Source organism: Phoenix dactylifera, chromosome 16, assembly GCF_051530095.1.
Source record: "Phoenix dactylifera cultivar Ajwa chromosome 16, Ajwa_hap1_PhDact_Kaust_v1.1, whole genome shotgun sequence".
NCBI lineage: Eukaryota > Viridiplantae > Streptophyta > Magnoliopsida > Arecales > Arecaceae > Phoenix > Phoenix dactylifera.
The window spans coordinates 14896025-14955942 of NC_143205.1; the positions used below are offsets into that span (position 1 = coordinate 14896025).

At 41.5% G+C, this 59918-nt stretch overlaps 3 protein-coding genes across 13 annotated transcripts; 1 reads left to right on the forward strand and 2 right to left on the reverse strand.

Annotated features, from left to right (window-relative positions):
* The first annotated feature begins 3489 nt into the window (after positions 1-3489).
* Positions 3490-6850, forward strand: LOC103712235 (uncharacterized). The gene is made up of 2 exons (XM_008798708.5): positions 3490-4666; positions 5203-6850. The coding sequence occupies exons 1-2, from the start codon at positions 4059-4061 to the stop codon at positions 6665-6667; spliced, it is 2073 nt and encodes a 690-aa protein (XP_008796930.3). The 5' UTR covers positions 3490-4058; the 3' UTR covers positions 6668-6850.
* Positions 6851-14747: 7897 nt separating this feature from the next.
* LOC103712234 (protein REVEILLE 6-like) lies at positions 14748-35663 on the reverse strand. 8 transcript variants are annotated; one of them, XM_008798706.5, is made up of 9 exons: positions 35184-35663; positions 25689-25746; positions 23495-23618; positions 23265-23414; positions 23027-23152; positions 20665-20774; positions 18695-18754; positions 15318-15406; positions 14748-15233 (listed from the first exon to the last, which is right to left on the reverse strand). In XM_008798706.5, the coding sequence occupies exons 1-9, from the start codon at positions 35477-35479 to the stop codon at positions 15218-15220; spliced, it is 1029 nt and encodes a 342-aa protein (XP_008796928.4). In that variant the 5' UTR covers positions 35480-35663; the 3' UTR covers positions 14748-15217. The 8 variants fall into 8 exon arrangements, with proteins under 8 accessions (XP_008796928.4, XP_008796929.4, XP_026662433.4 ...); XM_008798707.5 differs by having other exon boundaries at positions 23265-23381; positions 35184-35606; XM_026806632.4 differs by having other exon boundaries at positions 20665-20765; positions 35184-35606.
* A 4628-nt stretch (positions 35664-40291) lies between these two features.
* On the reverse strand, positions 40292-54771 carry LOC103712233 (chorismate synthase). 4 transcript variants are annotated; one of them, XM_008798704.5, is made up of 12 exons: positions 54486-54771; positions 53932-54243; positions 53737-53835; positions 53413-53636; positions 51834-52024; positions 51565-51673; positions 51080-51393; positions 48557-48949; positions 43078-43162; positions 42038-42978; positions 41407-41812; positions 40292-40903 (listed from the first exon to the last, which is right to left on the reverse strand). In XM_008798704.5, the coding sequence occupies exons 2-12, from the start codon at positions 53997-53999 to the stop codon at positions 40743-40745; spliced, it is 2991 nt and encodes a 996-aa protein (XP_008796926.3). In that variant the 5' UTR covers positions 54000-54243; positions 54486-54771; the 3' UTR covers positions 40292-40742. The 4 variants fall into 4 exon arrangements, with proteins under 4 accessions (XP_008796926.3, XP_008796925.3, XP_088568867.1 ...); XM_008798703.5 differs by having other exon boundaries at positions 53932-54302; XM_088712741.2 differs by having other exon boundaries at positions 41407-42978; positions 54486-54766.
* Between the last annotated feature and the right edge of the window lie 5147 nt (positions 54772-59918).

The following is a 59918-nucleotide window of genomic DNA, read 5'->3' on the forward strand; positions in this document are numbered from 1 at the left end:
AACTTGGTCGACGAATATCCGGAGTTAGTGAAACTTTCGGCGAAGTTTCGAGGACGAGCTGGGTCGAGGTGAAGATTCATCTGATTGTTGTTGGTGGTGTTTACTGGGCGGCCTATTAGCTGTGGGCTAGATGACCCTTTTTTTCCTCTATCAGAAGGGTTGTATTTATACTAGTAGTATGGTCATGCTCATTGCAAGCATGCACATTCCATGGTTATGACGATACAAAGAAGTTTGAAGGAGCTATTTAATTCCCATGCAAGATCTACAGGACGCACTAATTATATTTATCGTGCACAATTGGGTTATAGGTAATAGGCTATTTTCAGACAATAAAAGTTATTCATTCATGATATAAATTCCATATGACAATGTTAGTTAGAATAAATAAATGGTCGTATAAGTAAAGCGACTTACAATTCACATGAGATGAAACTAATGGCAGTTGTTTTTGAGACTTCAGGATACAAAAGGTTTATATACAAGTCCAAGTTAGTAGTTATTTCAAAGAAAATCTCTTTCATTAGTTAAAGTTGGATATTAAAAGTAAGAGTAGGGGTGACAATTAGACCATATCTGAGTCAAATTCGATACAGGATATAATAAAATATCTATCTATCCAAACTCGATTTTTTTATTAAAGGGGTTCATGGGTTAAACGATTACCACACTTAAGTGGAAATTGATTCATAAATTTAAGACCTTTGGGGGTTAATTGTACCATATCTTTTAAAATTATGTATGGAAGCCGTTCGTTATTAGCAAAAGCTCTGATACATGTATCAAATAGGCAATCTTATGGTCACTTTTTATAATAAAATTCATAAATACAATTTTGAGCAGAAAATTGCTTAAGGTTGGTGCATAATTGTAATTTATTAAATAAAGGATGTTTTCCATTGAACGAGTTTTTGTGACCTATTAAATCACACATGCACATCCAAATGCAAAGAATTTGAGCCTATGCATGCGTTCAATGCAAAGTTGTTTGAATTACACTTGCATGTCCAAAACACAAAGAATTTGATCATAATCCTATCCATGCAAAAAACTTGGGAGGTGATTTTAATCAAGAATTACAATAATCAGCACAAGCTATACAACTTAAGAATGCCTAGAAATAGGAAATAAACAAGGAATTCCAACTTTTTCTCTTTTTTTTTCTGAAAAAAGGGGGTAAAACATAAAGTCTGTTGTTTTGGAAGTTTCTTGATAGACTTTGTATGGTCATTCTAAAGATAGTTTCAAATGGCACAGCAAAATTATTCAAATTTACCATTTAGGAGTATTAAAACAAAATGAGATTTCCAAGTGTGATTAAAAGCCATGACTAATGATATGATTTTTTGATTTTTCGTCCATTATATGCATTTTGGTGTCTTAATTAGTTGTAATAATAACATTCATTCTAACATCTGCGAGCTAGAAGCACTATGAATTTTTCTCCTTTTTTTTTCTAGATTCTACTAAAAATCATTTTAAGAAATCAGAAACCTCTTTTGGTGCGTTCACCTTATGCATCAGTAAGAACTAAGCACAACATGATATTTTTAAAAAAACAACAAAACATGACAAGTCATAAGAATATACATGATCAATTATAACCACTAATTATCAATATATTTAAGAAATTTGGAGATTTCTAAGGACCAAATAATTATTGAATAGATAATTTTGACTAATAAAATATTTGTCTTAATATTTTCAGAAATATAGTAGGATGCAACCACCAAAGTTCAAATTCTGGACCTCTTTCAAGTGATGAGAGATGGCAACCACCAAAATTAAGGCTTAGTTGGTAGTAAATAATTTGTAGCAACTATAATATTTCTATTAGATCCCCATCTACGAATCCTAGTTGAATAGGAATGTGATTTCACACCACTACTAGAATTGATTGAAAGAAACTTTTGATGACGGATATTTGTCCGGCTCTCAATGAGCGAGACTTTACAATTAAGGCCATCAATCTATGGTTCTTTGGGGTCGATGGATCCAATGATGATAGTGATTGTTTTGCAATGCATGGTCAGACCAAAACTAATAGATCTGTATTCTTTTTATATTTATTTTTTAAGAGAATTATAGTTGATAATGATTAAAACAACAGAAAGCAATATATAGAGAGAAAAAAAATATAATATATATATATATATATATATATATATATATATATATATATACATACATGTATACATACATAGGATTCAGGGGGATGAGGCCCTCTACTTGGGCTCCTTCCTGGTTGCATATTGATGTGTCGTAGCTATCACGTGGCCCATGCCAGGCTCTAAGAAAAATCTGGTGATTGGGACCCACTCCGGTGACCTTCACACGCAAACACAAAGCCAACGACTCAATCTCTCATGACTCGTCTTGGGAGCCATCATGACATGACTCACGTAGGAAACAGCAGGGCACCAGTGCCTTTAATGGGAGCCATCTTCAGCTGCGCCACCAGAGCACACCAAACACCAAACACAACCAACCAAAGGAGAACACGATAGCAAAGCCATAAGGACCCAGGGACTGTTTTCCTTGCATGGTGTTTTCCCCACGGAGTTTGTGAGTGTTGGGTAGTGGGTCGAGAGTCGAGACAGCTGGATGGGTGTTTAATGCATGGATCCGTAATCGAGCACCCAATCATCCATCAGTTGTATCCATCCATCCATCATCCATCCATCCATCCATCATGGCCTCGCCATAAGTTCTAACATAATTTAGCAGAAGGTGCTCTTCTACATGATAATAAATACGAGGAGGGAGGATAAAACAACCCAAGTTTATTAAAAAAAAAGATTAGAAATCAAGGCTCACACAAATCTTCCGTAAGCACTGTCATTGAAGTCAAAAAAAAAAAAAAAAAAAAAAAGCAACGCAGAGATAGAAAAATATATACAAAATGGGTATAGAAAAATTCTCGAAAATAATGTGGCTATGTTCGTTTATTTACATACATATGCAGTCTGAAAAGATACCAACCCTGCATTTATAATAGATGATAGAAAGAAAATAAATATATTTTTTTTTTTGAGAAACTATATGCATAAAAAGAGTCTGAACCCTTGCCGACAGGTTTACTTCAGTCAACTTTTGTTATGTGAGATAAGAGCAGTTGACCTACAACCATGCCAAAAGAAAGGAAGAAAAAAAACGCTCTCTAAATTTTTTTTATAAAAAATATGCATTTTCTTTAAAAAAAATATTTTAAAAAAAAAACTATAAATTTGGCCACAACATCCTCCCTCTGTATATAAATTATATATGATAGATTGCAGTTTTTTCTAGGAGGGGGCTAAAATTTTTGTTCAACAAGAAGGTTGGGAGCGGGGGTGCGGGGGGTGTAAGTTATAGAATGGGATGTACGTTTAGCTCTAAAAAGCTCCTTTTTTTTAGACGTAAAGGCTCCGACGCTCTGACACGTGCCACGCACGTGCCGAATACTAGATGCTCATCCCCTTCTCTGAGCTGACGTCACCCTGTTCCCTCGCTTCAGCCTTTCTATTTACCACCCTAAAACTTGAGAGACAGAGGGAGAGGCAGCAAAGTATGGAGCTCAGCTCTCAGGCTCCCATCCAGCGTCCTTCTCCTTAGACAGCAACAAATAGACACCCCCGCGAACAGTAGAGAGAGATACAGAAACTCAGAGTAAAGGAAGAGAGAGATCTCTCCTGCGGTGGGTGGAGTCAGGTTTCCTTAGCCTTTGTGAAGGAAGCCAGCCAGCCAGCCCTGGCCGCAAGAAATTAAAGAGAAAGCCACCAGAGAGAAGGAGAGAAACACCAATCCAAAAGAAAGAAGAAGAGCCATGCCACTACTAGCTACTACCTTCCAAGGGAAAGCAAGCAAGAACGCCAGCATATGGGCAGCACTGATGAAGTCCTATTTCTCCTGTTTTCCAGTGGCTGACTTTTAAAGATAGAGCTGATAGCAGTGCAGATCTGAGACTTCCTAGCTCTATTATTTTAGTATAGTAGTGAAAAGGAAAAAAAGAAGAAGGAAAGAAAGCAAAATTTTGAAGAAGAAGAAGAAGAAGAGAGGCAATAAATAAGATCAGGAAGATGCAGTCAGGATATGGAAGCGTATCGGAGATCCAGCAATTCATGATGGAGAATTGCGGCAGCACCATCTTCTCCATCTCGTCCGCCACCCCTCCGAACCCCTCAGTGGCGACCGGCGCGGCCGACATCCATGCCGCCACCTCCCAGCCTCTCAGGTACCGCCCTCTCCACCACGCCCACCCCAGCCCCCACCACCACCAGCAGCAGCAGCCCCAGAGCCCGTCGCCGCTCCCGCCACACTTCTCCCATTTCCACTCCATCCCGATCACTCAGCAGCTCTTCCAGCAGAGCCACCAGTTCCAGTTGTTTCACCCCCAGCCCCAGGAGCAAAGAAGGCTGATCCCCCAGCACCAGCTAGGCTTGGATCAGGAGTCGGGCCCCGAGAACTCGACTGGAGGCGGCGGCGGCGGAGGAGGAGGAGGAGGAGGGCCGAGTTTTCTTGCTGCCACGATGAATTTCAAGCTGGCGGTGAATGAGAGCAGCGGCGGGGGCAGCCGTGAGGGGCTGAATGACGAGGACAGCATCCTCCAGGGCGACGAGGGATCCGAGAGCCGGCTCCATCACCACTGGCAGAGAGAGGAGGAATCGGCCATCAAGGAGCCCCCATGGTAATTCCGCACCCACTCTTCTCTCATCTAGTCTCCATCTCTTAGCAAGAAGATCTCAGTTTGGTTGTTGAAATTTTTCCAAATTTCGTTCTTTAAATTCTTGGTTTCAGCTAGTTTTCCTCCTCCTCTAACTAAGCTAAGGAACTGACCTGGCTAGCATTAATGCATGACTATGAGGCTTAAGAGAAATATATGACAAATAGAAACAGTTAAATTAGCAAACACATGATGATGATTCCTAAGGCCTGCTTTTAGATCAATCATGGGGAAATGAACGGAAGGAAATGAAAAGTTTGGCTCAGAGAAGACCTTGCAAAAGAAAGACTAAAAGAAAAGCGAAGCTCTTTTCCGAATCTCTCCTTTCTCGTGTCTTTCTCCATGGCAAAATGTGGGATTTTTTTAAGTTGTAAAATTTACTAACTTAGAAGATTTCTATTTGCTACAAGTGATTTTGAATTATGAATCCTTGTTCGCCGTTTTTTTTTTCTCCTTCTCTTCTTCTTTATCTCTCTTTCTTTGGCTTGCTATCATTGCAGGAGGCCCCTGGATATTGATTACGTTAACAGGAGCAACAAGAGGTACAAGGAGAAGGAGCCCGAGACACCAACAAACAAGTACTGCAAGAAGAGCAAAGAGGGAGCCGAGCCGGACCCCGGCGGCCACATAAACGGCGGCGGCGGCAGCAACTACAAGCTTTTCAGCGAGCTCGAGGCCATCTACAAGCCCGGCGGCAGCACTATGGGTGGTGGTGGTGCCAACCGAGCCGGCTCTGGCTCTGCGCTTACCGGCGACGAGACCGCCCTCATGCCCGCCGCCAATAACCCTCCAGGACTGCCAGCTGATCACCTCGTCGGTGGCTCGGAGACGTCGGCCGGAGAGGAGGCGCCGGTGAAGAAATTTTCCAAGGGAAGTGGGAGGAGGAAGAGGAAGCGGCGGCAGCAGAAGCAGCTGAGCTCGATCGCCGCCTTCTTCGAGAACCTGGTGAAGCAGCTGATGGACCACCAAGAGAGCCTCCACCGGAAATTCTTGGAAGTGATGGAGAGGAGGGACCAGGAGAGGACGGTCCGGGAGGAGTCCTGGCGGCGGCAGGAGGCCGCCAAGTCCAGCCGCGAGGCTGCCGCCCGGGCCCAGGAGCGGGCCCTCGCCTCCTCCCGGGAGGCCGCCATCATCTCCTTCCTCGAGAAGATCACCGGCGAGACCCTCCGCCTCCCCGAGAAGCCCCAATTCGAAGTCCAATTCCCCAAAGAACCTGCTGAAACCACCGAAAACCTCCCGGCGGAGCCCTCGAATGCTGTGAACAATGGCGATAGCAGCGCCAACAAGGTCCATTTCAACGCGAGCCGGTGGCCAAAGGCCGAGGTTCACGCTCTGATCCGGGTGCGAAGCGGGCTCGAGTCGAGGTTCCAGGAGCCCGGACTGAAGGGTCCCCTCTGGGAGGAGGTAAGCACGACGATGGCCGCCATGGGCTACCACCGGAGCGCGAAGCGGTGCAAGGAGAAGTGGGAGAACATCAACAAATACTTCAGGAAGACAAAGGAAAGTGGCAAGAAGCGGCCACAGCACTCCAAGACCTGCCCTTATTTCCACCAATTGGACCAGCTCTACTCCAAGTCCCTCAACAAGTCCCAACCCGCTTCCTCCTCCTCCCCCAATGCCAATGTAGCCAGTGCTACCACTTCCGGCACGGCCACCGATCAAGGGAAGGACCACTGCGAGCTCCTCGACGCCATCATCGTGTCCACCGATCAGCAAGGCTTCAAGTTCCCCGAAATGAGCTCGCTGCAGTTTGATTTCAATGGCAAAGGCAAAGACAGCAACGACCTCCATCGCCAAGCAGGGAACAATGGCGAAGAAGATGAGGACGACGATGACGAAGAGGGAGGAGGTAGACAGAAGGCGGAGGAAAGAGAAGAAGGAGAAGGGGAGAGCCAAGTTCAACCCCACCAAGAGGAGCACCACCAACATGACTCCAGCCTCTTCTTCCAATGTCTCCAATCCTAAAGCTAGTTAATTTACCTCCAAGAGGTAATCCTCTTCCATGTTGATTGATAGACCGCTCCCGGCCCCTTCGCAATGCTTTCATATTGTTTTAATTCGAACTAGAAACTAGCTCAGGACATATCATTAGTAGCTCTAGTAAATGAATAAGATCATGGTTGCATATTAATCCCACTAGGGAGTAAATCTGTTCGTCACCATCATCACTTCCCTCTCATCCATTTCCATTCTCCTCATAGCTTACAAGACTGAATATGCTCTCTCAGCTTCGAGTAAGAACTAAATGCAGCAGGACAAAGGCATGCACCATGTCATCCAAGTCCTTTTTCTAAGTTTCCAGATTGCCACGGTTACCGATATAGTAATGTGGATGCTCTCCGGGCTTGCATGGGCTAGAGGGAGACGAGCGTTCTGTATTAAGCTAATGGTTGTTGGAGTTTGAATGGATCTGAGAGAGATGGAGAGTCGTGACGGGGAGCGTGCGTGAGTTTGCGGTGTCGGGAGGGCGTGACGTCAGTGATTGAAACCCGCACGGCGCCGGTCATGCACGAGGCCTGCAGAGGGGGGGCTCCGCTCGGGCCCCACCCGCTTTCAAGCCCATTTAAAAACACTCAGAGACGATCGAGAGAGAAGAGAGAGAAAGCATTCTCTCTCCTCTCCAACCCTCTCTCTCTCTCTTCTCTTGCTTGTTTTCTTCCCTCTATCCCCACCTCCTCGTCTAATTTTGTACGGCGTGGGCTCTTAAATCGCTGGTCCACCTCTCGGCATACGAATGTCCTCTCCTCTCCACCCATCATTCCCCCGGTAAGCGGCCTCGGCGCCCGCTTTGACACCCGGGGTCACAAACGCCAAGCTCCATTTTGTGCTCTCTCCCTCGGCGATTTCTGAGGTGTTTCGCTGTGAACAGTGAGCTACCTGCCCTAACAAAAGGCAGCAAATAATAAGTCTTGAGAGAGTATTTTCTAATATATATAGATTATGAGTCGGATTTGCTCTGATATCATTAATTAAAGCTCAAAATATTATCCAAAAAAATTGATCGGAAAATATTTTTTGATTTTTTTGATCTTGTATAAGTATCCAAAATTTTCTTACCGAATAACCAATATAAAACTAAACACACTCTCGCACGGGCTCTCACAATAATACTTCCTCAATGGGTGCATCACAAACTAGTTATGCAGCACATACTAATGATCACGGTTAGTATTCATTGATGTTTTACTATGATGATCCTATGGATGGTCATAACTTATGTTAAACTGTAGTGATCCAATGGCCAACACCAATCCACGCTGGCACTGGTTGTACTCGTCTATGGTTAGACATGATCGAATTTTTTTCAGCTTGAATTAATATGAGCATGAAGAGATATTGTTCGGTTCGAAAGACATGCTAGGACAGTTCTGCTAAGCTCGATAAAGCTCGGGCATGGTTCTACCTTCTAGGTTATAGGTATTTCTACAATTAATGTGCATGAAAGATTTCGATAGGTCCAGAAAGAATGCAAGGAAATTCTTCTAATCAACTTTTAAAGTGGATTGAATGCATGTCATTGTTGCACAATCAATGAAAATTTGCTATGTATTCCTATTGTTGGATTTCTTGTAAGAAATTCCTACTCAAACTGGAAATAATTATCATATACCTCCAAATTCCAGCATGAATTTCAAATCATGTACCACGTTCAGCATAGCGAAAAATAAAAGATTCCACTTTGACCCAATCCTATAATGGCACTTGAATTCTCTTGATAGGCTACCAGCATAATACTATAAATTATTAATCTAATACCAGTTGCATGTTGAAAACATGTCAAGGGGGACAAGAGTTAAAAGAGGAGTCCGTCACTAATTAATTAGAGTGGCAAATTTTTCTCTTTCTCATTTTCTTGGTTTTGGCATGTGTATCCTGTACATGGATAAGGAAATGAAATGAAAGGATGCAAGAAAATGGTGATTAAAAAGTTTCCAACTGGCAAATGTATAAGAAAACAATTTGAATTGGACAAGGGAGTGAAAGACACAATTAAAGGATACACAAGCTATGAATATTTTTCATGTACTTTCTCGACGACCAATTCTCAACAAGTATACCCTAGTTTTGTAGAGGTTAATTCTCACACTATTCATTGGGTCAAGATTGGAAGATGCATTATGTGGTATAAGCCCTAGTCATGGAAATTCTTATTTCAATCATTCATTCATTCGATTTGTCGATCCATTAATCATACAAATGTTTTATTGGTTTTTCTCTTTATCATATGACATAGACCTAATTCCTAATTTGATGAATATGACCTAAGGACAATGATAGGATACTGCACCAAACTATACAAGCATAAGGTAGCTCGGCATTATTTAGCTCATGCGGCACCCTCCGAACTGACACCACATAACATATCATACAGTTAGCAAAAAAAAGCTCCGCACCAGCTTAATGATTCTTTTAAGTGAGATTTTTGAGTTACTAAATAAGTTCTTGATTGTTTCAAAAACATAGAATTTGGTGCATGTTCATATCATTTCTCATGGCGACCTGTTTGGTTTTCTCATTTTATGAAAATCATTTTCATAAAATTCAAATTGTATAAAGGCAGGTTTTAGATTTGGCGATCAAAAAAATTTATTTTATTCGAGAAAAAAAGAGACCCAAGATTAGATTCTTAAAGCACATGAGAGGACATTTCTTTTGCGAGGAGAATTCTTGGAGCAGACAGGGTTCACCTTGAGGGGGGACTCTTCCACGGTGATCGATTGGATATAAAGAGTGGATCGTTATGGGGACGGTCACCTGTTGATCAATGAGACTCGCAGACTGGACACGTATTTCGAAAGGCAAATAGAGATGCAAATTGGGTTGCCTCCTTTGTTGCTCGACATTTCGGAGATTTCTTCTGGACCACGACTGATGAGATTCCTTCTTCACTGTATCACTTTTTTTTTTGACTTAGCTGGCTGTACTCATTTAAGAGCTATATGAAATGTCATTTTTATCAAAAAAAAAAAAAAAAGAGCACATGAAATGAACAATAATCCCACAATGGATATAAGTGCATCACATGGTCATATCTCCTGTAGCTTCCAAGCAGAGATATTATTCCTAAAGGCTGAATGGACAAGAAAAAAAGTCTCCATGATTGAAGGAGAGTGTTAAGACTTGTTGCCACTTGGGTGAGAGATCTGAATGTCATGCTGAGGGTCAAGGCCTGTTGGCGTCAAGTGAGAGAGGTACTTGCGATCTCCTTGCTAAAGAGGAGAACAGGGACGAATATTTACCACCTTTAGGGAATATATTTACAAGATGGCCTTAGAAGGTAATGCACCGTATGCTATGCTTCGAGGGACTTGGTTTTACAAAAAAAAAACATGATTCCTAAAATTTTTCATAACACTTGATACCATAGTCAACAAAAATTAAATTTAATATTTTCTAAAAAATTGGCTATCTCAGTACCAGATCCTATAATAATATCAAGCTGATACCGCGTCGGCATGTCTCGTATAAAAGTTGGTTCAACATACCGAAATACTTCTGTGTAGATATGATATGATGCGTAATAGATTTTATTGCTTTTTATTTTTGTTAAAATTTATCAAATAAAAAGAGCCTAGTATGTAAAACAAAACGGGAAGCTCATTTTCTAAAACAACAAGAAACCTTTCGAATTTTGCTTTTACGAATGCGATTGCAAGTGGGTCCTCTGCTCGTGTGTATATATGTATATATAATATATATATATATGTATGTATATATGTATGTATGTATGTATGGGACACGTATATGACATCATCAGTGAGCAGCAACGTCTTTTTGGGCATCGCGGGATGAAACGGACACGGCTCCCTCGCTTTAAATCCAGATTTTTTTTTTTTTTTGATGGAACTTGAATCCGGATATTTCAAAGATAAGGAATTCCCTGAAGGATATCTTGTGATGCGCATGCCTTCCCTGGTTGCTATCAGGACTCAGTTTGTCCAACCATTCCTATCTAAGTTCCGAAGAAGAAGGTGCATGGAGAGGAGGAAACACTAGAAACAGTCCCCTTTAGGGGCTGCGGGCTGGTATCATGGTTGTCCTTATTAGCTAGGCCTCTCTCTCTCTCTCTCTCTCTCTCTCTCTCTCTCCTTTCCCTTTCTCTCTATTTATATATATATATATATATATAGGTAGATAGATACATCCATACATACACCTTTTCAAAGCTTTTGACGTTGGAAACAGGCATTCTGGTAGCCTGTGCAATCAGCCCATAAACTTTTGGAAATAAGGCAATATCTTTGGTCAGCCAGGACATTGGCTAGGTTTTGGCAATCTGAGGACGGCATGGAGGCAGAGCGTCTGAGGATGGCGACCACGTCTTCACCATAACAAGCCTGCATGGGTGTGGCAGGCTTAATATTAGTTATTAGTTTGAAACAGTCGTCATTCTGTAATCAAAGTTGCATGCATGGGTTGACAAAATTGTTACATAAATTGGACAGTTATGGATATTGTGCTACGCCTTGATTTTTTTTTTTTTTTTTTAAAGATAGGTGTCGCACATAAATGATAATTTCGAGACTCTACCTAGTAACAAGAGGTTCTGGATTTGAATTTTAGATGGTCAATTCAATTACTAAAATTTATGTGGTTATAGTGCGTGCGGTTGGATGTTTCTTTTTTTTCTCCAAAAATCAAAAATTTTATAATGAAGGGTATTACTTAGCTTAAATGATGGCTTTATGCAGGAAATAGCTCATGAATATTTTCTTACATTAGTGGTGGTGGTGGCTGGTACAAGTGGCTTAACTAAGATGACTGTTCCTTGTGCCCTTTCTTTAAAAGTTATTTAGTAGACACAACGCTAACTTGTTTCATTCTTGAACCAAATGTTGCCCTAAAATACAAGGAAGGAAATGCTAATTTGATTGGCTTAGCTACAAGGATTTTTCAAGTCGTGCAATAGCATTTTAACATGAATTGGGACTACGCAATGGTCATACTCCTCTTAGTATTGAAACCTAGCTAATTATAATGCAAATTAGTCTTCTTTCCTCTCTCTTTTTTTCAAAATATATATATGCATACATGCATACGTACTCGCACATACATGTTTAGATTGATATTGCTGGAATATTCCAACGTAAATAGTTATTTGGCAAATTTGGTATACGAATGTATAAGGTGGGTTACTTATGCCTTGGATGATACCATCTTTCAATGAAATTTGTAATTGCTTGCAAGCGAAGCCACTAATTTTTGATATGTGTTGCCTGCTTGAACTAGAATTTGTTTGCTATCCATCCCAACCATACATTGAGTGGCGATTGCGGGCAACTTAATGTAGCGTTGCAGGTTGTGATATACATTTAGTTTTTTAAGGAAGAAAGAGAAGCCCTTCAAAAACTAAATTATACATGCACGTATAAATAATGGCTGTGGCATCACCTAGTTCACATTAATAGATATGCAGTATTTTGTTGCATAATGTGAACTTTTAGTTATTTTCTTTATCTCTCCTTGCTGTTTTTCCTTTCTTATATTTATCTTCAGCTATAAAGTCACAGATGGGACTAGGATTTTACAAAAAAATCCCTGAAGACCATCTTCAATTCTTTCTTTTCCCTCTTTCTTTTCCTGTACCTGATTAAAAATTAAATCAGGTTTATCACGGATAAAAAATAATTTCATCAAAAACAAGAACGGTATTATGAAATCGAACTAACCATGGAGAGATTGCATATACCTTCCCTTTTTGGGCCAAGTAACTTTTGCAGCAGGATCCTCATCAAAAGGTACTACCATTTCAGAATCTACATCATATCCATTTGTTTCCAAAGCTCTTCGAAGAATGCAATCCTGGATGACTGCAACACGATGAAAAAAGGCAATTTGATGGACTATTTTCTTCTACAGTTCCTTTGTCATGGGGCTCGGCTACTTGCTGCAACATCTATTATATGAGGCTTGATCTTAAATTTATAATACACTTGGTTTAAGAATGAAACAAGAGTGTCCTTGATGGATCCCATGTAATTGATTATAGTTAGGTAGCATCCTCCTCCTCTTTCAAGCTAAAGACATTTTTATTTCCAACGAGGAAAACTTGGAGCCTCTTTCTGCCAGAAAGACAGTTTTCGAAGGGCTAAATGAAAAAAATCTGCGATAGTTGAACTAGTCTCATGCAAGCATGATATATGGTTTTTCAGTAAAGACCTCCTAAGAAATTTAAAAATTATAGACAACTTTCATTAGTATAGTATGAATCTGGCAGCCAAGTGCTTCGCCTCAGAGTAGCCAAAATAGAAGTGACAATGCTTAACCGTTTAACCCTTTTAAGTTATTTCAGCCTATTATAGGTCAGAATAGGTTAACTATTTAATAAAATAGTCAAGTTTGAGTCTAAATTTTTTACCTATTTAATAAATAGATCGGCTTTAGGTTGATGGATTTTTTATCTACCTTATATTCAATCCTATCCATATCCGGTTCAATCGGACCCGATTTTTGTTATAAAACCCCCATTCATTTTCAAAATTACACAAGAGATTTAAACTTCCATTTGTAAGTTCCAATTAGTAGGTCGACGATCAAAATCCACATGAAAATTGTTACCTTTAACCTATCGTAGAACGGTAGGAAAAGAAAATTGGAGTGTGTATATGTTACATTTAGTCCTTTATTCTTGCCCCCGATCCCATACTTCTTCTCTTATTCTTTTTTTGGGTAGAACATACTTCTTCCCTTCATAAATGTTCCCATCTCTAATAGATACGCCCCTCTTGATTTAGCAATTGCGCTATTAGAGAGATAAAGAAGTTAAAAATGGAAACATTCCTAAATAATTGGAAGAGAAGGATCATAGCCACCCATGCTTTCTTTTGCATATACTACATGCCAAACATTTCAACTGGTTTGGCTTCGACTCAACTGGTTTAACAAAAGATGGCTTCACCTTTCTCCCTCTTAATGATTGTTTGATTCCTCCTGATCTCTCATGAAACATAGAATAAGGACCTATAAACCTGATACAATTATTTTTGTTTCAGACCCTTCTTGATTTGGATTTTCTTGGTTCTATTCTTCCTCACTGAGGTAACTAAGAGTCATAAAGTATGTTTCTTTGATGGCCAAAGAAAAGGGTCATTACAAGGACAGGAGAACTATTGACCATATACGGAACTGGGGTAAGTTTTTCTTGCATCCGTTGCAGCATATCCATATCTATAGTTGCCCAATGAATTTCTAAAATATATATATATATATATATATATATATATATATAGAGAGAGAGAGAGAGAGAGAGAGAGAGTATTAACTAAAAGACGTAAAATAATATGACAAAATATATAACGGTTCTAATGACTCTTCACAACCCATTAAGATTTCAGGCTACCCACCGTGATATCACAATATTATGGTACAAAAATGGAAATTGCAGTTTTTAGAATGGTATCAATATATTTGCTTCTTTTATTATTATCCCAATGGGTACATAACATTGTATCGGGAGAATTTCCTACCTGAAACTCGAGAAAATTAAAAATTCAATTTTTTTTAAAAAAAATTTACTAAAAAATTAAAATAAATATATTAAAAATTCACCGATACCGAATTCCGTACCAATGCCGCACTAGTACGATATCAATATAGTACGAAGTTTTTTTTAGCATACTGAGTATCAATACACCATCTGCACCAGATACCGGTACCAAACCAGTACCGTTACCCCGTACCGTCCGATTAGATCCGGTACGGCATATCTTGATATATACATTATCATGTAGGTAGATGCGCTAGAAAAATAATTACACCATGTTTTCTAATATGGGCATAATAAATGATACATATTCCTTTCCATTACCATTTCAAAACAACAGATATATTCATTTCAATTCAGCAATTGATTACCATCAAGCATACCATCGTTTTAATTTTTCTAACCATTTTCAGAGGTGCCAACCAAGTATAAGACAAGAAACTTTACTGCATCACAGCATTTTGCCTTTCTGCAACATTAAGATCAGGTATTCCAGAAATCACAAGCTTATATTAACAGCCTCTTCTGCTGAAAAGGTGCAATCTCAAGGGATCATCAAAATATAGCAAGCAGAGGGCTCCATGTCCCAGAAAGACATCATTATTCAAGAGCAACTCGCCCTTATCATACAGTTTATAAAAAATTTGAGAAGATACTGCATCAGGGATTCTACATAGGACGGACACAAAATATAGATAAAGGAGGGATTCAGCAGCTGGCATCCTCTGTGCTGGCGCGAACTCTCAGAAATTTACAAAGATCACAAAACAGATATGTACAAATCAAAACCCTAAGAAACAGAAGATGTCAGGGACCTGTACAAGAATTATGTCATATCCAATTGTCAAGAAGATCTTATTACAAACATTATTCTAGACCTCAAGGCTGGTGTTCTAAGAAAGCTCACAGTGGAAAATGCAGAAAATCCCCATTTAACGGTGTAGTTAATCCTCACTGCCTTGAGTGTATTTTACACAACTTGGAGACACCGCAAACTGAATAAATTATAGCTACAGAAGCTTGAATGCCTTTCATGCACCTTTCACCCTGAAATTTCCAAAGATGCAGTCAGTGGATTAGGCAGAAAATATAATATGGAAGTGTGTATTTATGAGGATATGAAAAACTTACACAAATAAAGCATCCATAGTTTCACTAACTCTAGCCCTACCAGGTTTAACATCCTCTGTGCCAGCACTGTATGATGAGAGCAACCTTCTCTGTAAAAGGATAATATGTTAAGTGCATCAGCCAATTCTGCAGAAACACATCAGAATTTTTTGAATCTTCAAAGCGGTACAAATAGAAAGAGCTGTCTCCAAGTGGTAGATAACCCTTTAGGCATAAAAGAGAAGTTGTGCATAGATGATAGGTATTTAAGCAGTGTTATGAACATGAAGCCATGAAAAGTTTACAAGCTTGAGCAAGGTTACACGACTCATGAACATTTCAGCCAACAATTTACAGGGCTGTGAGAAAACATGAGTAGATTAAGCATCTTCTAATATATAATAAAACACACACACACACACACATACAAACATGACAACAGTTTATAGGTACTGTAAGGTCGTATCTCTGGATGAAAATAGAAAAATTAACAAGAGGGATTGACATAATAGATCTTATTGGTTAGCTTACCAACCAGTGCCAAACGACATGGTTCCGGATTTAATTTATTTCATAAACTATATGGGAGAAAAGATACATACAAGAAATTCTGTATGGTAGTTCCAGAGACCTACGCAACATAGCCGCATTTACAACAACCCTTTTATATACGTAATTTTAGAAAACTAGGCCTCATTGTCTTTTCCATAACTAGTATGTATATCTAAATATTGACTCACAAGAAATCCTAGCTTCAACCATAGGCAATTGCAAGAAATTAACATTGATACAGAAAAATTTTGTTCTTCTATATTATGTTTTATTTCATGAGCATGAGAAAACCAACAGAAAAAGAATGCTGTAAAACCATTTCAAAAGTTTGTTTTCCCCTGCACTTAGAAATACAAAGCAGTATATGGACATGATACATCATCCTAAAAAAGCAAGTTGGGGCCTTTGTGTCCGTCAAATTTGCACCTAGGTGGAAAAATAATTAAGCTATATATTTTAACTTAAATATTTGACAGATTACGTAATTGGAAAAATACATGTATCTCTCATGAGATAAAAAGTTAATTCAAATTCAAAGAGGTACCTGCCTTCTCAACCACTCTATGTAACTACCACACATAATAATCCCTTTATTTTGTCTGTTCGACCTTATCTCTAAGCAGCCTTTTACCAATCAAAACCAACCAAGCCGGTTCAAATTGCTCAATCACACTTTTTTCCTCTAAACATGTGTTTCCAAGTGCCCAAATACCAATTATGAGAACAGATCATATGTATGGGATTTTTGCAACAAAAAATCCAATTTATGTTCATATTTGAAAAAAAGAGCTACTTTTCCTTTTTTTTGGCAAAAACAAGTTCATATTGGACTTTACCGTACCATTATACACCAGCCGTCATGTACATTTTTTCATATGCGCACCAACCTGTATTATCTTGGCACATGTTACCAATATGTGAACACCAATTCAGCCAATTGCGTGCATTCATTTAAAGGTTGAGACCAGTGAAGTCCAAAATAAACTGTTACTGCAACAAATAAATAAACAAAAGTAGCACACTTTTGTTACATTTTTGCAAATATGATAACAAAGTGCATGTCTTACAAGTCACCTTACAGGAATATATACAAATACATAGATATACATATATGTATGTATATAGACATATATTCATATCTAGAAATATATACATATACATATACATATATGTAGGCAGTAGACAATAAACATTAGAGGGAGAGAGAGAGAGAGAGCATTTTACAATGAAGTTATGAAGTTATGACCTTATGGGTGGAAATTTTAACTCAAACCCATTTACTTGGACCCATCCTCATTTAATTCAAGCCATTGGATTTATAGGTCCGTTTTATGGGTCCAAAACACCTGACCCAGTAACGAATGAGCTTGTGTTTTGGTTGTAGGGTTCTAATTTGACAGGTCAGAAATCAATGAGTTAAAAGTAGATTACATAATTAGAATATCAAATAATACATCTTATATTCTTTCCAAAAATAAATAAAAATAAACGCCCTATCTCTAATCTTGATCTTGCCCTATGACTGACACACTCCAAACCTCAATGACTCCTCTCCTCTCTCTCCTTCTTCATGCCACCCCCCCCCCCCCCCCTCTTCCTCTTCTCCCCTCCTCCGCTCTCTCTCCCTCCGCTTTCCTGTCTCTCCCTTCTAGGCTTTCCACTCCCCTGCACCCCTTTCATGTGTTCTTTCCCTCTTTTCTACTTTGCCCACCTTCATGACACCACTTTGGCAACATCAATCACCTTGTCCTGTTGAAGACCCACTGCCCTCTACCACCCAGACTCCATTTACAACCATCTAATCTCCCACCTCAACCTGATCTGCAGAACTCCTCTACTCTGCGGTCACCAATCATCAAGCCACAATTCAGATCCAGCTACTCTTGACTTCACTCTGCCACTTGGCGTAGTGAAGCCTTGTGGAGGCCTCACACCCCCACCATAACATCACCTTGGGGGCATGCTAAGGAGATTGTAGCCCTCATCCATCAGTGTGACCATCCAGTTCAACCCGACACCCTTCATCAACTGACACTGTCAGCTAGCCAACAGCTGATGGCCTGACCTAACCAGCACCAGTTTTCGTCCCTTTGATTCTGTCTTTTTTTTTACCCTCTTCTTGTTCTGATGGCCTGACCTAACCAGCACCAGTTTTGTCCCTTTGATTCTCTGTGATTTTTTTTTACCCACTTCTTGCTGAAACCAGCATGCATCCAGGTCAATCCACCTAACAAACCAGCAGGTTTGGGTTAACCAATCTAATCCACTGGCAGCTTGCATTGGGTTCTAGTCAGGCTTAGTAGTTCTTAATAGTCGAACTTGATGCGAAATCTGACTCATTGCATCTCTAACATAACAGTAAACAACACCAAGAAAAACAATTCGTTATGAGTAGACATCAAATTCTAGTTCTGTGGTTTTTTAACCTTCTTCTTGTTGAAACCAGTTTGCATCCAGGTCAATCCACCTAATACACCAGCAGGTTTGTGTTAGCCAATCTAATCCGCTGGCAGGTTGCATTGGGTTCTACATGGGCTTCATAGTTCTTAATGGTTGAACTTGATGCAACCCTAGCATGACCTAACCTGACTCATTGCCATTCCTAACATACCAATCAATAACACTAAGAAAAGCAATTTGTTATGAGTAGACATCAAGTTGGCAATAATTATGATCAGTAAAAATATATTATGATTAAAAAATACTGAATGCAGTTTCAAGATACCAGCTGACTTTCTGGTTGGAGATGGAGAGAATGGACGACAGCTCAGACGTGCAAAAATTAAAAGACGTAGAGCTAATCATGAACTATTAAATAGAAGTGGTTAAAGGATGAAGGCACTTACATGGGGCTCAAAGTCAGGGCTAGTCAAATTAATGGATAGATTCTTCATCAGCAACAATACCTGGACAACAACCATCGGAAACATCAATCTTTTATAGCAAACTGTAGGGAGCATATGCGAATGGACCATACATTAGTTGTCGAGGCACGGAATGCACATATTCACATATTTTCACTGAAGGGCATTGATTCAAACATAAAATGTAAGTATAAGAGATAAAGTTCTGATATGATGCAACAGAAAGATCAATAGTTCAAGGGATAAATAATGCACTTCCTTAAATGAAGTAAAAAGATTCAAAATAATTAGTGATATATTATACATGAATCAATCTTCAAGAATTTAATTAATAAACATCAAATTTTATATTTATATCTACTTTAGTCATTAAATAATAAGTTTGTTTTTTAATAATGGTATCTGCCATGTTTTAATTTTCTTAACCCAACCTACAAGCTTCATCCTATCTGTACAGGGCCAGCTTAATGGATCAGTAAATGCAACAAAAGCTGCATAATTAGTTTATCTGGTCCATCATAAATAACTGTCTTCCACTTTACAGGTATTAATTATCATAAAATGCTAAAATTTTAATTAAAATGTTAAAAAAATATTTGTCTCTTTTATCAATGATCTAATTGTATTATAGATACAAAACCTTTTGAGAAAACAAAATTTCTCCAATCATTTTATAATTTTTATATTAAAAAATGGAAAATCAAATGCTAGATATTTCATTCGTTTCAAGTTTCTTGGAAATTCACAAGTTACCGCAAATCTGAGTTTGTTACAGTCTTGTGAGTTGTTGAGTCCAAGATGATTATTGTACTTGGTATGGTTAATGTACATTACAGTACTTACATATGCCATAGTTTTGGAGGCTTTGACCTTCACTCTACAGGAACCTACTATGTTGGATGCTAGATAGTTTTATTGATGTAAGTCAATGAATACAAGAAAAAGGGTTGTTAAAAAGGGTATGCTAAGTGTGTTTGGATATATATACATCAACACCCACAAGCACATTTGAGATGACCTGTAATAAACAAATTGTTTAAATCAATCACACATTTATTGTTCAAACTTTGACTACTTTGATTGTTGATATACTAAATCTGGTGAAAATTAGAGCAAGAAAATAAGGTTAATTGTGTGTATTTTTCAATCTTTAGCCATGGCATCTAATACTTCAAACCTTGTACCATAGTGCTCTTTCAAGCTTGCTCAAATTCTATCACTTTCTAATGGGGGAAGCCATAGCCTTTAAATTCTCATAATCAATAAAAATTGTCTGTCCCTGAAATTATTTAACAAAGTGGAAAACCACCACCAATTAGGACTTAAGATTGTAAAATGCAAATGATGCAACATGAGGCACGTTAATTATGTTAGATTGAGGAAGAGAATGTAGGAATTAAACATTTTGCTTATTGTTAAGCCATAAATGAGATGAAACAATCAACACAATCATAATATGAAAAGAAATTAGGAGGGGGAAAAATGCGCTGCATGCGGGATGAAATATGAACGTGCTCATAAATGTGCATCTCGTGCATGAATGCGTCATGTGCATGTGGTATGCTCATACAAGAAAAACTAACACTTAATTAACTAACCAAGTTATGATGCCACTAAATCTTTTTCCTCAGTAATAAAAGGAACAATGACCTCTCTTTCCTACTGTAACCTTATCAACTATCCATCTAATCAGAAAGCTGCGAACAACCCCAATTAAGGGTTTTGCATTTAGTGAATGTGTTCAGTTAGAAAATTCAATATTGCATAGATATGACTATTCCTCCACAATTAAACATTGGGACAACTGAATTAAACATTGAGACAACCGAATTAAACAGCCATCTCCTGATAAGACTATAAACACATATATGGTATGAGTTGCTTATAAAGCATCAAGTTTTTTCTGCAAGACATTAAGAACTATAACAAGATTGAGCTTGATGATGGCATACTGTTTCAACATCAATTGGATCCATCTCTTTCAGTTTCTGCAAATGACCACTTGTATTCGGGTCAAACACACTGCCAAGAAAGCTGTACACCTCAGCAAAGTCTGGCATAACTTCATGAAATACCAAAGAGAAAAAAGACAATTGTGAGCACAGAAATCGGCCAGATATACATAAATAAAGGCAAAAGAGCAGAGTAAGAGAGCCATAAACAGAATTTCTGCACATCATGCTAATGGTTATCTAGTTGAAAATCATGAAATGTAAAACTTGAAACAAACATGTATGGAAATTCTAATAAAGACACTATGTTTGATGGCAATAATGAAGAAATATTAGAGCATCTTCCACCTGTTGAATTTCTACAGATAATTTAGCCTCTGACATTATAAAGAGAGAGAAAAAATAGTCCACAACATGCTGATAGAAAACCAAAGTTTACAAGGAATAGTAACTTGTTCTCCAAATCCAGCCACAACAAACCAACAATCTTAAATAAGATATGCAAAAAGATATTCGTAGAATGAGAAGATGATAAACCAGAAAGCATACAGGAGAAGAAAGGACGCGTGGACGTGTCTTGAGTCCAATATTGGTTGTGAGATAGAGAGATTTTGGATATTTATATACAACCCAAAGAATCCAAATAATACCTTCTGGCTATCCTTTTAGATGAGGTCCTAGGTTATTATAGATGCTATCAGAATGAATCTGGCTCATGGCCCATGTGGACTAAGAGATATGGCAGCGTAGGCTTTTTTGGGGCTGACCACAAGCCAATTATGGTGATTGTGATTCGATCTTTATAATTAGACCCTTAGTCTATTAAGGATGCCAGGGCTTAAATAGGAGGAGTATATGAGGACCTGTGCAAGCAAATTTTTGGTTCTACATGATTGTGCACTAAGGAGATATTCGATACTTATACATGGCCAAAGAACTCAAATAATACCTTTTGGTTAGTCTTTTTGGATGAAGTCCTTGGTCGTTACAAAAGAGGCAGCTCGACTTTGGAATATAGAGGTAGCTATCTATATTTACTCAATTAAGACAGAGCTTGAAGGCTCGAATAGATTCTCCACATAATTTGAGTCTAACTGCAAGTGTGTTACGTCAGACTTTATGCCCAAAGTCAGTCTGAATGCGTGTTATCTGTACTAACATCAGCCTTTAGCTTGATTAAGTGCATAATCAAATTCATATTAACATTTTATCATCATATACAAATGCAAATATAGTTATCATTATAATCTTGAAAGTAATTCCCTAGTTGGCAAAAACAAATACTGGATCAAATACAAGCAATAATTGCATCAGATTTAAATCGATAAGAGTCTGAATAAAATTTGAGCAATAACCATGTCCAATGTTGATAGGAATGTATAGCAAAGAATTCTTATACACCAGGAGCCAAGGTATCTGGTAAACATTCTAGTATAAAGTCTGTTTTTCAAAAAGGAATCCTCATTCTAAAACAATAACAAGAAAATCTGGAAATCTAGCGGCGGCAAGGTCCTCATACATTTTTGCCTATTTGCATATGGATCCCCATACCTGAAATATAAAGGCACAAGTATATCCATATTTGAATCTGGATAAGATGATTTTGTGTGAATTTTGTGTACATATGAATATACAGACACACAAATATCTGTCATCTAACTTCATAATTATATCCATGTCCCAATCTCAACAAATGGAAACAATGCAAATATTCATATCTCTATCAGCATCCCTATTTAAGTCAAAAATATTAGCTATATATCCAAGCTTAATTAGAAATTAATAAATTTATCAGATCGGATTGGATATACCAAAAACATTTCCATCCCTAGCAATGAGAGTACACTCGAGAAATATTTGGTCTCCCAATTGGTATGCTGAGAGCAAAAGGCTACCAAAAGGCAGCACAAAGTAGAATAAGGTATTAAATAATAAGAAAGGAAGAAATATGTATAATCAAGATGATCATGCAAAGATTCACCTTGGACATACAAGAACTTATTGAGCACTTCCTTAGATAAGGTAACATATCGAAAATTAGGCACATGACACAGGCTTATGCACTTGATAGTTTAACATACTCAGGAATGGCAAAAAGTTCAGTCTCTTGGTAAAGAAACCCTGGTGGATAATATTTACTATTAGTTTTTATACCGAGCAAGCAACATCATGGCACCAAAGTCATATTAATCTTCAATGCATACGAAGCGATAACTAACCGAGTCAATAAACTAAGCAAGAAGAAAATGAAGGAGAAAGCGATGAGTGAGTTGGTTATGCATTTAATTTCTTCCTTAACACCAAGCATTCCAATACGCACTTTTAGAAAAATAATATTTATATGGTACAAAGTGGTACTAACCACAAAGGGATCGGACATGGTTTTCTTGATCAGTTGTTTCACAAGTTGCCCAAGTTATAGATGGGCTCTCAGTGCTGCTACAGGAGCAGTTATTTGCTACAACAGCTCCAGTAGGCCCTACATCATCTATAAAGGTAACATAACAATATTAGCATACACATTACAAGCCACTGTCTAAAACAGGTGAAAATGACAAACTATATGACCAGGGAAAAACACAACAAGCAAATTATTTTACCTTTTAGTGCATGAGGGGCACTAACAGGCTGAACAGAACTGTGGACCCATGAAGACACGGTTGCACTGGTGGTAGAGTTCCGCAGCATAGAAGATGTATCTGCCGTGAGAGCATACCCTGGTTCAAGCATAGACGAAGTTTGAAGTGAAGCTGTAGATATTCCCAAATGAAACATATGAGTTACATTTCAGTATATAAGAAAGGTACTAATTCTGTTGAGCAAGACTCACCATTTTTAGACGCTTTCTGTGGATATGGTTGAGCTGCTTTCCGCTTGGGTCGAGGGGGTGGTACATGTTCACTTGTTCCATTCTTTTGAACCTTCAGAAAGTATTTCTGTGCATGGCTCCTTATCTGCAAAAACTGCTTTTCAGAACATAGGGAATGGATTTATACATAGCAAATTAACAGTTTAACAATTCAAATAGCCATGGAAGTCATGTTAACCACTTATAACATTATTAACAAATTTAAAGAACAAGACTCACCTGTAAGCTTCTAGAGTTCTTTCTAGAGTACTATCTATGCGTATGTAAGCAGTTGTTTGCACTAGGAGTGTACATTAGAAAGGGAATATATGAAAGCATGGATTTCACGCAACTTATTTCTGTTTGATTTTTATGAGAACACCTCCATGTAGATGGTGCAAATCTTGTTGCTTCTTATTACACAATGTTTATATGAGACATGTTGCTATAAAAACATGCATTGAACTTTTAATGTTAACTAAACCACATGTTAAAAGTGTAAAATGTTTCAAATCATATCATCTTGTTTTCAGCATAAATACATGAAGGCAAATTCTTACTAAAAATGGACCACATTGCTTATATAGGTTTCCATCAACCATGTAACTGCAAAATATCATGCTGACAGTGTTTGTCGAACAACCCTGACAAAAAAGCTTGACTACATCTGTTTTCCATGATTTTTGACTGGACCAGATTAAGACCTCAAGAAATTACATAAACAAATCCAAAACATTCCTTTTGTCTCTCACTTGACCCTACAACATAAAATTAATTTCATCTTCAAAGGGGACTGAACCTGCACTAAAGCCTAGAAGAGAGAAATGATATTGCTTTTTCCTTGAAACTTATAATATTAGCAACCATTATTGTGGTGGTTGTGAAAACGAGAGATGCAAATGACCATAAGTTGGAAGCGTAAGATTATTACCAACATGGTAAAGACAGTATGTGTTGTTCTAACAGGTCTCAAGCTGAAAAAAAAAAAAATCATATATTAGCACATCAGCATGTTTAATGCACGTTTTAGGAAAAATAACATAAAAAGGGTGAAATTGTAGTATTTATAAATTGTAAAATGATAATATTAAATGGTTTGTTTACAGTATTTTTTGTACTTTTTCAATGTTTATCTATTCTCGAAAATATCATAATTAAATATTCCCTGATCCATCTACATCTGGTATTTCTATTTTCTAATTTGTTTATTCTCATTTTTTTATTATGGTTTTTTTTTGTTTGCAGCTTGGTTTAAAATTTTTTATTTTTATTTATTTATTCTCACAAAATGGTGGGAAGACAATTCAAAGAGAAAGTATTTCTTTTGGTATGATCTCCCCAAAAAGGAAATATTTTATTATATTTTTGCTTATTTGTACAGTTGGTATTTTCAATTTTCCTTGTTTGGTTTCTATCACAATTTTTTTAGTGTTACTTCCTATCACTACTCCTATCCCTGCTCAATGCACCAGTCTCCCGTGGTAGTTGAGAATTGTTGCAGTGCACAAAGATCATGTAGGTGACAAGCAAGCCCCATGTACCATCCCACCAGTCACTGTGCGCAGGGTCTAGAACAGGGATAGGAGTGGTGCAATGACGATTTTTTATTTTGTGTCTTATGAACCTTTCCTTACATGTCTGTGACCTTTTTCTAATTCTTTATTTTGTTGGAAGACAAGATTTTTTATTTTGATTTGTTTATTGTTATGATTATAATTAGGTAAACTTGTTTTATTTTCTAAAACAAGTATTTTGATTTCATTATTTTCTGGCATGCAGGTCCCTGTGGGCCTACATCTTGCCTACATCGTCAAAAAAGAATGTAACAAAACTTGCTCAAAAAATAAAAACTGATCTTATATGGCAGGTGGCAACAATAGAATCCCTCTGGCAAAAGACATGATTAGCTGGATTTGTTTAGTTGCTCCACCAAACATTTATTGCATTAGCATTCACACATTATATGAGTTGTTGGCTCTATGATAATACAGTATATTGCTGGCATAAAATGCAGCCAGTCATTGAGTTGGAAAAGTATAAATAATAGATAACAGAAGAGTTTTAGAAACAATTGTAGTAGAAAAATATGAGAAAAATTGCAAAAAGTAATTCACCCATCGCTTACTTTAAAATGCACATGTTACATCATAAAAAACATAAGTTGTCTGGAAAATACCTGGATGACTGTCTTTGAGCCCACAAATGCTTCTATCTTTTTCCAGTCACGATCAAAACTGCAGGAATCAGGAGACCATGAGTAAAGATTTTATTTACCATTTTGAAAGTCAAAAAACTTGCAACTACCAGTTCAGTTTTATAAAAAACTTAATAATATAAATATTGTAATTATATCACATACAAGGGAAGATACAAAGTGCAACAGCATGTTTTTTTATTAATTATTACCAAGTAAAATTTCTGGATGCATCTGCAGCTATGCATAGGTGAGGAAATTATTGATTCCCCAAGCCGAACAACATAAGGTGTCAAAATGAAAAGCCTACCTGATCATCTTAAGAAATAGTTTAACATTGTCCAGTAGGAGAAGATGATTACATCAACACGAACTTTTCTCTTTTTTTTTATTATTGAAAAACTATAAGTTCCACATGCATATTTTTACAACTACAAAAAAAAGAAATTTTTAAAAGACTAAATCTAGGTAGAATGTCTTGCTACAAGCAATGTTTCAGTACAAATTTGCAAACAATAATCTCCAATAATAAGCCTTTAAGAGTATTTAAACACTTCAAGTGGGCATATAAATACAAAATCCCTGTTACAGGATCGCCACAGAAGTCAAACTTTCACAAAAAAATTGAAAAACAGAATTTAAATTTTTCGAATGAGTTCTTAGAATTTCCAACTATATAATATTAAAAAAATTGGCCCTCTATAAAGCTAAATAACATTTGTACAATGTCAAAATTATAAGTATGACTTCTAGAATATTTTGACAGATCCTTCAAAGATCTAGAAATTAAATATAAGACTGTCCTTGATATGAGTGTCTCTGAAAACTAATTGCTTTGATCATTATCAGATTAAAATATGTTTCCCATCATCATTACCAGATTAAAACATGTTTCTAATCAATGTTAATTTTCTCGATCACTGATGCTCTAAATGAGGTTCAGTTCTCGCACAATGATGATATTTTACTGATAAGAGCATATGATTCTAGCAACCATATAATGGAATCTACCCAGACTTAACACATTCTCTTCCTTGACTGAGTATAACAGAGTTGTTCGCTATTTTTCATTTTTCTCGAAAGGATGGTTCCTCAGGATTTTAGGTGCAAAGCGTACAAAACCTGAGTTCTTGCTGATGGTTACATAGAAAGAAATTAAATAGTTAACACATGTACCGAAGCCTCATTTCAGAGATAACATTGTACACAATGTGGTCGAAAAGCGACCATACATAACTATAAAAGCAAAATTCCCGAGCTTTAAATGCTTGTGATATCAATTAACATGGCAATCTTTACTAAAAGAGGTCAGAACGGCTAAAATAGCAAAACCCAAACCCCAAAGCACTCACTAGAAAGACAGCAGAAAAGCTGCTACCCTATCCTCAAAATCCTAATTTGGGTAGTTCCATCAAGGCCAAAACCATCATGTCTAACTGATATCGTTTTCTAAGCGAACCCAGGGAAACTGACAAGCAATAACTGCAAAAACAAGACACCAAGCTATGAACACCTATGATATAACACAGAAAGACACCTTTCAGCTGAATACGTAATCAAAATCCCTTTCAGCTGAATACGTAATCAAATTCCACTTACGAATCAAAGAAACAAGAAATGCAAGATAGTCATACTATCAAAAACAGAAAAACTCGAACACCACCATGCACACAAGCAAATTGTACGAGGTACTGCTAAAATCCCGTTTTGGGTTTGCTTCTACACCATGCCTCGAATTCTTAAAAGATACGAATCAAAAGGCAAATTAAAGCTGAATCCATGATCAAATCCATTACAGGACTCAAGAAAACAAGAATCTCCTTAATAAAATACTTTAGGCACCCAGTGCCTACTGCTTCCCCGCTTCATAAAAAGAAAAAGAAAAGGAGACTGTTGCTGGAAATTGGACCCGGGGGCGACCGTCGGCTGAGGGGGGAGGAGCTCCGCTGCTGGAACGGTGGGTGGCGGTACATCAGCTGGTGGCGTTCTCCGGAGGACCTGCAAGAAGCCGGTGGCCGGGCTTTCCGGCGCCGGCCCTCTGATGCTTAAGTCAGAGGGGGCCAATATAAGAGTGGAGATAGCGATCAGAAGTTAAGAGTTTTTTCCCCCCCTCCTCAGATGGAGGGATTCCCCCTTTATAGAGGAAATTGAGTTACCTGTGATGTGACAGGGCAGATTGTCCTCTTTGTGATAATTGGGCACGATCATGTTCATTAATGGCGTCGTGGGGGATGAGACCGGATCAGACCGGAGTCAGCGAATCGTCGTGGTTGATCGAACCTGGTGGAGTGGTTCAACCGCCCGCTTTGGAGAGCCTGGGGTCCGTAGATAACAAGCGCATTAATTGTTGAATGAACCGGTAATCAGGGAAGGCCATACGCTTTGATGGTCGAGTGATCCGGAGATCATCTTGAGCCGCGTTCATTAATAGTTTGAGTGCACTGGAGGCCTGCAGAGGCCACGTGCATTAATGGCTTGACGACAGTAGCAGAGTACGGTGGCGTTGGATATCTAGGGTCGGGTTCCCTCAAGGAACAGGCCGGGGTCAAATATTTGGGCAGGACATTTTGGGGCTCGGCACCGAGCCGAGCCGGTTGCCCAGTTGGGTGCCTTCAACTCGAGCGTCGCGAGGTCGGCGCATTCTGGTCGGCATATTCTGGTAGGCGCTCCCTGGTTGGGCGCCTTCTGGTCGGCACTCCCTAGTCGGGCGCCTCCGTTCCGGGACGGCTTGGGTTTTCCCCCAACACTACCCCCCGACTTCCGAGCTCGAGCTAGCCACCAGCTCGAACGCGGGAAGTAGTTTTAGTTGGGCTATCACGGGTTAGGAAAATTTCGAATTATCGCGCGCTTCGAGGCGCTTTTAATGGGCGGCGTCTCTTCTTTCCCGAAACGTTTCATTATTAGGGTACCTTTTCATTTCTCGAAGCGTCCTCGCATCGTGGGCTTATGATGGGGCCGCACGATCCGACGAGGTGCTTCTGTGTTCGAAGCGTCAGCCTGAATTAAATGCAGCGCTCTGACTCTCGGGCCGACACGCGTCATGATCTGAACGGGGAGCGGCGTTCTTTCTTGCTGATCTGGGCCGTTGGAGGGATCTATATAAACCCCTACTTGGCCTCCAGCTACTTTCTTATTGTCTTCTTCTACCTTCACTTTCTTCTCAGTCCGAAACGGCCGTTTCGCCATTACCTCCGGCGAACTTCCTAAGGTGTTTCCCTTTTCATTTGTTCGGAACTTTCTTCCTTCTTTTTTCTGTTCCCAATGGGTCGTGGTCCGAGTGAGTCCGGGTCTACCATGAGCGAGCTAGAGGTTGAGATGGTCGATGAATGGTTTTTTCCTCTGCGGGGGTTCCGTTTGGAACCCGCTGGGTTGGGGGACCGGATAACGAACCCCCCTGTAGGCCGGATCGGAGTGTACTCGGAGGCACTCTGGGCCGGCCTACGATTTCCTCTTTCATGGGTTTGTGAACGAGTTGCTCGGGGAGTACGAAATCGTCCCTGCGCAGCTCGCTCCGAACGCATGGAGGACAATTATCGGGTTCCTGTCCCTGTGTATGGCGTACGGGATCCCATCTTCCGTGAACGTCTTCCGGCGACTTTTTTCACTTAAGTCTAACCCGAGAGACGGAGAGTGGCTCTACATCGCCTTTCGGGCTGGTCGGCCACTCTTTCATGGCGCCCCGTCATCCATTCATGGTTGGAAGGAAAAAAAATTTTTCTTGAGTTTCGAGCAACCATGGGGGTTCAACCCTAGGTGGAGGCGGAGCCGGCTCAAGATCGCTAACCAACTCCCCAGGCTTTCCTCGCGCGAGCAGGGAATCCTTGACACTATCCGCAGCCTCGGGGATGGCATCCTTCTGAACGGCCTCGTGAACGAGGATGCTTTGATCAATGTTGGTCTAAGCTCGGCGCGCCCTCCGGGTAAGGGTGGTAACTAAGGAATTCTCCTTTGTCCCCCTTTTCTTTGCAATATTTGGCTAACTTCTTTTGTTCGTTTTTGCAGATATTGCAAAAATGGTGACTAAGAGCGACGTCCTGTACGCTCGTTTCCCAAAAAGGGCGGCCGAGCTCGCGGGAGACCCGCCTGAGCCTAAAAAGAAGAAGGCGAAGATCTCGGCTGTTGTGGCCGCCGAGAAGGGCGCTCCTCGTTCCGAGCACTCCGAGGCTGGTCGGGGGGAGGGCCCAAGTTCTAGGGGCGCGAGCTCTGCTGGAGCTACGGTGGCGCTCCCGTGCCCGGCGCCGATTTCGCAAGTTCCTGGTCGGCAGGAAGTTCCGAGCACCGATCAGGGAGGGATGAGCGCTACGGCGGTTTTCGCGCTTGCGTGCCCCGCCCCAATCCCACAGCAATCGGATCGGCATCCTGACCGACCCCAACCCCCTAGTCCCGATCCGGGGAGCAGCCAGGAGGCTGCGGAACCACATCCGCCGAGCCCAGCAGGGCCTAGCCTACCGGGCCCGTCGGGTCACCAGGAGAGGGTGCCCTACGCTCCCGGCTGGGCGGTTTTCGAGGGCGATTCGGCTCTCAATAATCCTCAGACGGCGCGTGAAGTTCTTCAGGTCGCACTGCTCCCGGCCGACCAGGCCAAGATCCGATCCATGAATTATGGTGCCTTCATGGATGCGACCGTCTGCTCTGCCGTCCGGGTAAGTTTGCCTTCGTATTTGTGTAAGTTTGTTTCAAATTGGCTCGGATTTTGTTTCTTATTTCCCTCTTTTACAGCACCTCCACGAGATCGAGACTCTGATGCATATAGTCCAAGACTACCGGGACCGGGCCCGAAGGCATCAACGCAAGCAGGAGGAGGCCGAGGCAAGGTGCCTCGCATCCGAGGCCGAGCAAAAAGTGCTCCAGACGAGGGTGGAGGCAGCCGAGGACGAAATTCGGGCTCTGACCGCCGAGCTCGAAGAGGAGAAGGGCGCACATGCCCTGGCCAGATCCGAAGTGCGCGCCACAGAAGCGCGTTTGGCCGAGGCTGCGTCAATGCTCGCTATCCGCGAGCAGGAGGTGAAAGAGGTTCACCTCAGGGCCCAAGATTTCGAGGCCCGTTTATCCGACGCGCAGTCCTTGCTCATAGCCCGCGAACGGGAGATGAAGAATCTGGAACGGAAGGCCGGGTATCACGAAGCTCGGGAGAGGGAGGCCTGGGAGCAGGCCCAAGACACCGTCAAGCTCTTCCGTGAATCGGAAGAGTTTCGCGACCTGCTCGAGGAGGAGGGCGTAAACGGGCTCATCCAGGGCTTCAAGGACTTCCGTAACCAGTTACGGCGACTTCTCCCGGACTTCGACCTTGATCTACTTCAACCGGGAGCGGGGGTTGAAGAGTCGGAAGCGGGTACTCCGGCGGTCGACGAGGCCGCCGAAGAGACTAGGCAAGCTGCCGAGGAGGGCCCAGCGGGGGCGGCCGAGGCTGCTTCCGAGGTCACTAAGGACGGCCGCGCGGAGACTTCGGCCGCGGAGGAACCAGCCGTCCCCGAAGTCGCCGAAGATAATAGGGCCGAGCCTTAGGACCATTTTTCACATCTTTTATCATTTTTGTAAATAGGGATGGCCTTCACATTGTTACAAGGCCAAGCCTCGACTTTGTACTTGGCCTTCGGGCTCTCTTAGATGAATTTCTTTTCCTAACTTGTGTGATTGGTTTAAGTTCCAATGCTCAGTAAATCTGGATTTCTTCAATCGAATCCGCTTTAGGTTCTATGGACTTGGGCTCTGCGGCTTCAACTACGTCCGTTACGCAATTAGACCTAAGTTTAGGTTCGGTATATTTGCCAAGTCCCTGAGCTCGGGTCCTAAGTTCCCGTTGCTCGGACTTTCGACCAACGATGTCGCGGTATCTAGGTCAAAAAGATAAAACGGGCTTATCAAGCCTTCTCGAGCTCGGCTCAGAATTCGGCTGAGCCCTAGGACCAAAGGTCGCTAACCCGACTCGAGTTCTATTCGCACTCCGCGAGCTCGGACTTCTAGTTGCCGGGGCGGATTGTCGGACTTCCTCGACTTTAGCGGGTCCGATGTCCCCAAGCTCGGGATAGGGTTTCGCCGGGCGGCCGGTATAAACCAGGCTAGAATTCACCGTCGAGCAGTGCATGTGGGGCGGGCGAGACCAGGCGATGATTGGCCCGGCCAAGTACCCTCGACGCTGGTCGAGGCTTTATTCAAACGCTTAATCAGGAATGGAGTAAATGAAATAATGTAAATACTGATTAAAAAGGGTACCTTTTGTACCATCAGGGTCGAGCGTCTTACGCCGAGGTCGACAGCTTTGCTCCTCGGCGAATTTTTGAGGACGCTCTTTTGCTCGGGGTCCGCTCCCTTGCTCGGGGTCCGCTCCCTGGGGACGCCGGCACATTAGGAGAAACCAGTCGCCATCAGGAATGTCTATTACCAATCACGCACGTATAGCCGACCACGAACATTTTTGGCGACCACGAACGTTTTCGGCGACCACGAACATTTTTGGCGACCACGAATATTTTTGGCGACCACGAACGCTTTCGGCGACCACGAAATTTTTGGCGACCACGAACGATTTCGGCGACCACGAACATTTTTGGCGACCACGAACGCTTTCAGCGACCACGAACATTTTCGGCGACCACGAACGTTTGTCCGGGGGCCACAATGGTACTACCTCGTCATCCCGAGGTCGAGGGAGCTCGGGCTCACTGTCGACTCGTTGGGGCATCCCGACCGTAGTCGAGGAGGCGCTGCGGGGGGGACCGCGAAGGTATTACCCCGTCGTTAAGCGCCACGGAGGGCCACGAGGGCAATACTCCGCCTTTCCAAGTGCTGAAGTATTTGGTGGAGATCGAGACCGAGCTCGACAGCTGATGGAGATCGAGCCGAGCTCGATAGCTGATGGAGATCGAGCCGAGCTCGATATCGTCGTTCCGAGTTTTTCACGAAGGCGTCCGGCTTCGCTCGGTTCTGGTTGTATCCGAGCAGGGTCGTATATACGAGCTGGGCCGGGTCGTCTTCCATTAGGTATGCGGGCCCGTGGTGGAGACCTCGAGCGGAGTGGAGACCTTTGCCGTGGTGGTCCCCGCAATTGGGGTGGACTCTTCAGGCGAGGCAGATTCTTGGCTCGGCGCGGGGACGGGCTTCTAGGGTGGCCGCGCTCCTCGCGGCGTCTTTTCTACTTCTTGGAAGCCTGCTCGGCCCCGCTCCGTCTAACGGCGACAGCTTCCTCGACTTTCGCATACTTCCGTGCCCGAACCAACATCTCAGTGAGGTCAGCAGGGAAGTTCTTCTCGATGGAGAAGAGGAATCTATAAGACCGGGCTCCAGTTTTTAGTGCTGACATGGCGATTGACTAGTCAAGCTCCCGGACTTCCCATGTTGCGGCGGTAAATCGGTCCAAATATTCCCTAAGGGACTCTCCCTCCTTTTGTTTTATATCGAGGAGGGAGTCCGAGGTCCCGCTGGGGTCGGCTGGCAGCAAAGTTGCTGGCGAATTGCCTGCCGAGCTGTTCGAAGGAGGAGACGGTGCTTGGCTTCAGCCCGGTAAACCAAAGCTGGGCTGCTCCTCGGAGTGTTGCTGGGAAGGCTTTGCAAAGCATGGCCTCCGAGGCTCCCTGCAGGGCCATTAAGGCCCAATAGCTTTCCAAGTGGTCAAGGGGGTCGGTCCTGCCGCTGTAAGGCTCCACCTGGGGCATCTTGAATCTTGGCGGGACCGGCTCATCTTCAATTTGTTGGGAAAAGGGGGACCTCGTGGTGAACTCGAAGTCACCATCGCGTCCCGACCTCCTTCCGTGGAGTGCCTCAACATGGCGCTCCAGCTTCTCGACCTTCTTGTCGAGCTCATCACTCTGGGGGATCGCCGCGGCGGTCCGCTCCGGCGCAGGTTGCCCTGGGACTGACTCGGCTTCTGACGGTTGTGGCCAGTCACCAGGACCTCTCACCGGGTGTTCCCTCCGGGGGGAGGCCTGAGCTTGGGGATCTTAACCTCGGAGGGGGAATCCGCTTGCAGGAGGCACCGGCTGAACTGGGGCTGGAAGGAATGGTGCCGTTGGGATGCCCCTGGGTTGCAAGCTTTGGACAGCAGTGGCCAAGGCTTGGACCTGCTGCACCAGGGCATCGAACTGCTCCGGTCGAACTTGGGGAGTCGACTCGGCCGGAGGTGGCGAGTTCTGGACAGAGTGTCCAGGACTAGGTGGAGGACGTCGAGAGGCATTAGAAGCTTCCCTGCTTCTCAGCTTCATGGTCGCGACTCGGACCCTTCCTCTAGCGCCAACTGTTGCTGGAAATTGGACCCGGAGGCGACCGTCGGCTGAGGAGGGAGGAGCTCTGCTGCTGGAACGGTGGGTGGCGGTACGTCAGCTGGTGGCGTTCTCCGGAGGACCTGCAAGAAGCCGGTGGCCGGGCTTTCCGGCGCCGGCCCTCCGATGCTTAAGTCAGAGGGGGCCAATATAAGAGTGGAGATAGCGATCAGAAGTTAAGAGTTTTTTCCCCCCTCCTCAGATGGAGGGATTCCCCCTTTATAGAGGGAATTGAGTTACCTGTGATGTGACAGGGCAGATTGTCCTCTTTGTGATAATTGGACACGATCATGTTCATTAATGGCGTCGTGGGGGATGAGACCGGATCAGACCGGAGTCAGCGAATTGTCGTGGTTGATCGGACCTGGTGGAGTGGTTCAACCGCCCGCTGTGGAGGGCCTGGGATCCGTAGATAACAAGCGCATTAATTGTTGAATGAACCGGTGATCAGGGAAGGCCATACGCTTTGATGGTCGAGTGATCCGGAGATCATCTTGAGCCGCGTTCGGTAATGGTTTGAGTGCACTGGAGGCCTGCAGAGGCCACGTGCATTAATGGCTTGACGACAGTAGCAGAGTACGGTGGCGTTGGATATCTAGGGTCGGGTTCCCTCAAGGAACAGGCCGGGGTCAAATATTTGGGCAGGACATTTTGGGGCTCGGTACCGAGCCGAGCCGGTTGCCCAGTTGGGCGCCTTCAACTCGAGCGTCACGAGGTCGGCGCATTCTGGTCGGCATATTCTGGTCGGTGCTCCCTGGTCGGGCGCCTTCTGGTCGGTACTCCCTAGTCGGGCGCCTCCGTTCCGGGACGGCTTGGGTTTTCCCCCAACAGAGACAAACAAAGCAAGAATCGCAAGAGAAAGCAGGGGCATGCTGACACTAAAGAATGGCACAAGAAACAGCTGCTCCATCTTCAAAATCCCAATTTAAAAGAACGAATTGAGGCCAGAATCATCACTTCCTATGTCTATCTCTCCCTTCAAAGAGCCAAAGCCATCGAACCCTAAACAAAGCCAAGAATCAAATCCCCCATACACGAATAAAAAATGCAAGCCCAAATCGAATCCATCATCACAACCCAATTCCCGCCTCATAAAATAAGAATCCGGAGAGCCCAAACCCAATCCCGAGCCAAAAAGAGTCAAATTTCAACAAAATTCATCACCCGAACGCAATTTCCAGTCCAAGAACAGCCAAAAAGACAGCAAAAGAGGAAGGCTTACAGCTGGAGAGCCTCGAGAAACTTGTCGTGCTCCGGCTCCGTCCAGCTCTCCCTGGACTTGGTGATAGTATACGGCTTCCGAATCTTCTTGCTGGGGTCGTCGGACGAGGACGCGGCGGCGGCGGCGGCGGGAGCAGCGACAGCGAGGGCGCCGCCGCCGGCGAGGCCGGGGAGGGCCACGGGCGGGCCGCTGGGCGGCTGCTGGTGGTGGTGGTGGTGGTGAGGGTCGGAGAAGAAGAGCACTGCCGTTCCTCCGCCGCCTCCACCGTCGGCCGGCTTGGCGTCCACGGAGACCATAAAGGAGTCGAGGGGGTCGGTGACCGAGGGATCGGTCGCGTGGACTGCGCTTCGCTTCGTTTCGCGGCCCCTCTCCTGGCTCCTTCGCTTCACTTTTTAGTTTACATTGACTCTCTCTCTCTCTCTCTCTCTACTGGTACTGGTGGACCTGGTGGTGGAGTGCATGATTGAGGGGAGGACACATGGCGCTGCAATCTAAAAGCCCAGTGGGCTCTTTATTGGGACCATTTCTTTTTCTTTTTCTTTTTCTTTTTCTTTTTGGTTTTATGTCTATGACTCTAATTATGTGGTCATGCTTACATCAATGTTGTCTTCAGGTCATGAGACTAGAAATGTGGATACGTTGAGTTTGTAGTTTTGTACATAAGCTAGAAGAACTATGTGATATTTTGCGATTATGTAATTTTTTTATGATATATAAAAGATTTTATTATATATTTTGCATCAATAATTGTGATTTCAAGATTTAATCTCTCTACTAGAAAGAATCTTGGTTCTTTTTTAATAATAACTGTTTTAATAATTTCAGAAATTTCTGTTAATGATAGTGCATTTATGAGATAGATTGTGATCAAGCAGTCCTACCTGAAAAAAAAGTAATCAGTTTCAGAAGACGCAGTGCATTTAATTCAACCATACATTCTTTTAGTTTTGGAACCAAGAAAAAAAAATAGAAAATAAACCTTATCTCTTATAGCATGATGCTTAGCATGATTAACAGCAATGGATGCAATAAATCTTATATATTTAATATTGAGGTGTCTGCAATTTATGAGTGCCCCACCGCATGATGTTTCTTTACCTACGTAAGTCGCTGACCGATTGTTTTTTTTTTTTTTTTGTTTACTACTACAATTCTACAATATCGTTTATATTTTTTTCTAAGACTCTACACCATATATTTATATTTGTATTTACTATGTTTTCTAACCAAATAGATTGTCTATTATGTTAAATGATACAGCTTGGCTGCAGCAATACCTCGACCAACTTCAAATCAAATAGAAGCAAGTTTTATGACCAATCCAACAACAATAATAGAATCGGCGGAAATTGGTGGATTCATGGTAAATGCAAATGCACGCCCCCTCACCATGCGAACTAATTAAAAAACAAAGTAAAAAATGTGGATTCCTGCTTGTATTTTCCAACTTTCATGAATAAAATATTCTATTATATGCATCATATCTACTATGAGCTAGATGTCGACATATGCGTTATATCTCCACAATCACAATAGATTGAAAATTTAGGATATATGAGTCATAAAGTAATTAATGATGAAACTAGCTAGAATGTCTATTGGATCACCCTGTCCATTACCCTCTAGTCTCTTTCAACTTTTCCCTTCTAAGTGAACTATGAAAAAAATTGAAGAACCATGAACTACGTTCTTGGAACCAAGTAGCAAGCAAAACATGGTATTCAAAAATCATGAATAATAGGATCAAACTTAACTTCACAAAATATCTTCATAATCACAATGAAATTAAAGTTTAGAATGTATAACTGTCATAAACTAATTGATGATAAAGCTTGCTAAAGTGCAATTTCATATCCAAGATTAAACCCACACCTGCTCATTTATGATCTAGTAGTGATTTCGCGCCGACCCGGAACCCTACCAGTTAGAAAAAGGAAATAAGTCCTCTCCAAATCCAATTTTTTTGGGTAAGTTGTAGGTCATGGATCATGTTACTCCAAGATTCTTTAGATAGTAGATACCGTCAAATAGATTCCAGGGATTGTAGTTTGCTATGCTTACGCATCACTAGAGGCTGTAGACACAACTTAATAGCTGCATATAACGAAATTGGACACTTACCGGCATCCAATCTCAGCCATATCCATCACAAATAGAGCGCCCTTTTGGTATATCTCCCGCTCAACTCTCATCCATGTATAAAAAAATCTCCTGAAGCTGGGCATATGCAGGCCCTCCGATTCCCAGGCGATGCTGCAATTTTATGTTTTTTGTGCTTGAGAATGATTCATAAAGCAACATAGCAAAAATGTGCCAAAGTGCATGGTTTTGCTTGTTAGGTTTTTCTTTTTTTTTTCTTTTTTCCCTCAAAAGCAACCGGCAATTTCTAGTCCTTCAAAACGACGAGACTTACGGTACGAAACATTGTGCAATGTTTAAATGAAGCTCCACCTGATCTATTTGCTGCTATTTTCTCACTGCTCTGATCCTCTCTTAATTCACCTGTTTTCGGTGAAGACCATTAGTCCAAGCTCAGGTTGATGGCAACCTTAATCTAACCCAAACCAACCGGGTCTTGAATTGGGATTTCTATAACCCAACCCACCACCATCTTAAGCTAAATTTGGATTGGTTTGTGTTGTGGTTCAAATCTGACCCGAGGGTGACACGTTGGAGGAGTTGGGGGAGCTGCCGGAGTACGGAGGAAGACGGAAAAGGCCACCTTTTGCGACCGATGATGTACCTGCACAAAGCCTCACCGGTGTCTCCAGTGAGGGCCCTCCGACGATCAAATTAGAGAGTAGGATTTTGTTGGTCTAGCTAAGAGTCCCTTAGGCGTTACCTGTTGGGATCCTTTATAGCTCCGATAGGAGCGCTTAGGTGGCGGAGGTATGGCCCATTCCCATCATGAGTGGGAATGGCGCGCAACCTAAGCCTAATTGTGGCGCGCGGTGGAGTCCGTTCTTGAAGACGGTAAAGCGTTGATAGCCATGGCAGGATATGACGTATTCCCATCATGAGAGGGATTGGCGCGCAACTAGAGCTTGATAGTGACGCTCGGCGGAACCTATGCTTAGAAACGATAAGACATTGACAGCCGTGTCAGGGCACGGCCGGAGTAGCTTGTTGTGGTGGCATCGCAATGTACGTCTATGTAGGAGGGCGAAGGCACGCACATGGGTGCGGTCGTTGGCGAGGCCGAGCTCGTCGAGAGGTCACATCATATATTTGGCGAGGTCGGCTAGACGAGTGCTAAGACTAGCCTAGTATCCCGGCTTCCGAGGTGTGCTCAGTGGAGCACCTCGAACTTGATCAGGCAAGTCGGCAAATATAGGAGACGCTCCGAACTTGGTCGGGCGAGTCGGCGAATACAGGAGGCGCCCCGAGCTTAGTCGAGTGAGTCGACGAATACCTGAGGTTGAAGGAGCTTTTGGTGGAGTCCGAGGTCGGGCTGATTCTGGACCGGACCGAAGACATGTTTGGTCGGCGTTAGTGTCTATTAGGCCGAAATTGGGTGCCCTCTTTGTTATGGGCTGGATGATCCATTTTGCCCCCCATCAGCTTAGTTAGCGGGTTGGATTGGATTACACTATGAATAGAAATTTTAAGATAAGAGGATAGGTTTTGAAACAATTTTGTTGCATTGGTATTCATCAATTGAGACATCAAACACTCATCATTCTCAATGGTGCACACATATTTTAACAAGATAGAGATAAAGTCATATAAATATATAATTAATTTACATCAAACATAAATTGAGAACATTGATATGAATTATTTGTATATTCAGATATTGAGTTGGGTTCAATTTGGCTGAGTTTGATTTTGGTCAGGGTCTAAGTTAAAGTTAGGTTGAAGGTCAACCCTCTAAATCTTGCGATCCGGTTGGGATATTTGGGCCCAAACCGGAGCCTTGTTTATACTACCTCATAGGGTCCTTGGGCAAGTAAATTCAGGTGGAGTAACCCAATGTCGCACCTCTAACTCAGATGGGTCAGTTCAAGCAAAATCACAAAAATGATCAAAGTTAAATATGACCAATGTTTTGAAACATGAAAATTTTGAACTAGCTATTAAAATTCACAGGCTTTTAAGATTTTAAGGATGTAAGATCTCGCCAGCGATGGTTCCTCCACAGACCTAGCCAGAAGGAAAACCCTATAGGTTGAGAACATGGAAGTTTCTGACCCAAGATAAGTTTAGCTTAGGTTTTCTTTATAACTTGAAGAATACTGGATGCATGTACAACTTGAAGAGGATTTGCACTTAACCTGCCAGGATGCTTGAATCCCGTGTGGGTGCAACATCCCCAGAGGAAAGTGTTGAAACGAGCTGAGATGGAGAGAAGAAATGGCCTGTTACATGCAATCCAAGTAAAGCCTTCTTTGTCTACATGAGATCATGGAAATTTTCTGAAAAGAAAGAAGTTAGCAAGATCAATGGAAAATCAGCGGCTCACTTTCTAGATTTTTCGACATGCCAAAAAAATTGAGAAAACTGCAGGATCAGCAACTTCCAACCCCACAAACTTCTCAGGACATGTTTCTTGTTACCAAAGATGGCACACTAACAATGCAAAAAGGCTGATTTCTAACATCCTGTAAAAATCTGTAGGCGCAAATATGCCTTTCGTTTAGATTTTTTACATCATCCTCACTCATGGAAGATGCGAATTCAAGTGTAACTGCACAAGTATAGACATACAAGTACTGATGGGAGCTGTTTGAAATCTGAAAGGCAACGCAGATTATCTCCTCTGGTGGATAGAACCTCCTCTTTTGGACCAAAACCTTGAACTTCTAATAAAGAATCCTCCAATCCATATGATTCTCTGGGTAAATTTTGAACCCAAGGATGTTTTGGTAAATAAATCAGATAGTCGGTCACAGCCATGGGTTGAACCCTCATGAAAAGAAAAGGTGTCTGACCGCAAAAGCTTATTCTAACCAGTGTAAACACCAGTTGAAGACAAGAATAAACCTTACCTGGAAGCTTAATTCAATCTTTAAGGGCTCGATCCATCAAAATTTTATATTCTATTTAGAACACCTCTCAAAAGAAAATGGCCAGATTAAAAAAAAAAATGTCAGCTAAAAAACATGAAATGCAAAATTAACAGAAACCATATTTCCTAAAAGGCTTCAGGATAGCATCAACGTTTATACAAACCCAACTTTATCCATCCTCAAACATTTAAAAATCCCTTTCCCCATAATGTCGCTAGACAAGTATATATGCTGAGACTGGTACTGCATTCTAATAAGCTATCAACACCAAAAAGCACATGACTTGTCTATACATGGGGATTCCATCTCATGCATCACCATCATATCCTTCCTAACCTTCTTTAACACTGACTTTTAATTTTCATTTTCCTATTTGTTTCGGAAATGGGATATGAGACCAAACCCAGACCTCATCCAGAAGCTACTTGAAATTACAACCTATACTACAGAATACACCAGCACCAGAGGAAAATTAAATTCACCCCACCTCCCCAGAAACAAGGGGTTCCACAACTTACTGAGATTAACATGACTTGGAGATCTCCAATAATCATCCATACCTGAAGTTCATGTCGAGCTCAGGACCAAAAATACCTGGAATATAACCAGCTGCTGCAGGGTGGATCTGCTTTGAATTAGCTCTCGTTTCCATCTCAATCAGCCTTTCAAGTGCCTCTGGGTGAGCACCTGTACCACCCCCAACAACAGGTCCTGCAAGTGGCACCAAAGAACAGAATAAACTAATCAGAAAAAGAAGAGAATTATATAGGAACAAACATGTCAGCTTAATTCACCAATATGATTCTGAAATGAAATAAGATATGAATATAATCTTCATTGAGATCAAAATAACAAATTGATCAATTAAATCTATAGGACTGTTGAACATTCAGTTGTTCTGTTGAAAGGGTTGTGTTGCTAATTTTACTTAGTCCATCTAGACAACGGAAACATGGGATTCTGAAGCACATAAGCTAGCAACTCCTAGCAATTTCTACTCTTGCAGTTGAAACTTAACTACAGGACTCAAGCACGGACAATGACAAGTAACAGAATCTAGCACAACACATGATGGATGGTTAATTGATTTATGCCATCTTTTATAACTGTAATAACAGCAAGAACATGTAAGCTTCAACCAAAACCAAACTTAATGCAATCAATCAATCAAAAATATACTGAAACAGTATCTCAATAAAGGCAACGAACCGTACCTGGCATTCCCATTCCAAGGCCACCATAATTTGGCTGGCGTTGGGGCATTGGATGATTATGTACATTGCCCATCTCAGGTAAATAACCCGGCATGTGATTGATGGGATGAGATAGTGGTACACCTCTTGGCAATCCCTGAAATGGGTATTGTGGTGGGAAATTTCCTGGAAGTGGCATTTGCTGAAACATGAGATGATGGGCAGCAGGGTCAAACCGCGGATCACCAGCATTGCTGAAAGCATGAGGAGGGATAACATTAGCAGGAAAAGGACGGTGCAGATCATGATGGATGCCTTCCGGACCAGTGAACTTCATCTGTTGATTCATATTAGCAAGATGATCCGATTGCTGGAATAAAGGCCTGGTTTGATTCATCGGATGCGGCAATTGCGAAGATGGCCTACCCTGTAAATGATGATAAAGGTTATCAGAATCAACCATGTCATAGGGGCCACGTAAATGAGGTGGACCATCCAGACTAAGCATAATGCATTCCGCATTTCTGGGAATAGCATCAAGAAATTTAGCATTGAGTTCTCCCGGAGTCTTTTCAGGTAAGAGCTCCTCAGTTTTATTTGCATTCACAAAGGGCAAAGTGGCAGAGGTTATAGAGTCCAAAGAATCACTCACTGTGATCAAACTGTCCTCTTCTGGTAGGTGAATCTCCAGAACTCCTTCTTCGAGACCAGCACTACCAAGCTTTGAACCCTCAATAGGAGAGTCTCTGTTATCTGCCCCAGGCCCCGGAACATTGTAGCCTCTTGCTTCTTGAATATGGTTTAAATATAACATTTTTCCTTCATGAATGGTCTTGTTGGATGGATACTCACCAGAATTAGAAGAAAATAAAGCATCATCTGCGGGAGAAATTGGCAATTTATGTGAAAGAGGAGCATCATTGTCATTAATTCCTCCTGCTGAACCTCTCTGAACTGAGACTGGGGCTTCCACAGAATGGAGCTCATTCATAAATGCTGCCCCAAATAATGCTTCTAGCGTCACAGTCTTCTCAGAACCAGGGACTGTTTCAGAATTGCTAGCAGTAGCATTCTGAACACCCCCAAGATTGACACCAGATTTCACATCTGACATAGTGAGTCTATCAAACGATTCCATACCTAACCTAGGACACACCATTGCATCTTTCTTTGTTCCCTTCTGCAATAAAGAGAGAAGATGTTGGGATGCATGGTCATCCACATTAGTTCTCTGATCTTCAGATTTACCATCCAATACAGTCCAAGCTCCCTGTCCAGAATGCCGTAAAGTCGAACTGCTATCTTTAACCTCAGCCAAGATGGACTGCTCAAGGTCCTCACATGTAAGCACAAGAGGACTTGAATCCGGCTTATCAACTTGATGACACTGTTCAGAGATCCCAGCTATCAACAAAGTTGCAGGAGATGTGAGGAGTTTGGGTGCATTATCATTATTTTCAAAAGCTAAGCTAGGTGGGATATACCCTGCAGCTTTGTCATTAGAAACTGCAGGTGTTTGTGAACCTACTTTCTCGTTATTGACAATTAAAGAGAGCAAGTCCCTGGATGAAAAATCTTCGACGGGCTTTTTTTCTACAAAAAAAAGGCCAAAAGAAAACCACATTGATAAGTACTACATCAAGAGAAAAACACACTTCAGGGATCATACAAGGTCTATTTTGATAGGTTTACCTTCTTCAAGAAACCAACGAGCAAACTTCGAAGATTTGGATACCGCAGGACTGCACGTCTCCTCATCTCTTTCGAGACCCTGATTCTGTAGAGTAGCAAGAGCATTAGTCACTGATGTTTCTTATCATACATAAATATGTCACCATCAATACATGATTTCTTTCTTCAATGACAACATGTAATAATAATAAACCAAATATCAATATAAGACTAGCGTGCAAAGTAACACTCTTAATAAAGCAGGAAAAAAGAAAGAATAAATTCAGTGCAAAGTTGTCCAGAGAACCAGCCGGCAGGTTAAAAGGTACTGCAATCTGGCACTTCTGCTCGACACATTTTCAGGTTGCTGAAAATCTAAAAGAAAGGTAGTCTCCAATATGGTATGTAGTATGTACTATTTTTGAATGGAATATATGATACAGTACAGATGCATATATCATAGCAAATTTCTAATATGAAGAGAAACATGAAATCAAAGTGATGAATGTGCATGCGCATTGCATTTCTATGCAACTCTAATAACTAAAATCACTCTGAACTAACTATACCCTATGCATATGAGAACACACATAAGACTTTTAACATACTTGAAGAAATAAACAAGAAACAGAGGAAACAAAACTTGAGGTATATAAGCTTTTAGCATTTTGACTAAATTACGTCCACAGAGTAAAATAAATTGGTAGGGGGTGCAGATGTACCTTTCATCAAGTACCTGTTTGGTTGCCTGTGACTAGGAGCGCTATGTAAATGGAGCTACGTAAGGTTGAAATTTTAGGGTTTCAATTACAGGTTAAATATTTGGTTTTATGGAGATTGCTTGCAGAAAATATATAAATCTGTTTTGACCAAATGGAGAAAAATGACACTAAATGTAGAATTTCAATTATAAATACATTGATACATCAATATAGAAATATACAATAACATATTGGAAACATATATCAATAATTGATATACGAATATATATTATTAATATATCAATAATATATCAAAGTACAAACCATTCAACTATATAACACAATCTATGCTCTTTATTATTAATAATAAACAAGTACATTTTTTTAATATACACTGATCACTTTTATAATGTTGTAATTTTAAAATATTGCAATGACCTAATTATTATTGCTTTGACATAACAATCAGCACTCACCGAACTACTGTAGTTCAACTTACGGCCATTTGGCGATAGGTCAAAATGCTGCCATTGGCACAAATACATAAATGCAGTTGCATTGAACCAAATTAGATTTAAGCTGCTTGTAATAACTGGAATTGCCCCATAATTATTTCCATGTAACCAAACAGCCCCCGAGTTCCATGCAGGCTAAGAACAAATAGGACATTGACTACCAACTCAATAGTAAACAAGTTTGTGAGGAAAGACATGAATATTTTGAACAATTTGAGCACCTACTAACCATGTATCAGAAGCAAGTGTATGATGAAAGTCTAATTCGACTGCTATTTTCTGAAGCACTTATTGGATAACAGGAAACAGAAAAAAACAGATGCATCAAAATCTTGTTTTATGCATGCACTTCAAGAAGAGAGTAGACATCAAGAAACAAAAGGAGAGGGAGGATAGGAAGAAAGACTACATCAGTTAACAGTGAAGCAGGATGACAAACTATATTGATCATGAATGAAAATGCTGCATTCATTGGGAAAAGAAAGTTGTTTTAAGAAATTGTAAAAATTATAAATATAAAGTTGAAAAGGCTATGACTACTTCTAATGTACAGAACATCGCTGAAGACAATACACACCTTAATAGCAGATTACCTAACAGTCTCAAACTAAAACAAGAGGAGAAAATATAAGAAGCGAAAGGATAGGGAAGCAAAACTATACATCAATGACAGCTGGGGGATCTGATGTTTTTGCTTTTATCTATACATGTCCTTAACCGCTAAGAGACATTATTTTATGAACCTGAAAGAATTATGTGGAAAGTTGGAAAAACAGATAGTATTTCATAGTCAGAGCATCACCAACAGACAATTCAAAAGTTTATTCAGTCCCTCACTTGCAAGATAGGTAATTTGCCTAATCAAATTCTTGCACACAAGCATAATCCCATACCTCCTCTATGACCCATCTAATCACAATAGAAAAATCATACTTCACCAAAATTTATCCTCTACTTGCATTGTACACATGTTTTTAACATGCCAAAAAATTCTAATTCAAGTTTGCTCAGATAAAGCCCGCATTACCTCCACCAAGGTCCGCAATCTTGGTACCAGATACAGTACCGGTACATTACCGGTTTGATACGGTATGGACCAGTATGGTATGGTATATACCGCATACCGAAACAACTCAACTATTTTTCTCGCCTTTTATCTCGGTATAGGTCAATACACCTCAGTACAGATCGGTAGACCTCGGTACAGGTTGGTATACCTCAGTACAGGTCGACATACGCCTCGGTACGGGCAAGTACACCTTGGTGCTCAGTACAAAATCTGTACCAATATGAAGATGAGTTTTGTATCGGTTTTGACCCGGAACAGAATGGTACGCCCCGTACTGAGCAATACGGGATGGTGCGGCAAGCCATGACCTCCACCATCTGACATCCTAATAAGCTCCAATTCAGCAATGAAAGCCAACTGAGCTTGTCACACTCGCCGGATCGAAACCACAGACCTCTTTCTAATTGTTCTTCTAATCCCATTTGGTAAACATTCTTTCATACAAGTGGGAGTAAAATAATTACAAGCTTTTTCTATTATCCTAATTGGAATGCTCGTGCATCCTTTATCTAAAAAAATAATAATAGTGTTCTTTCAAGCATGGTCTGCCGAACCGGACCGTACCAGCCGGTTCGGCCCGGTACAGACCAGTCCAGCCTAGAACCCAATACCCGAACAGCGTGAAAACTGGTTCCAATTGTTTCGAGCCGATCTCGACTGGTACCGATCGTGTACCTGTGCGAACCGGCGGTGTACCAGCTGGTACCCGTCCGAGCCGGCCGGTTCGCACCGGTATTTTCTTTTTCTTCAGTAGGAAAGCATATGGCCGAAAATGGCCACGCGCTCCTCGGGCAAAGCGCCCTGCGCACGGAGCAGAGCACCCACGCAAGCACGGGGCCGCGCGCGGGCACACGATTCTCCGCCCTACGCAGTTTCGTGTACTGGGGAATCACGCCCGTGTGCGATTCCCCATGCTGGGGAACCATTCCCCGCGCTGGGAATCGCCACACGAGCAATTCCTCCACCCGTGCAAGCTCATTAACGCCACAGAGTGGCATTTATCCACGCGCGATTCCCCGGCCCGCGCACTGGGGAACCGCGCCCGCGCATGGTTCCCCGCGCTGTGAACCGCTGCATAGGCGATTCCCCTGCCCGCGCGGTTCCCCAGCCCGCGCACCTGCGCGCGGTTCCCTGTGCTGTGAATCGCCGCACAGGCAATTCCCCTGCCCACGTTGTGAACCGCTGGCTCATTAATGCCACAGAGTGGCATTTATTCCGCGCGGATGTGAAAACCAAATAAAAAAAGAGCCTACCGATTCGTACCGGACCAGTTCCGGTACGAACTGAACCATACCGGTCCGGCAGGCGACCGGTACGCCTACCTTGCTTTCAAGTATACCAAATTATTTCTTCAAATACTCATGTTGGCAGCATTCCCTCTATTGAAACTCAGCTATTGGCATAATAAATTTTGATAAGACATAATAACATAAAATTCTTTGGCTCACTTATGATAAAAAAATTGTTTAGCCCATCAAAACCCCTACCTTAATCAAATGATCAAGTCCTATTTAAAATCTTATACTCCACCGAGCTTTTAAATAGCGGCATTATAACCATCACAATAGCCGTTATAATGGTTACAACTTACAAGAACCTCCAATTATGTTTCATATATAATAACAGTAGAAAACATAGCAGCCAATATAGCACATCACTTAGTATTATAACAGTCTGTTATAATGCAAATAATGGCCGTGATTTTCACTTGTACCATTCTTTAAATAAAATAGTATTTTTCAAAATTCAATTTTTTGCATCAAATTCCTCAAAAGTGATTTTGTGGTCCAAACATAATATTTTTATCCAATGAAACATAAATGAAAGGATAACAATTTTCTCATTACCATTCATTATCTTTCATTATAAAACCATTATAGCAGCTGTTATAATGGTGATTATTTTAATAAAAAAATGAAATCCAACTTTTTGAGGCAAATAACAGCCACTATGACCATTGTAATGGCCAATAATGGTTTCAGTAAGGGTCCATCATGACAGCATAATGCAATATTAAAACCTTCTACTCAACACTTAAACTGTGGATCCTTGTTGAACATCCAAAAGAGGCATGATATTTTAGTTACAAATGAGCCCCTTGAATTGAAAGTACAAAATTTATATCCTGGAGCAAGGATGTACCGGTGCTGGTATCTGTGCCAGCAACCTGCTGGCAAGGCACATGCCATGCTGTGCTGGCACATGTATCATTCCATGCCAAAAAGCAAAAAACTAAAAGACTTTAAAAATTCATTTTAATAATATTAATAGTTTAATAGGTGCTGTGCCCATTCATGCTGAGTGCCAGTATAGGCCCAACACAGTATGCGTCAATTGGCACAGACTGGCAAACGTGGCAGCTGAAACCATGTCCCAGAGTATTATTTGTCAATTTGAAGTCTTCCCCAATCGATACAGCATATACCTATACATCGCATATACCTATACATCAATGCAAAGCCCCTAATTCAATGTTTTAAGTAACCATAGTTTAATTTGGTGAATGCCCAGAAAGTGTAGTCATATAACTAAGTTAACTAATCTCAACCTAAACTATACATGAATATATAGTGGAAGCAGAAGAATTTCTATCCAAGTCAGTAACAATTTATATAATAGTTCTATGGAAACTTGAACTGCAAGTTTTAGAAAGTGGTTATGAGAACAAAAAAAGTTCTGCTCAAACAACTCCAGCACCATGCAAAAGCATTTCAGGCGAAAATTTGATTGTTAGATTTGCATGGTATATTGAATGGTGAAAAGAAAAGAATAAATTCAAATCCAATATTCATTTGCACTACCCCTATAACAACTTATATTTAGCAAAGAAATATTAATTGGAAATGGGAAGAAAAAATGGATAATATATATTTCTTTACACAAGCTCCAACTATACAGTGGTTGCACTATAAACAGCTAAACCATTTTAAAAGCATCCAGTAAACAAATATCTTTAATCAACACTGAGGCTAGCAAATATTATATTAAGGAAACAGCAAACCATAGTTCGCTAGCAGATCCTCTATTAAATATTCATGATAGCACAACCATATGATAGTAAAAATAATTGTAAGAATGTCCGGTAATGACCACCAAATTTGTTGGTTAGAAAAGGACCAGCAAGAGACATATTGGAATGGAAAGCTATGACATTAAGTACTGCACTTTTAGGACAAAAAAAATAGAGATGAACTGAACAGAAGACATTATCATACCTCAACATAAGCAGGTGAATTGTCATAATTTTTTGACAGAGCACTGCCAAACAACTTTTCCAGAATTGATGTAGAATGATCCTGACCAACTGTCTCCATAATCTCAGACTTGGTCCCTTTTTTGTTGGAAAAATCTTTCACTATATCATCTTCCCAAACTTCATTGACTTTTTGAAGACCAGCAGACATACCAGCCACATTTTCAAAACCAATTGAAGATTTAACAACTTCCACATTTGCTGATAAGCTTTCATTTACCAGAAAAACAGAAGTGCTCATGGAGCCACTTTTCTGCACATTTGCATTCAAGCATGCAGCTGACTGATTCCTTTTCTCTTGATCATTATCCATGCCATCTAGAGGAATCTTATCCTCCACAGCAACACTCCTAGCCTGAGAAGGTAAAGAGAAATTTTGCAGCATGATTAATATACACATAACGAACAAAGGAAGGGCTATACCAATTTATAGCAGAATCTGTTTAAATAAAGCAATGCAAGCAAACTAGAGAATTCTTCTTTCTTTCAATAAGCTTTAGGTGTCATGTATCTTGTCCAATAAATGTCATTCATTTAGCTCAAATGAAGGACTTGTAAGAAAACAGCAGATAAAATTACTATGTTGAAAAAGTTCGAATAGAAAAGAGCTAGCCACTAATATAGTTTACTCACCAGCTGATTTGAAGATGCATGTGCTGAATATGCACTCTTTGCAATAATCAATACTGATGTTTTATTTTTGTATTATAAAATTTAAGGTAAGACAATGGACTATGAATGAAGCATACATTTGTGTCAGAGAAAGTACCATTTATGATATCTGTGCGAATCAGAAATTGGCAAAATCCATCTAGTGTTGTATTATGCCAAGATTTGGCATGCAGTGGCACAAAAGGATATAGCAGTACATAAAAGAAACTTGCAGTAAGGACATTAAAAAATGCCGCTTTTTTAAGACTAATTTTAAATTCTTTATACTAGTGTATATGCATAATTTGAACAAACATAAGTTTTAACTACTCACAGAAATCTAGCATCATAAATTATCCAAGAAACCTACACCTTTCTCTATTTAACATGACCATTTTATAGTTTTAGGTAATATCACATACAAATCAACATTTTAGAGTATGTCTGCCTATCGACACTATTGAACTTGAATTTTATGGCAAAAATGATGGAAGGCATACAAATACTTGTACAATAAAGACACATTGTAGGTGTTGTACTCTATGTGCTCTGCATCAATGTGATTGTGATGAGCCACCACCACACCAGCACACGTACTGAATATTCATGACATGGGGTGGATATGAAGGGGGTGGGCAGCCATCGACCGGATATAGGACTGTGCATACCATTTGATTAATTGTTAGCTATAGCAGTTTGAATCCATCATTTGTTGGCTATTGGGTTCATTTTTTTCACATTATCATTTACAAAAGGTCCTATTTCTAATGGAACCGCTTCACGTGTCCAGAATACAGGGATTTGGCTTTTATCCAGATACCAATTGCACCCTCCATTAACAAGGGAGTTTATTTGGAGTTGCCTCATGGGTGGATACCCAAAGATAGAAGCCAGTTGCTGTTTCATTTGAACGGTGAAGATATATTCTTTGTTTCAATCATTACAACAGCCTAAAAAGGCTAATTTGTTGCCTCCACAAAAGCACTTATCAACCATCTTGATCTGATCTGACCCACCCATTGGACCCCTTTTTGTCACCCCTGCTTCCAGATTTGGCCAGTGCATCAGCATTATGCAGCATATACCTAGGTAATGTGAATTGATAATCTGGGCAATCTCAATGTGTATTATATAAAGGCTTTAATATGCTCCTTTCCCTCTATGAAAGGATACCCTCATTACTAGGTAGCTGGCCTGCCCTAAATTTTTAACTCTTGTTTTCTTTTTCTTTCAAGGTCAACAAAGAAAAAATCCATAATCTGGGAGAACCACCAAATTACTAATATCAGTTTCATGGTATAAGTTTCCATTTCATTTTTCATGATATTGAAAATCAAAACTATGGTAAAGAATATATATGTTCTTGAATTAGAATTTTTTTCCCATGAACACAGATTTCCCTCTTTCAGCAAAATCTTAGCTGTTAACATAATCAAGTAAATAAGTTTACCATACTTTAGGCATTTTCATGCCTTGAAAAGATTCAGCAGGATCATATGACCCGATAATTCAAATTAATAAACCAACATATCCACAAAAATTAGAGAATAGAGTTGAAACATAGTATCTAGCTTGATAATGCCCCATTCAAATGAAACTTCAATATTGAAGAAAGAAAACAAGAAGTTGAATATGGAGTTAGGCATGCAGAGCAATTATAGTAAATACAAAACAGTTAAGCAAAAATAATGAAAAACGAAGTACTCTATACATCATTTTTGAAAGAGACTAAATAGTGAGTTTAAAACCATCTAGTTACTATCAGGAGAAAGTAAATTACTTTTGTGATTAGCAATAACATTCATAGTAACTTTAAAAGGTGCAATGCTAATACCTCCGATGCATGGGAAGTGCTTGAAGACTGCACACATAGATTTTTCTCCACTAGTGCATTTGCAAAACCAGGAGGCACGAGTGGCCTAGATGCAGGAGCTTGAGGAGGGAAAGAAGACTTAGAAGAATCATGCTGGGAAAGGGAAGATGTAAAAGAGTCATCTGACTTGTCATTTCTGTTCATTATGCCTTTTTTATCAACAGAACTCTCTAATAGTGCAATAATATCAGAATCAACTTTTTCTTTGTTATTATCCTGCTTTGGCTTCTCTTGTAGTGCTCTGTGTTGCTCCTTCCTCATTAACTCAAAGGATGCTGCATATCAAATATAAAACCAAAAAAAGGGAAAAGAAAAAAAAAAGAAATACACATGTACTTAATCTTATTGGTTCAAGTCAGAAATAAACACAAGCAGTCAAAATTCAAGGGGGAAACAAAGCTGAGAAGTTGAACAAGTACCAGTTTAGTACAGATTGAAAAAATTACCTCTTCTCTTTCTTTCCTCTTCTGCTCTGTCCTGGCTTGAACATTCAGCAGAACCAAATGTTTCATCATTACATGAATCACTGTAGTCTTTTCGTGAAAAAGGTATAGCCTGGATATAATTTTTTTTCAGATCATTAATCTATGCAAGCTTAAGCTGATATGTCAAATAGAAATATGCCAAACTACTTATACTTCTGTGGCATTATAAGAAGCTTAAGAGGGGAAAAAGAATTCAAATTCAGAACCAGATGCCAATGAAACTGGTGAACCTTATATGGTCGTGGTGGCTGGTAAGGTTCAGAACTCCTGTTGAGCTGATAATGACTGCTCCCCCGGGCCTTTGGTGCTGAGGTTCCAGTATTTCCTGAGGGTCTTGGAAATGCACCACTTCCCAAAAGTCCATCATGCTCTGGATGTTGCCAGGAACGTCTAGATTGGTTTCCAAGTCGCCTACCAGAATCTGCATGATTCAAAACACATACTCAAATGGCAGAATCCACTGAAGTTCATCATAGAGAAGAAGAGGCATACGACCATACAATAATGATACAACCCATGAAAAAAGAAAATCTAAGAGACGAAAATCCTCGAAAGCAGTAAGCTGCATGTCAATTAAGATGACCATCGACATATGGTTGGGCAAGTTCTGATAACTTGGCTTAAGTTAATGCCCCATGGAACATGTTTTTTAATCTTCCGGATTATGAAACCGATCCTTAAATACTTCCTAAAGCTCAATGGAGACCTTTCATTTGCAAATTTATGCCTCCTTTTTCCGATTTTTGTTAATTTCTATCATAGAGAACTTTCTTTAAAAAAGGAGAGAAAAGTTAAGAACCCAAAAGCTTCTCCTCCGCTCGCACAGTTGCACACATATGCGGTCCTCCAATCTCTTAATATATCTTTATTATCTCATTTAAGTTTGCCATAATTTACCTTTTTTTATTTGTGCTCTTATTTGATTTGTTGAAATTTGTCTTACACACACACACGTGTGTGTGCGCGTGCGCAAGCATGGGTATGCATGAGTGCGTGGGTGTGTATGGGTATGCATGTGAGTGTGGGTGGGTGGGTAGGTGTGCACATGTGTGTATGTGGGCGTGGGTGTGTGCATGCATGTGTGTGCGCATGCTTCACCAAGGCTGGAATTAAATTTGTGATCATGTAACCAAGGCTGGAATTAACTGTTAGCTTCACCAAGCAAGATTTTTTTCTTTTCACGTGTATACACAAAGAGAAGTCCTGAAATACGAAATTATCCACAAACATTCTAAATATAGCAATATTTCTGAAAAGTTAAAATTGCACTGCTCTATGAAATAAAAGTTATTAAAATAAAAGTAATCAGACAGTCCCACAGATAACAAGTTGGTTTAAGAAGGAAAATATAGGAAGCGGGAAAATAATAGCTATTCAGCAATATGAAATTTTCTTTTGCAGAATGAGACAACTACAAACATACCCAAGCATCATTAAAAGGTTTCCTCCAATTGTTTCGAATGTCATCTATAATTATGTGCATGTACGTAAACATGTTTGTTTCAAACTTTCAGTCATTTGCATTCATTTCCTGATATAACAATGGAAACCGAGCTCATAGTTTTAATTAACTCTGGTAATGAAAGATGGTTGATTGCATGAACATGCAGGTGCCACTGCCATCAGGTAGTGGAAATTCTTGAACATAAGTGACAATCAATGGTACAAAAAGTTACCAATGGTTACATCAAGCATATAAATGATGTGATATTATTTGAAACCACTAGGCAAGCATCAGAGCAGAACAATTCTCATAGCATTTACAAGAAAAATTTCGTTGATCAAAAGTGATGTACACAACCAACAAACCTTGAATAACAGATTCACGGTCAGACTGAAAGTCTCCATCTCTATCAGTCGACCCAGAGGACCGGGTGTCCCACCTCCCCGAGCTTCCTCGAGAATAGCTACCTGAACCATCCAACCTATTTAATGGCAATGAACCATAGTCGTTGCGCTTTAGACCCTGAAAAGAAGAGCCTCCTAGACCTCTTTGCCGCTCAAGTATACTATTCGAAGCATCATCAAGTTCACTGCTTCCAAAGAACAACAAGGGGTAAGCCCAAACCAATTTAAGAGTCAGATTGAAGAGCAAACACCTAACATAGATTCATTCAAAGTTTCAAACTATACCACAGAATTGAAGCATCAAATCCACTAGGTAGCTTCTTGCAAATATCCAAGTCGCTGAATGACAACAGAAAATCTCTGGTGTAGGATATTTTCGACTGCCTGAGCCCCATTACCAGAAGGCAAAAAACGAAGGGTTTAACGAACAACATCAATATATTAAGAAAAGCTAACAAGATCTAAGTCAAAAATGCTTACTTTTGAGATTCGGGTTTACTTTCAAGCTGAGATTCTGGCACCAACTGCGCCTCATTCTCCAGACTCATTCCCGATGACAAAATGCACAAAGAAAGTAATCAACCAGAAAAGTACACAACCACCCTCTATTCAATGCACCCCAAGCTCCAGGTAGCTCAACTTCGCATAACAAATCAAACAATCTCAAAAATGATAACTTGGTACCTATAGCACTACCAACTGAAGAAAGCCCGAACGAAGCACCCCCTTCTTGCCAAAGCCTAGGGAGTGAAATCTACACTTCTGTACAGTTCCGGATTCCGAAAATTACACCTAAAAACCATCCACAGATAACTGATATCACGATAAATCACCAACTAACCATCAGAAACCTGTTAGATAACACAGATAACCATAAATCCTCTCGCAAAGAGAGATCAACGCACAGAATCTAGAGATTTCTAACCTAACACCACAGAATCTACGGGAAAGGGCTTCGATTCTTGGAATGGGGGTTCCAAAACCCTAGAGATTTAGGGTTAAACAAAAAAACAAGAAGGGCAGAGAGGAGCTACCTGAATCGGAGGGCGCGAGGGAATCGTACGGCGACGGCGATCGGCGAAGCAGGGGGGGGGGGGGGGGGGGCGGGGGGTGCAGGGGCGGCGGGGGGGCGGGGAGGGGTGAAGGGATAGGGCTCGAATCGATCGAATTCCAACTCCAATCGAAGAAGAGGGAAGAGATGTGAGGAGAGAGGAGGGGGCCAGGGCCGGGAGGGGGGGAAGTTCTCTCTCGTCTTGCCGACTGCGATATAAGAGAGAGAAAGGAGATGGGGGGTGACCCAAATTAGAACGCGCTCGCGATAGAAATGTACTTGGCCCGTGTCATTTCATTTCCGACTTTTCTCATGGAAAAAGCCTACTTTCTTTCGGCGAATTTACGGCTGCGACCTCCTTGTTTCTTTCAGGGACGAGGGACACCAATTTTTTTTTTTTTTTGGAGCTTCTTCTCATTAAACATTTCTTCTCTTATTCATGACTAAATTAAACTGTTTTCTAAAACAAAACAAAAAAAACTATTTCTAGTCATGATGAATACATGTACTCATACATTAAATTTTTAAAAATAATATATTTGATTTTCTAATTTTTTTGGAATATTAAGATATGCATCTTGCGTCATCTCTATCTAATTCATACTTCTATATGGTAAGAGACTTGTATTCTCCTTCTTTCCAACTCTACCTCTAATTTAAACTCACTTTTTACAACTCTTAAGATTTTACTTTCAACACAATGTGAGATAGAGAGCCTGTCTTTTTACTTGCTTTAAGTTTGTCATAACTCTATTTTGGATCCCAACAGTTCAATTGGCTATAGCACCTATAACACCTAATATAATTGGATCCTAATCTATCTCTCTACTTGCTTTAAGTGGATCGGATAATACATGACCTGATCTGTTTAGCTCAAAAGGATTTGCCCTTTTGATGTTAGTATCCTCGGTCGTATGAGCCAGCCTAAATCATGCAATAAAAAATTTTCATTTTGCGGCTAGATCTCTATATAGAAAACGGAGCTTTCGGCCCCTGTACTGGGCCTTGAAAACCCACCTAGATCTAACGCCCAAAAAACAAAAAATATATAGTAAAAAAAATGGAGATTGCTGCCCACTCTCCATTTTTTCATCTCGAAAACGGGGCAAAGGGGTAAAAAAGATACCCGTGACTTTGGTCTTTTTCAATAAAATCATTATGTAATAAATCAACAAAATTCAAGTCATCTCACGTTTCCTTTCTAGTTTACTTCTGGAGTGGCTCGCACCCCGACCCCAGGCGGTGCAGCTGAGCCAAAGTGGGCTCAGCAATCGGCCATGATTAGTTCCACGAATCTTACTACACTAACGATGGTAAACTTCTGCTCGTTGTACCAAAATGGAGATCCCACTTAACCTTCAGGAGCAGGCAATGAACCAAACTGGATGAGAGGGGCGCCTCACGAGCTAGGCTTTGGAGATGAGGCCTTTTGGCAAAGCCAAGTCAACTTCGGGCCACGGACTGCCCTAAGGTTCTTTTCTGTTTTCATTTTTTTATCATAGAACAAGTCTCCTTCTCTCACCAACTTGGTATGGTACACTTCCATCCGCGAGATTATTTTTTTTAACGAAGTGCTTGTGCTTTCACTCGATCAAGAAGTACCGAATCATTAATAGTATACCACTTTTACGAATGGCTCGTTATACTGCATCTCTTTCGAGACCAGGGCCTTTTATCATAACTCCTGCCGCGTGGCAGTAAAAAGTTGGTCTGGTTGGTTTGCTTGCTAACTGATGGACGGAAACGAGACTGTAGCTCCAGTTTCATGTCCCAAGGTCTTATTTAATTCGAAGAATGGAAAGAGGGCCAGTTTAAGGCCCTCCGGTCTATTGTCAAAGGAGTAGGAGATACCATAGTGATTTGACTTTGGGGTGGTTTCTCCGTGGACAATGCCACCTTTAATCAGGTTTTTAGTCTCCATCATTTATTCCCCCTTATTTTCAATAATATATCAAATAGCAGATGCGGCATTATCTTGGATTTCAAATATACCTTTCTTTCCAGAGGTGGATACCGAGTCACCAGAAGGTCTCATTCAACCCTCTCACGGTCCTGCCAGCTTTTGTCTACCCTTTCAACTTCCATCTCAGTCCAGTAAGCATAGAATGCTTCAGCTTCCTCGCTGAAGTGAAGAAAGCTCAATAAACAGACACGAACACAGTGCAGGACATGAGGCACTCTCGTTTATGGACGGGTCATCTAGTTACAACCAAAGAAAGATGGCACCCAAGGTTTATGCAATCCGAAATATGGTTGCACTTAACTTCGAGAACAGAAAAAGGAGGAGAGGATGGAGGGTTTAATTAAACAAATCTTCTTTTCGTATCCTAATTTATCCAATATAGATAGAAATTTAACCATTCGACAAATATCTGCTTTATCCGTAAAAAAAAACGTCAAAAAAAAAATAAGATATGGATATGGATAGATAACTATCCAATATATATTCGAATATCCGATTCTATTTGCAACTCTATCTGATTTTATATGATACTCATGAGCTTTTAAGAAAAATAAATAACCACATTAGCATGCTATTAGCTTGATTTATCTTCCACTTAGTAATATTTTCGATTCTAAAATAAACATAACTACTAGAAACAATCATGAAAAAACTAAAATCTTATGGGAGGTAGATCTTGATTCTCACCATCTATTTTTTTCGAATTAGGAGATGCACCCATCTTTTCTAAAAAGAAAAATTTTGTTTGACCATTTTGGGTCCAATCAATGGATTTTGGCTCTGATTGTTCGGGAAAAAAGGGGAGATAGCTTTGGCCACATGTGCCCCATGCATGTGGAAAATGCGTGCAACCGCCCAAATATCTAACCCCTTAAACAAAATTCTATGCACTTCTTATTCTCGAGCCCTAACCCTCATGCCGCCTCGCCTCGCCAACCAACCCACTGCACAGCTTGAAGCCCCTGGATAGCCCAAAACCCTAGCCTCTTAAATAAATTTCTCTACCCTCCTTATCCACAAACCCTAACCCTCGTGTTGCCGCCCCATCACCCTTCTTTGAATTGCCTCCTATCCCTCCATGTAGGTTGGAGCCCCTTCGTCGTCCCATCATCTTCATTCGTCCCTAAAAATCTAGCTATCATATCTGTTGCTGGAAATTGGACCCGGGGGCGGCCGTCGGCTGAGGAGGAGGAGCTCCGGCGAACATTGGCGGGCGGCGATCCGTCGGCGAGCGGCGTCCTCCGGGGAATCTGCAAAAAATCGGTGGCCGGGTTTTTCCGGCGCCGGCCCTCCGATGCTTAAGTCAGAGGGAGGCTTAATTTTGGAGAAGGAGAGGGACTGTATGTAGAAGTCCGAAAAAAACCCCCTTTGGGAGGAAGAAGCCTCCCTTTTTATAGGGAGAGTGGCAGGGTTACCTGTGATGTGACTGGGCGAATTAATGGGTTACTGTCACGATTGGACGTGGGCGTGGAAGTAATGAGTTGCCGTGGATGGCCCATTCCCATCATGGGAGGAGATGGCGTGCAGCCAGAGCTTGCTTGTGGCGCACAGTGCAGTACATTCTTGGAAATGATGAGGCGTTGACAGTCGTAGCAGGGTATGGTCCCTGATTGATATGTCATGGCGTGGACGGCAAGTAAAGCATGGTGCGGTGAGGCTGCTGCAGAGCATGGCCGCAGCATATAGACGATGAGGTCGGCCATCTGAGGTCAGCTCAGCCTTCTGGTCTCGGCCTGCTGTGCTCGGCCTTCTGTGCTCGGCCCGCTGTGCTAGGCCTGCTGTGCTTGGCCTTCTGAGCTCGGCAGCCTTCTGTGCTCGGCCTTCTAAGCTCGGCAGCTTTCTGTGCTCGGCCTTGTGAGCCTTAGTCTTCTGAGCTCGGCGGCCTGGATGAGCTCGGCAGCCTTCTGTGCTCGGTGGCCTGGATGAGCTCGGCAGCTTTTGTGCTCGGCCTTCTGGGCCTTAGCCTTCTGAGCTCGGCGGCCTGGATGAGCTCGGCAGCCTTCTGTGCTCGGCGGCCTGGATGAGCTCGACAGCTTCTGTGCTCGGCCTTCTGGCCTTAGTCTTCTGAGCTCGGCTCGGCTTTCTGAGCTCGGCCTGCATGATGAGCTCGGCCTGCATGATGAGCTCATGCTTGTTGTCAGATTTGGGTGCTTTAATTGTATGTGTGGGGTGGTCTATTTTTCCCCCCAACACTATCCCCCGACTTCCGAGTTCAAGCTGCTTTTTGGCTCGGGCGAAGGAAGTAGTCCAGTCGTCGATCATCCTGTAATATAGCCAAATATATATGGAGATGTGCGTGCCAAATAGGGTGTACCTCTCATGTAGTTGGAGTCAAGTGCTTCAGGTCGACTCAGCAGCCTTCTTTGGCTTATGGTCGACTCAGCTCTCGAGAACGTCGAGACGACGCAACAGATCTTCCGTGTCGCACTTCTCCCAGCTGACAAGGTGAAAATTCAGGCCATGAAACTTTTTTTTTTACTGTCGGAGCCGAGCGTCTCACGCCGAGGTCGGCAACTTTGCTCCTCGACTAACTTTTGTGGACGCTCTTTTGTTCGGGGTCCGCTTTCTAGAGACGCCGGCACAATAGGAGAAATAGTTGCCATTGGAGATCTGTGTGGGCGTTGCTTTGTTGTTATCCATGAACATTTTGGGGGTGTTTTGTTGTCAATCACGAACATTTTAGGGGGCCGCGAAGGTACTACCCCGTCATCCCGAGGTCGAGGGAGCTCGGGCTCACTGTCGACTCGTCGGGGCATCTCGACCTTAGTCGAGGAGGCGCTACGGAAGGCCGCGAAGGTACTACCCTGTTGTTGTTGAGCACCACGGAGGGCCGCGAAGGTACTACTCCGTCTTCCCGAAGTGTCGAGGGGTCTGGGCACGCACTGTCGACACTCGGGGCATCTCGACCTTAGTCGAGGAGGCGCCACGGGGGGCCGCAAAGGTACTACCCCGTTGTTGGTGTTGAGCGCCACGGAGGGCCGCGAAGGTACTACCCCATCTTTCCGAAGTGTCGAGGGGTCTGGGCACGCACTGTCGACACTCGGGGCATCTCGACCTTAGTCGAGGAGGCGCTACGGGGGGCCGCGAAGGTACTACCCCGTTGTTGGTGTTGAGCGCCACGGAGGGCCGCGAAGGTACTACCCCGTCTTCCCGAAGTGTCGAGGGGTCTGGGCACGCACTGTCGACAGTCGGGGCATCCCGAACTTAGTCGGGGCATCATTGGAGATACATACAAGAAATAGACTTCGTTGGCGATCGTGCGCCCTTATTCGGAGCGGGGCGACGTTGGAGATAGGGATACTTGTAGGTCGTTTTTTGGATTCTCCGATCTGAAAATAGATAAAATATTGAAATTATTTGAAGCCAAAGTGGCGTTCTGTACCTTTTGGAGATATTTTGATGGCTCTCGAGCTTCGAAGTCCCTCAGGACTTGGCTCAGCACCAGCCTTCTTT

Excerpts from the sequence above, each read along its gene's own strand:
- LOC103712235 (XM_008798708.5), top strand. The coding sequence starts at position 4,059 with ATGCAGTCAGGATATGGAAGCGTATCGGAGATCCAGCAATTCATGATG. Across the intron at positions 4,667-5,202 it reads GCCATCAAGGAGCCCCCATG|GAGGCCCCTGGATATTGATT; the intron begins GTAATTCCGCAC and ends CTATCATTGCAG.
- LOC103712233 (XM_088712741.2), bottom strand. The coding sequence starts at position 53,999 with ATGAGTCTGGAGAATGAGGCGCAGTTGGTGCCAGAATCTCAGCTTGAA. Across the intron at positions 53,836-53,931 it reads AGTAAACCCGAATCTCAAAA|GCAGTCGAAAATATCCTACA; the intron begins GTAAGCATTTTT and ends AATGGGGCTCAG. Across the intron at positions 42,979-43,077 it reads TCGTTGGTTTCTTGAAGAAG|AAAAAAAGCCCGTCGAAGAT; the intron begins GTAAACCTATCA and ends TTTTTTTTGTAG.
- LOC103712234 (XM_008798706.5), bottom strand. The coding sequence starts at position 35,479 with ATGGTCTCCGTGGACGCCAAGCCGGCCGACGGTGGAGGCGGCGGAGGA. Across the intron at positions 23,153-23,264 it reads TGCCCCTCATGCACTAAAAG|ATGATGTAGGGCCTACTGGA; the intron begins GTAAAATAATTT and ends TTACCTTTATAG. Across the intron at positions 15,407-18,694 it reads GCCCTGACTTTGAGCCCCAT|AGAAGGTTGCTCTCATCATA; the intron begins GTAAGTGCCTTC and ends ATCCTTTTACAG.